The sequence below is a fragment of the Amphiprion ocellaris genome, chromosome 7 (genome assembly GCF_022539595.1).
Source record: "Amphiprion ocellaris isolate individual 3 ecotype Okinawa chromosome 7, ASM2253959v1, whole genome shotgun sequence".
Taxonomy (NCBI): domain Eukaryota; kingdom Metazoa; phylum Chordata; class Actinopteri; family Pomacentridae; genus Amphiprion; species Amphiprion ocellaris.
In genome coordinates, this window is record NC_072772.1 from 566,114 (window position 1) to 618,808 (window position 52,695).

Here is a 52,695-nt window from a genome sequence, read left to right on the forward strand (position 1 = left end):
TCTGCAAGTTAAGCATCAGACACCTGGATTATTATCTGAATCATGTCATCACATTGATTCAATAAACATGTTTTAGGGGATTTCCGTGTTCAGTTTTTGTTCTGCTCCAGCTAGTTTCTGTATGTTTTTCCTCAATTTGTTGCATTTTTTCCTAAATGCTGCACGTTACGCAAATTTGCTCATGTTTTATCTATTTAAGCAGCATTGGTTGCTTGATCTGGATTTTTACTATGAATACAGACAGAAAAAAAGGAATTACTGTCACATTCACTGTACATATGCTTGGTGGAAAAATCTATTTCAGAATGCTACCAATCATAATCAACATGGACCAAGAAGAATTGTGCCCTTTTTCGATCTGTACAAACATGTTGTTTTCAATTTGTGATGAATTACTTCAGTTTAGAAGCATGAAAAGAGGAAAACTGGGATTTTTTTCTCTGAATATTGTGGACAACTGTATGTTAATGATTCTCACTGGCCAGATGGTGGCAGGTAGTTTAATAAATCTGAACTGAAAGCCTCCTTCAGAGAGCGATTACACAATTAATGCTGACACATCCTTAATTTTAACCTGAATAAATATTATTTTTTGTGTGGGATATTGACATTTTCCAGGTGTCTCCTCATGTTGTCTTTTGTCCAGATGTATTTAAGGGCTTATGTCCATTTTACGTCTTTGCTTTCTTTTTAAAGAGGCTTAGTCTTGTTTCTACGACAGGAGCAGTTTAGCAGTTTTTTCTTGGCCTCTGAGGCGTGTGCCAGATGCCCTCTTTTCTTCAGCGGGGCCCTCATATTCAAATCACAGCAGCTGGGAAGTGCTTTGGTAAGAGGAGGAAAAGGAGTGGGCAGAGACTGGGGGAGTTTTGAGAGATGTAATGGGCTGCTGGGGGGATGTGTGCATTTGTTTGGCTGCTGCTGTATAATCTGGCACACGTCTATAACAGAGTTTCTCAGTGTTTGATCCACAGGAGCAGCATGAGGCCTGCAGGCTGAGGGGTTTGCCTGGTCTTTCAGGTTCTTTTTTTTCCTCTGGGTGTGAAGCGACTGTGGGCAGGCGGGGGTGGCATGTGGCTGGAGAGACAGCAGGTTGTCGTCCACAGGCAGTGATGCTGCAGCAGGGGCCGTCGTAGGGGAGCGCACGTCACTCTGCCAGGCCGACGTTATTTTCTTTCTTAGTCTCCATGTGGATAATGGATTCGGCCTGCATTCACTGCCAAGATGGATTTTATACAGTATGCTCCCACATATGCTGACCCTGGCATTTCAGATTGGCTTGCAGTGAAAATTTTGCTTAATTGAATTCATATGGAGGCTACAACGCTGTCCTCATGCAAACTGGACTGCAGGAAGCAACTGTTTATAAATTATCTTTGATATTTTTAGAGTCAGAGGTCAATTTATTGTCATCTGTGGGAACATCAGTGAAAAAAAGGAAGAAAAAACAGCAAATCCAGTCTTATTGGTGCTGAGTATAGTAATATTTCAGGAAAAAATGCTTTTTTTCAACTTTGTTTCCAGAGTTTGGTGCAGGATCTTTCTTGTTTCAACATGACAACATCCCCATGGACTTAGCCAGGTCCATGAAAGAACGATTTGATTTTATTTTAATGATTGACCAAGCGTGATGTGGAAGATCTTGATCAGTCTTCATGTGAACTGGGCTTCAGAAGCAGCTGTTCTCACATAAAAAAAATTTAAAATTTTGAAGTCAGAGGTCAGTTGTGAGAACATCAGTAAAAGAAAATGCAATAAAAAAAAAAGCATAGCACTGTATTTTAGATCTAGTTCAAGGAAGCCTCAATATTACAGAATATAATTATGTTTTAAACAACAGGATTCTTTCAATAAAAGACTTATTTTGTTTTAATTTTGGTCTGAGTAGAGAATAGATGAACTTGACCAGTCCTCATGCAAATTGGGCCACAGAAGCAACTGTTTTAAATTTTTTTTTTTTGACATTTTTAGATTCAGAGGTCAGTTTATTGTCATCTGGGAGAAACATTTAGGGGGGAAAAATGCAATAAAAAAAACACTGTATTAATATTATTAACTACATAAACAACCATTTTCTGATTTATTTATTATTGTTTTTAATCTTTTTACCTTGATCAGAGGTCATTCTATTCCAGTTTGTGGGAACAAACAGCACTGTATTTTCAATCCAGTTAAAAGTAATTTTAAAGCCACAGAATATAATAATATCTTAGAAAACAGCATTTTTCACCTTCTTTTAAGAGTTTTGGTGAAGGATCTTCCCTGTTCCAACATGACGACATCCCCATGGACTTAGCCATGTCCATAAAAGAATTATTTTCCCAGTTTGATGTGGAAGATCTTGACTGACCTGCACAAAGACCTCAGCTTCATCCAACACTCCAGGATAAATTGGAACAGTCAGGCCTTATCACCCAGTATCAGTGACTTACATTACTCATGGTCATACAGAGCTGAAGCAATGTAATCTGCAACTATTCTGATGATAAGTTAATCTTGTGAGTCATTCATCATGTAGAAACACACAATATTTCATTGTTCTAGCATCTTAAATTTGGACATTTGCTGCATCTCTCTGTCTTGTGTTACTGTAAGACGAGTAATTTTGGTTTTGTTCAGTCAAGACAAGAAAACAGAAGATGTAACTTGATGTTCTCGGAATGCTGGGCTTTTTCCTTACTATATTCCGACATGTTATTGGAAAAATATCAGTAATAATAATAACAAAATGTACTGTAAATAGCAGAGGTGTGCGGAAAGATATCCCATAAAATGTGGCAGCATATTAATGCTTTGGAAACGAGATGCTCAGCAGCAATCTCAAGCTGACGTTATGTTTGTGTATCTGTGTACTTTTGAATATATATTTCACATCCTGCTGGAACAAAAGGGTCAGTGTTTGACTACAGTTTGTTATGAGACTATATGAGGTGAGACTTGACTCATTCCACACTCTACTAATACTGTCTCACAGAAATGAGAAGTTCCTCTTTTAAAGATAAATAGATCATAACACTCTCACAGGATTGTTAAACAAGCCATCCTGGCAGTAAGTTGGAAATTCCACTGAGAGGGAAAGTGCAACTGTCCCTTTATTATGTAGTCTGTCAGGCAGCCACTTCGTCATTACTCATGGATCTGTGTAGCTCAAGGCTCTCCGGCTGACTGAGTCCCTCCCCAGAGGTCTGATGCAGCCCTTGTCACTGTGGATCGTCCTCACAGAAATGGCCCAGGGTAACGAGAAGAAAGGAGAACACTCTGATTTAACCCAAACTGCACTTTGGTAGCAGCACTATAGCCCCTTTATAGGCTTATAGCACTCACTAGATGTATTACGTGAAGGCTGTGTAGATTTAACGGATAAAACAAAGCATGCTCTCTCATTTTTGGCATTGAGTGGAATGAAATCCAAATGTCAAAGGGATTAAATTCCTCTGTAAATGGTCTAAGTGGCAACTAAGGTAAAGTGATAGGCCTGGTTTAACGCCATTACACTGCTGCCAGTGCTGGTTCCAGCCAGCTGCTGTCACATCTGCACTGAATCAGAGGGTCACTTCATCCAAATCACAAAAACATTTCTTTCCCACTTAGTTTTACTGGGTTTTCACACTTGCAGTTTTATGCATCAAGGTTTTCAGATGCTACTTTTGCCAGGTCCCTAACGTGCAGCCACAGGGGCGTCCTTGAGCTTCTGGAGTTGGTGTGTGATTCGGGGGCCAAAGCTGGACACTGACACCGGAAAATAGCAGGAGTCTCACATATTTATTGCATCAGAATGAACTGTTTTCAAGTCCTTTTCAGGGCAAGCAGCACTTCATGGAAGAATTTTATGGAGGGCAAAAAGACAGCATGGGGGTGTAATGTAGTGAAGTCCCATATCCATCATCTGTCTTTCCATTCTTCAGCCTTACACATGCTGTGTATACAAAGCTCGAGACAAAGACTTGCAAGGCGGTTATTGTTATGGGGAAGGAAACAGTGCAAGATCAGCACCCTGTGGTAAGACAGAGAATGACTGCAGTCACTTTTTCCCCTTAAGAAATCTGGAAATAATAAAGCTCATACAAATAAGTGAAAATGTTTTCATTTTGTTATTTTTGGATGATATTTATATTATATTATATTAATATATTATATTGTATTTATATATGATATTTTTGTTCTAATAGAGACACAGAACAGACACATTTGAGAAAGAAGCATTAAATCTTGCCTATACCGATACAAGAATATATCCTAATTTCATTTCATGCTGTGTTTAGTAAAGGAACCTTAAATTGGAATTGAGACTATATCAGTAAACTGCTTCCTTCTGACAAAAGAGAAATAGGAATTGCATTAACTACATGTAGTCAATATGTAGTTTGTTAAACAATATTACATTTTATTATTCACTGTCTCTCCTACATGTACAACAAAAATATAAATCCATTTCTGAGCTTATGAGCAAATAGCTACAGATTTAATATAACTTGAATTTGATGGAAATAGGTTAAAATTCAGGACAGTTTATTCCTGGTGTTGTCTTCACTTATGGGCACCCAAAAAATATTGTTTCTTTGTCTGAAAAATAAAAAAATTTAAAAAACAGCAAAACAATTCCCCAAACTTCTGAAAATTTGCAAAACTTTCAGGAGGAAAATTCCAATAATTCCTTAAAAGTTTCCCTTAAAAGTTTTATTTTAAAAAATCCCCCAAATTTGGTAAAAATTCTTGTAAATATTTTCAAAAAATGAGTAAAAATCTTCCAAAAAACTCCTAAAATATCTAATGTGATTACATATATATCAGTAAAACTTCTAATATTTTCTTTAAGAACATTCACATAAAAATCAACCAAAATCCAGCAAATTTCGCTGGATTTTGGTAGATTTTTATGTGAATGTTCTTAAAGAAACATTTTTAACATTTCTTTTTTTCCACCAAAAAATGTTCAAAGATTTCCCAAAAATGGTGAAAATGTGGACATCAGAAGTTTCACAGTGAATAATATATATTTTTCCCACATTTTCAAACTTTAAAACGGGTCATTTTTGACCCGCAGGACGACACGAGGGTTAAATATCTGGAGCCATAATGGAGCTATCGATCGCTCTGCGCTCCACCAGCTCTGCCTTCATAATCAGACATGCTTGCGAACTTTGAAAAATAGATTGATGCCAAACATCGATTCTGCTTTTAGTTTTTTTGAAACGTCATCTTATGGACCGTCTAGCGTCTTTTACAAGTAAGTAGTGACAGAATCCCGCAGATAAATGTAGCCGCTGCAACTTTAAATCGAACACTTGAAGCTTTTCTGAGTATATCTGCAGTTTGCCGCGCTAGCTAAACACGGCTAGCTAGCGTTGCTAATATTTGATTGGCATACAACGATAATAACGCGGTGTGCTGTCAGAGAAAACGATTATTCAACATTTTACCATATTCTTGTGTCAGTCTGTTGTGTGATTTGCTGCTGAACAGCCTTCAGATTTAGCCAAAGTGTGACCTCAGACAGCTGAAGCTACATTAGCCTACAGAAAACATTAGCGCAGCCAGATTAGAGGTTAGTTTTATGCTTCCAGAACCACACAGAGAAGCCCAGCTGCTTTCTACTGAGGTTTTCAGGATAATTCTGGAGTTGAACCCTTATAATAGTCCAGGAGAAGACATGCAGGTTCTGCCTAGTGCAGAGGTTCATCCACAAAGTCTTACAACACAACACCCACCGAAAATAACTAATAATCAACCAGACTAAATCTGCTGCTTCTGAAGCCCTCCAAAAAATCTGACCAAACCCTAAAGATAACTTCTTCATCTACAGCAACTTGCTTTATAACTATAAAGTGAATTTTACTCTGCTACCTGTTGTCATGTTTTGTGAGTTAGATTATCAGACGAGCCCAGTTCTGTATGTAGTTATGGAAAACATATAAATGAACAATAATGTCACCACTGCAGATGTCCTGGTGAGACCGTAAAACAAAAACAAAAATTTGTAATGAAAGGAAGAATACTTTGACTTCAGTAAGCAGATCAGACTTTTACAAACAGTAAAATGATAGAAATACTATAGATAGAATAGATCTTTATTGTCACTGTTACAGAAAACAATGAAAATCGGTTTGGTACTGTCCGAATAGCAGCACTAAAAATAGTCTATATAACGCACTTCGAAAAAAAAAAATACAACATAAGAGCAAAACACACCTTTAGAAAATATATACAACATAAGAGCAACATTGCACATGGTATGAATTGCACTGACTCATAAATATTGCACTTGTTGGCATGTAACATTTTCATTTAGGGGGGAGGGAGCAGACATCTGACAGTTTGGGGATAAAAGCTGTTTTTGAGTCTGTTGGTTTTGACTCTCAGTGTCCTGTAACGTCTACCTGAGGGGAGAACAGAGAGTGTCCTGTAACGTCTACCTGAGGGGAGAACAGAGAGCGTCCTGGGTCTGGGGGGTCTCTGGTGATTCTCCTAGCTTTCCTCTGAACTCTGCTGGTGTAAACGTCTCTGAGGGGAGGTAGTGTGGTCCCAATCACCCGCTCTGCTGCTCTCACCACCCGTTGCAGGTCCTTCCTGTCCTCTGCAGGGCAGCAGGTGAACCACCTGTACAGCAGTAGGTCAGGAGGCTCTCAGTGGTGGAGCGATAGAAATTTATGAGCAGCTTTTGGGGGAGAAGAGCCTGATGCAGCTTCCTGAGGAAGTACAGTCTCTGTTGGGACCTCCCCACCTGGTGTGAGATGTGGGTGGACCATGTGAAGTCTGGAGAGATGTGGACCCTGAGGAACCTGAAGCTCTCCACCCTCTCTACCTCCTCTCCATCCATGTAGAGGGCGGAGATATTTTACTATTACATTCACTGTGTACAGTTCAGCTGAGTGTAGCTGTAAAGTTCCTGAATTTTTCTAAAATGACCATTGATCGTATTTGAGTCACTAATAGATTCTTGGTTGCGCTGAGGACCAGAGAATTTTAACTTTTTTACATAATCTGATCAAAGCAAACCGATCATTTTGGACAAATTTGTAAATGACACATATGGAATAAAATGATTTTTTAGCCCATTAATATTATGTTATTTTTCGTTGCAGAACTGCACATCACGCTCGATTAGTTCAGTGACAATTAGAAAGTTGAAAATCAGGAAATTCTTTTGTTTTTACAGTTTCGGACTCAAATAAATGGTTTCTTTTGCAGATTCTTTAAAGAAACCATACCTTTCAAATCCTCTGATGAATTTTGGGGTTCAGAGCATGAAAAGGCTGTTGCAGTATCCAAATAGATTTTTCCAAACTCTACTGATTTTGGCTTCTATCATATATCATATGTAACTCCTTAGAAAGTCCTTAGTAAATCATGTGATGAAAAACGTGTCCATTCCAGATGATCCTTTTGATAAGCCACCATGCAGAGGTTGCTCATCTTATCTAACCGAGCCGTACATCAAATGTGCAGAATGTGGACCCTCGCCCTTTTTGCTTTGCCTCCAGGTAAGTAGGGATCAAATATAGAACAGATATTATTCAGGCTCTATATGATTTCCAGACCACTCAGTATGACTGGAATTAATCATGTTGTTTTGTTTCAGTGTTTCACCAGAGGATTTGAGTACAAGAAGCATGAGAGTGATCACAAATATGAAATCATGGTACGTAAATAAAACAAGTCTACAGATCTGTCATAAACATGCTCTTTAACATGAATCCTCACTTTTCATCTCCTTCACAGACGTCAGACTTCCCGGTTCTGGAGCCTGGATGGACGGCGCAGGAAGAGATGGCCCTGCTGGAGGCCGTCATGGACTGTGGCTTTGGAAACTGGTTAGTGGTTCATCAGTTTGTTTTTAGCTATGAACAGACACATGCCTTGATTTTTCTCACATACTGCAAGTGTTTGTCATTTTCCTTCAAATCATCTTAAAAGAGGCTCGTTCCCACACTCCCTGTAGTGTCTTGTAAGAGTTCTAGGTGTGTTTTTGACATAGTATGCTCAATTAGCTCCACTCAGAGTTTCATAGCCTTGGGGTTGAAACTCTGAGTTTGAGACCACTCTGCCTGACTGTTCACAAGCTGCTGCTGTTTGCTCACAGGTTAAATATTAATTGTTTGATTTATATAATAAGTGTTTTTAAAAAAAAACACACACACACACAAAGTTAATGTGCTGATCCCTTTAAAACAATAAAACTTGAGACATGAGGATTTTTGGTTTTTAATGACTTATAATGAATTCTGCACTGGAGTCCAACATGAAATGACAGAAACAGTACGACACTAAAGCAGCTTTAGGTTTCTATATTCAGGCATCCAGACAAACATTTTCCACTACACCAAACTGAAAATTGGACCGCTTAAATAAACATGCAACACAACACACTCTATTTTTATTCCACATTAACTTTATTACCAATAAATACTTTAATTTACTAAATTACAGAAAAAAAAAATCCTTTTTTGCTTTAAAGGAAAAAGTCACAAAGTAAAGTCCTGCTTTAAGACGGTGTGTGAGCTACAGAGGTTGGCTCCTTTTAATGAGACATGAACTCTCTTAAAAACACGATTTGTTAAATTTTGAGGGTCTCTAAAATATTGTCAGTATGCTATTTTTTCCATGCGTAATGTAAGGTTTTGTGTTCATTCAGTGCACTTTAGTAATGGTACCAGGATGCATGTTGTCCTTGTCATCACCATCGGAGCATGAAGGTAGAATATCATAAACTTTACTTACACCAACTTAAGAGAAAAACAAACTTTCTTGATGCCAGCTGCCATAAACAGAAGAATAAACCTAACCCTCCATGATGCTGAAAACAGGCAGTAGCGGATACTTCTCATCTGTTTCCTTATTATTCTGACTCATGTTGTCATTAATATGAATAAAGTGGGCTCACTTGAAAGCAGTGATTTTGTTGCTTTAAAAAAACCATTAAAATAGCGACACACCAATTCCATCAGTGCATCTGTCTCTGTGTAGTTGTTGCCTCATATTGTTGTTTTGCCTTATGCAGGTTTCAGGTTTACAGTTTGCAGTTGTGTCTGTAAATGACTTTTTTACTGGCAGATGTTGGGCCACACTGAGAACAGTACATTCACCGTTCAGCCATTTCCTTGTAATGAGATGATCAACGTCACTCACTTCATCTGTCAGTGGTTTTAATGTGTTTGACGATGGTGTAAAATACACCTTACTTTGCAATATTTTAACCATGTAAAATAGGTGGAAAACTTGGGCCTGCCTTTTTCTACACAAAATCAACTGTTGATTCCTTATCTGAATTGTCCTCATCAGAAATGTGGGACTGTAGTTAGACAGGAGGGTCTGAGGGCCTTTTCTTTGTAAAATTTAATTAATAGTTTTTTTACTTTTTATTAAAGGGCCACATGACAGTGAGAGTATTTATGAACTGGACATGAGTAGATTAAATCCCAGAGAGAATTTTCCCAATCCTGGGCTGTTATGATGATGAGAGCGTTGCGTTAGTTCTCCACAAAACAAACACTCCACACACTCGTTTCATTCTCACTTCCTCCTGGTGTTTCACATGATATTTGATGACCACTTAACAAAAAATGATTGGGAACATATTTGCAAGTTGCACTAGTGCCCCTAGTTGTAAAATTTACTAATATTATATTCTCCAAAAATTGTCACAAGATGCGTCTCAGTCTGGAGCCCTTTTTTTTTGTGACTTTCTTTTGTTTAGATTTTTAAAAATATGCTGAATCCAATAACCACAGTGTTTGTTCTGTTTACAACATTTACATCCTCATGGTTTTACTCATAAACTCTCCACTCTAACATGCTCTATCCATTTCCCTGTTTGTCTTCCTCAGGCAGGATGTGGCGTATCAGATGCGCACTAAAACCAAAGAGGAATGCGAGAGCCACTACATGAAGAATTTCATCAATAACCCGCTCTTCTCCTCCACTCTGCTCAGCTTGCGGAAAACAAAAGACTCTCGCTTTGCAGAGGGTGCTATTCCTTTCAAACGCAAGTACCCACTTATGTGCCTGCTTCATGTTTTTCTCCGCTAATGTTGCAGGAGGAAGATGACAAACACACCTTTAAGGCTCATACGTCCATACAAGTTTTAATAGTAGTAGGATTTGTCTACTCCTATTACTACACAGAATTTAGATAAGGTTTTAATGATGATTGTGGAGTTCTAGAGAATTCAGAAAAGAGATTAGCATAAAAAAAAACTGCAGCAAAATTTGACTTCAGAGTTGAAAGCTAAAGACCCAACAGTTGGACAGAAGCAGTTGGTGAGGCAGGAACTTGTCGCAGCTCTGAGCAGGCTTCAGATCTCCATCTGTCGCAGCTTGACGAACATTTCACAGTCGTATTTGTGCAGCAGTTGGCAAATTCGAGGCAGCGACAGAATCTTTGTTGCATCTCTGATTGCAAATCTTACAAAATTAAAATCTTTTTGGAAGAGTTTTGGGGGATATTGTTTCTCTGTGTTGGTTTCCAAGATGTCATGTTTGATTTTCCTTTCGTCCCTGTGATGCAACAGCCACTGATGATCCCCCCCGGCCCACATTCGACTCTGTGCTGTCTCGAGACATGGCTGGATACATGCCTGCCAGAGCAGACTTCATGGAGGTGAGGCGATATGTTCACGTTGCACTTCATCATGCGTGTGCCAATGTCAACTGTCATCATAAATAAATCAACAGAGCCGCCACTAGAGGGCTCATTATTAGATGTTATTGAAATAGTGACTCATGCCTTTGTTGCTGTCACACTGAGTGACTCATCCCAGCGGTTTTCTTTCGCTTTTCTCATAAATTCTTCATCATTGATCGGCTGAATGTGAACTTGAGATCAAAGCGGCAGGTTATTAACATTGTTTTTCACCTGCTACCCAGGAGTTTGACAACTATGCAGAATGGGATTTGAAAGACATTGACTTTGTGGATGATGACTCAGACATCCTGCGTGGTGGGTAGACTTTTTATAGATTGTTTTATTGGCAAATAGAGAATATCAGCATGAATATTTACTTTACAAAATGGCCTCAACTGTCATTTGTTTTCTTGTTTTTCAGCACTCAAGCTCTCTGTTGTTGACATATATCATTCAAGGTTAAAGGAGAGACAACGGAGGAAGAAGTAGGTCCTTTTCTGTTTATTAAATAATGAAAAATGTATTTATCATCATGTAACAACCCCAGTCTGTCAGCAGATGGCCTCATAAGCTTCTGTATTGACCTTTGGAGCTCCAGTTCCGATAGATAGTTTTTTTTTTTTTTTTTTGCTCCCAGGTTGAATAAATGCATTTCATACTGAATTCAAATTTACAAGGCAAGCAATTTCACACCTCCCATCTGCACCTTCTTAATATTAATGAATTCATTATGCTAATATATTTATGACTCCCAATCCAAACTTTAATCATTATTATTAAAGCACTTTAAAGACAGCGGTCCTGAGAGCCGGGATTGTCACAGAGTCAGCAGCGAGATTATAATTGGCTATTTTTTTGTAGGCTCTCATTACAAGCCATGGGGAGTCATTAAGGTGCAACTTCCAAGCTGCAGGAACTTCTATTCAGACCCTGAATGTTTTTGGAAATGGGGAAAATGTGTCTGTCCCCTGGTGACTAGTGTGCATGCCAAGCTGTTTGACATTTTGCCCAGTTTTAGGCTGGCAAACAGAGCATCCTGCCTCCTGCAGGAGAGTTTGGAAAATGTGTTAAAGCCCAGAATAAGTATGGTGAAATTTTTGTGCATATGGATTTCACAGAAAACAAAGTCCTCCTTGTTTTATCTGCTAGCTTGTTATGAGAGAGGCTTCCAGGATCGTACATGAAAATAACTTTTGATTGAATAGAGATAAATTGGGTAAGCTTACTAAGCTTAATAATAAATTCAACAATAAGCTGCACCTGAAATGCTCATACAATTAAATCAACACTTCTCTAAAACACCTCAAACAAAAACTAAACTTTACTTCATTGCATATCTGTTAGTTTAAGAGCAGCACAGTGTACCTAAGTACTTAATTAGTATTCGGTTTTATAAAGGAAGCAATTTGAAGGAGTCGCTGTGCTACTTTCAGGAAAATCCGTGGCTGCTTTTCTGTATTTTCTGATATTTTTTACAAAACTAAACAACTGATAGATCAAGAAAGCAGTTTTCAGGTTAAAGAATAATGAAAATAATGAGTAGTCACACTAGTTTTTGTTACTTTTCACTGTTTTTGAGAGGGTTAGTCAGTTGTTAAGCTTTCTAGAGAATCCCCCCCCGCCTTCACCCTGTTAGCTGCCGTCCTCCAACCTACGCTGGCAACCCTTCCTGCAGCGCATCCATCACTAAATCAACTTTAACGAGTTTGTGCTCCCTGAGCATGGTGGAATGGCATCTCTGGATGCACAGGCATGTGTGTTTTTAAACTCCCTCATGTATCCCTCCTCCTTAGTTTATCTCTGCTAACTTGCAGCTTGTCAGAGAGGCCAGAGATCAACCCTGAGCTCTGCTCCTGGACCTCAGAGTGCACTTTCATTAGTTCTCTGCATGTCATGAAAACTTTTACAGAGCACAGAATTCTGTCTTTTCTAAACAGGCTTTTCAAGAATCTTTAATTTTATTCACAGAGGTCTTAAATATTTCTTCTCTGCAGACACTGTCAGTAATATTACTTCTGAAATGTTTCAGTCTGGGATTGTGGGTTGTCATGAGACGTTATACACCCCTAAACTAAAAGTAGGCTTGTTGTGACAGTGGGTTGTACTCCAGTCCTCCCAGGAATGAATCTTGTATACAGCCTATCAGAAAATGAGATCATATATGCCAGTTAGGTTACAGTCTATTATTTAAAAACTCTAGGTGTTTGATTGGGGAACAGTAAACCCCCAAACCTGTTGGCAGGATGAAAATAGGCTGAACTGCAGGCTGTGTTTAAAGAGAGCAGAGAGAAGACAAGTATGAAAACTAGTCAACAATGTATGTAGAGACACCTTCTTTCCAGTTTTTGTAGCACCTGTGGGCACTTGAGAGAAAGAACTGTTCTACATACTGATTCCAGCTTTTCAAGATTTTTTAAGGACCAAATTCAACTTTAGCTTTTGTCTTTTAATAATTTATGGCATTATAACTATGTCGTACTGCACAAAAGACATGTTTGAGTTCTCTCTATTTCTAGTCATGGTTGTGCTGATTCCATAGAGGTGCAGGACTTCAATGAACGCCCAGGAAACTGCTTTGCCAAGGGTTTGATATGTGATTAAAAGCTTACAAAATGAAAAAAAATTGGTGAACACAGCTGAACCCCGATTTTAGCTGATTTGTACTTTTAAAATCCAAAATGGAGAGATTTTATGAAACTGCATTACTTTAAGACATATACACACTTGGCTGCCAGTTAATCAGGTCCATCTTCCTAAAGAAATCCAGTTTAATACAAAATCCCTGCATTAATTCTTCCTGTGTGTTCAGTTAAGTTTTTGTTTAAAAAAAAAAAAAAAAAAAAAAGGGTTTTGTAGCTTTGACACAGCTGCGGGGTAATTTCAGGATGTAGTTTGGTGAAGTGTTTTGCATTATGCTGTGAAGTGTTTTTGTCTTTTTGCCTCCCATCATTGAACAAAATAATAGAAACACTTCCTAATATCACACAATACAAACAGCACCACAAGCTATATCCTTGGTATGAAGTGTTTTTTAATGTGACTTCATGCAACAGCCCCAGTTATCAGAAAATAGATGTGTAAATCTGCACGTCTGTTTCTTTCAGGATTATCCGAGACCATGGACTCATCAATCTGCGGAAATTCCAGAGTGAGTCTTTTGCTGAAACTCTTACAGGCTCATCTGATATCTAGCAGCCAAATTGGTGCTGATGGTTTCTATGGCTGCATGCAAACAACTGCACTGTAATGGCCTCCTTCTGTGGCCTCTCGGGTAGCTGAGGAGTTGCAACCGATGGAGCTCGTATTTACCACGACGGCTGTGAAGAGTCTGTGGGGGCCGTGGACCAGAGTGTGCCACGGAATAACTGCGATCCCCATGCGATGAGCACTGCTGCCCTGATGGCTGAAACATGGAGGGGGCTCCATTTATTGATCCACCTGTTACAGGCTGGACTTCAGTGAGCTCAGTAATGTGATTCTTTGCATCTCATGGGTTGTTTCATTAGGCGGCGAGGGCTGCTATGAATGGATTTGTCCAATTAAGGCGTCTCTTTTAAAGTGTGTGCGACCACCCAGTCCGCCGTTAGATTTCCACATGTTGCTCTGTGAAATTGTCTGTGGTTTGGGAGTTGAAGAGTCCCCTCATGTTTTATTTATGTCTCCTCCAGCCTCCAGTTAGCCCTCCTCCCTTTTCCCCTCCTTTCCCTTATCTCTCTAGTCTTTCAAGACAAAAGAGAACTCAGAGTAGCTGTAGAGCTGCAGACTGGTTGTCATGGAGACTGTCAAAGATTGTGTGGCTCCACCGTGTATGTGTGTGTTCATGTGTGTGTCACACGCAATAATGGAAGCAGTATCGGAGCCCAGGAGGTTCACAGTATCAGGTCTCAGTGACTGCTGGAGGCAGAATGACCAGCGTTGTTGTTTTAGGGCCAGCGGTCCGTCTGGTGGCCTGTAAGAGCTCGTTGTGTTCAATGATTCAGCTCTGCGTTTGTTATTGCTTTTTGCAATCAGCGTGTGTGTGCCTGAGTGAAACCACACAGAGGTGCAGCGTTGATGTCTCCTTGGAGATGTGAACGGCAGTGTTCTGTGCGTCCGCTGCTTTGTTAAGAGCATGACTTCATGTGTTTCGCCTGAGATGGCAGCTGCTAATTAGCGCTCGCATGCTGGAGTCTGATGATGGAACTTGACCGACACACAGCGAGCCACTCCTCTCACATCCCCTCAGCAGCTTCCCTCTCTGGCGTTGACACTTGTCTGTACTCAGCAACACGACCGATGCTTTCAGACGAACACAACAAGCTCTTCAGAGTGTGTACGCTTGTGGAGTGAGTTAAGTGTGGTGAATACACATCGGTGGAGCGTTTCTGTGACAAATCGCAGGGACAGGGTTGCTTTTTGATGCAGCAAGGTTACTGGATCTTATTTCATTGAGTTTAATACCTTTTTTTAAATTCCTGTTTGGCTTTTCAACCAGGCTCTGAATTAGAAAATCCTACAGCAAAACTAATTTTTGGTTGTTGGATAACTTCACATATGTTGTTAAAATATCATCCATAAGCTCCACAAAGTCAACAGGGGTTTGTTTTTTTTTTTAAGCTGACATCCTTTTACAAGTATTGGATTATTGTTCGTTCTCCTCCGACAGATGAAGGTTGTCTGTGTAAATGTGGAAATTACTCACTCTCAAAGCGCTATTGTAAAATGACAGACTGTGGGCAAAAATAATTAGTCTGGTCTCTGTCTGGATGTAAATCTGCTTTTTCACATTACTGGCTAGTCAAACTTCTAAACCATGATTTTTACCTTGTAATTGGGGCTCAAGTAGACGGCACTTTTAAAACACCGCAATTAGTAAATCACAAAGACTGCAGTTTAGGATTTGTGTCATGCAGTGTGTCTGACAGGATTTAAACTGTTGTGTCAGTGGTTTTATAGATTTATGCTGTCATCGTGTGCCTTTGATGGTATCTAATCACGTTTTTAAACATGTTGCACAGTGAATATTGAACTGATGCTTGACTTTAATAAAACAATACCCAAATTATATTTTATTCTCAGCTCTGTCCAAAAAAAAAAACTTAATTGTAGGGTAGAATAAATACAGGATTTAATAAAAATGTGACCCAAATAAATAGAGATTCCAGACATCCTGCATCACCTCCCTGTTGATTTCTTGTTCAAAACACAATAACTATGTGTGGATTTATCTGAGCTGAATAAAAGTGGACTTATTCTGTTTTTTCCCCATAGTTGTAATCTCTTGTTGGAGTAGCTGAAAATAGTGCAGCTTAGAAAAGCTTCGTCATCCGTTATAAGTGGACTGAATTTCACTGAGAACATTTTTTACATAAAGATTATAATGTCTGACTTGATGCCATTCAGAGACTCTATATTTAAGCAACAGGTTCATCTTTATGTACATTTCCAGCTTGATTATTTCTACTGATGAGTCTACAGAGGGCATTCGGTTCTTCTTGATTTGTTGAATCCACAGTGTTGCGAGTTTAGTGCAATCTGTGGTTTGGATCCAAAGTACAGATCCATAAGTTCTGTAGCTACAGGAAACAAATTCTCCCGAGACAGCAGCGTCAAGAGATCATATCACAGCAGCACGTCCACAGAACGGCTGCGATAATAGATGCCTGTAATAGTTACATGCCTTTAAGCTCAATGTTGATTCAGAGCTTCATATTCTCTGGTGGTGAACAACGCAAAACCAACCAAATCACTTCTCCTAGAAAGCAGTAACAGCATTCATGTCTAAAAGTATCTACAGGGAAGGATTTTACTTTCATATTTCTGTGTTATATTTGTTTGTGTCTGTTGCCCACTCACTTCTCTCTCTTCTTTGTGTCAGTGCTGGAGCGATGCTACCCGAAGGAGGTGCAAGAGTTGTATGATGTCATGCGACGATTTGCCAGAGTAGTTGGACCGATTGAACACGACAAATTCATCGAAAGTCACGCACGTTAGTATTTGGCTGAGTACACATGGCAGGGTTACATGCACTGAATTAATCCAAGCCGTTCTTGCCAGACTGCCTCGACATTGCTAGACGATTTCGCCCTCAAGGGATGTTATTTTTAATCGTTGTTGGAAGGTAATATCAGACTGGGCCTTCTTCTATTTTTTTCCAAGTAGATTCCCAGTACGTCTCTGTGCACATAAAGGTAAACTAACATGGAAAGTCTTTATAAGTTTGTAATGCCTCTTGGCTTGGACTTTGTGAAACTCTACTGAAGGTCTGATCACTACTTTTACCACTTCCAAACTATTTCCTGGCTCTGAGCAGTTGCCAGGCAACCAGAGAAGACTCCAGGAAGTTGAAGAAATACTCCAGCACATAACCCCTCACAAAACTGTGGATTGTTATTTTTACACTCGAGACACAACGTGTTAATTAGAGAGCTTTAGATGTGCAGACAGAGCCAGGCTAGCTGCCCCCTCTTGTTTCCAGTCTTAATGCTAAGCTAAGCTAATCTAATAGTCTACATGAGGGTGATGTCGGTCTTCTCATCTAACTTTAGCATAAAAGCACGTAAATGTCAAACTATGCCCTCACATTTTACTCTGTGTGACCAGATGTGGATCTAAATTTGTCAAAAAATGCTTTGTGCTGGATGAAGTGTTGAGCTGCAGCTGTGTCAGAGAGAGTTCAGCTAACTCTGGAACAGCACCAACCGATTTGCATTTAACTGCCTTCGCGTCTCTTTTCCTTGCAGTGGAATTTGAGCTGAGGAGAGAGATCCACAGGCTGCAGGAGTACAGGAAAGCAGGGATCAAGTCTTTCTGCAGTGAGTCAAGTTTGACCTTTTTCTGTTCCACTAAACTTCCTTTGAAAGTTGCACGCCTAAGCAGCAAAATGCATTTACATTCAGACTCTTTATTTTCCATTCAGTTGAAATTGTTTTAATTATTATTTGCTGCTGCAGCAGAACACTTTATTGCAGCCTTTGGATCATTTTTGGAATTTTAATGGTTGACTAGCTTGTTGATGTGTGGGCTCATTTGTATATTTTATTTCAGCTGGAAAAAAGTACCCAAAAAATGAGCTGGTTCCTGATTCTCAAATGTGATGAGTTTTTCAGCTTTTGTTTGGCAAACATGATTGTGAATTGAATATCTCGGATGTTTGCACTGTTGATCTGACAAATTGACGTTATAAATGGCTTTTTCTGACATCGACAAAACGATTGACAAAATTATCTCTGCAGCGCTCGCTAGTTGCAGCACTGATTGAAATCCTTTCTCATCGTGTCTTTGTTGACCTACATCAGGTGCCAAAGTGTACGAGCGGGCGAAGCGAATGCGTGAGGACGAGCAGAGGAAGAGGACCATGCTGTGTGACGTGCTGCAGTACATCCAGGATGGCAGAGCCTGTCAGCAGTGGCTCAGCAAACAGGCTGCAATGTGAGGCTCCCAACCTGCTGCTAATGTAACGTAATAGATGAGCAGGTGAAGACGCTGACCTCCGTCGTCGCACTCGGCATCAGTTGTGCTGAGATGAATGGAGGAGACGCTTTTATCACCGTGCTCCCTCCTTCCACCTCAGCCTCTGCTGTATTTTTAGACTTTTTAATGTGCTGCTGCTCTTGTTTTTTTCCATCCTTGGCCGTTTTCTTTGGGGGTTATCCAAGCCCTTCTAATTATTCCACCTTAACAAAAAAAGTCTTGAATGCAGCGATTCATCTTTTTTGGATGATGATCCTGGAGTGAGAACAGTGAACAAAGCCCAGAGATGCTGTGTGGCAGTGGGTCGAGAGTGTGTGTGTGTGTGTGTGTGTGTGTGTGTGTGTGTGTGTGTGTGTGTGTGTGTGTGTGTGTGTGTGTGTGTGTGTGTGTGTGTGTGTGTGTGTGTGTGTGTGTGTGTGTGTGTGTGTGTGTGTGTGTGTGTGTGTGTGTGTGTGTGTGAGAGAGTGTAAACAAAACTGCAGAGATAATAACACTTTTTTTCTTTTTGGTTACAGAGACGCTGGCATCACTCCAGCTGTCACAACAATCACAGTGTCAGGTACGAAGCTTCTCTCCACCTATCGGTCTGCAGTCCGTCCTCTCTGGCCTCGGGCACATTCGCATTAACACACACACTCCTCCATTAATACACTCGAAAAACACGCCTCTCTATTTGTCTCGCTGTTTTTTCGTTTTCAAATTAGCTGCCTTTCTCTAACCTCCAGAGCACAAATGGGATGCACACTCCCACATGGCTATATTTACACAATTTGCTCACCGTAAATATTTGGTCCCTCGTCTCTTCCGGGCTTAGGAATTAACTGCATGTTGTCAGGCTGCTATTATGTTATCTGAAGTGCAGACCAACACTGTGGTGCTGCATGTCTGTTTGACTGTTATTGAAATTCTGCTCCACAGCAACAGGTAGGCGGAGCGCTCCTCCTCTCAACCTGACGGGACTGCCGGGAACAGAGAAGCTCAACGAGCGGGAGAAAGAGGTACAGCTATGGAGGCTCAGGCAGGAAAACTCTGTGTGCTTCAGATAATGTCTGACCTGTCATCTGACTGCAAACTAGGGGCCAGATTTACTGCTGCAGACACATTTACCCAACAGATGCACCTGGCTGGAGCCGCAGTTTATGTGCCATTTTAGTGAAAGTCTCCCAGGAGCATCTCTCTCCTTGTCCAGTGTAAAGAAGGATTGGGTAAATAGGTGGAGACATAATAACAGACATTTAGTATGTCTTATTTTATGTTTTCATGATATTTTAATAGCCACGTTTTTCATGGAAGCTTTCTGTCTTTCAAAAGCGTGTTTAAAAATAGCTGACAGAGGTTGTGAGGAAGTTTGGCTTTACACTGAGAGCACCGAAAAAATATCAAGAGCTGCACTTTATCAGTTATCCAACATCCCTCAGAGTTTACTGCAGTGCAATTACTCCAGGTTATGTCTTTCCAACTGACCTAATTTGACTCCCATTGTTTGATAAAGCAATTCTTTCACACAGGCAGTCAGCCCTCCCTTAATGTGACTGTAACTTCAACAACCAATCAAAGCTTATTGTATGAACAAACAATAAACTGTTTCCATGTATTCACCATGTTTGTTCTCAAGGAAGAGGTGGTACAGAATAAGACGCTGTATCAGTAATGTTGATGCTTTGGATTCAGTCAACACCAGTAACTCTTCAAAATATTATGGAAAACACAATATGGACAAGTATCCAAATGGACATTTTTTTGATGTGTCACAACATACTGGTGGGTTTTTCTGACTCAAATCATCAGGGGGATAAATTATAATCATAAATTATTGATATTTAAGTAGTATTGAATTTTAGCTTGAAGTACTTTGAGATTTATTTTTAATTTTTTTATGAAGGCATTTGAATTAAAGGTAAAAGCCTGAAATTTTCAGTCCTAGCAGTAGGTGTGGAGATAATGTCAGTCTGGAGGAAGAACCAGCAGACCAGTGTTTACATTCAGAGCCACACCGCTAGCGTGTCTGTCCTCCAGTGTCTTTCACATGTCTTTGTGGTGTTGATTCAATGAATCATGCAAACACTACAAATAAACACAGCGTGTCCTTGAAGGCATTTGTGATGTTTCACTCAGTTTTGGGAGTTTGGGAATTCTTTCCACGCGGCAGACTGCAGCATGAGGTGGGCGTTAGCGTCACCGATGATCTGACGAACACTTTATCTGAAGCAAACTGAGGCCTTAAATATTTAGACCTGTTTTCAAATGAGCCTGTGTCTTGTGTTTGTTTTGTGCTCGTAGCTGTGTCAGGTGGTGCGTCTGGTGCCGGGAGCCTACCTGGAGTACAAACAGGCTTTGCTCAATGAGTGCAGGCGGCAGGGCGGACTGAGGCTGGCTCAGGCCCGAGCGCTCATCAAGATCGACGTCAACAAGACTCGAAAGATCTACGACTTCCTAATCAAAGAGGGTTACATCACTAAGGCTTAGGAGCATTTGATTTGACCACGGGGGAGGCTGGACAGTGGTCAGTGGCTCATTTTATTGTAAGCATCTATGTTTTGTAAGAGGTTCAGATGGTTGCTGCTCTGCTCAACTGTTGTAGCATTTGTTTGGTCTAATTGTGTTTTTCTGTTAAAATGTTTTAAAATGACGTTTGTAAGCTTCACTGTCAGAATAACAGGGGCCTATACAGAAATGTGTTTATTGCTCCCGTCATGAAATGTTTATTAAAAATAGACTTGGTGTACATGTCGATGTTTGACTGTATTGTTAATTTTAACTAACCTCTGCTTGGACTAAAACATTTATTCATTATTTGTTTTTCAAGGACCACAGGCTCTGTTTTGCATTATAAATCGTTTATCGAAACGGCAAAAATTGGAAAATTTCACACTTGCTCGAGGTGTTTTTGTCTTTTTTGAAAAGGAGTTGAAAAGCTTAATAGCTATAAACACCTTTTTTTGAAGAAGCTCAGATGTAGTAAAAATTGACTTGTAACTGATCAACTGTTTCTACGGACAGCATGAAATGTAGCCGATACCAGCTCACAACAAAGAAGGATTGCAAGATTGAAAACAATTTCTGAGGAATTTTTTCCACTTTTGACTTGTAGATGGGCTAAGTTTTGTCCATTTCGTCTTTGAGATTTTGTCGAACATTTGGCAAATAAGGGGTTTTGCTTCTGGATCCTGCTGTTTTTATTCCATTCATGAATAATGCAGCCTCCACCACCTCCCCCTTTTTGGAGCATTTTTAAAGTTACGTGACAATTACATGGAAATATGACTACTGTCTCCCGGAATTTTCCTAAAATTAAAGATAGTATTGCAAAAAGAACATGATTATTTCCAGTTAATGGCAAAACCTGACCATCTTTTCATCAGTACTCTACAGAGCAAACACAAATCTTACGCTTGTATACAGGAAAACTTATTAGAAGTGGGTGATCTTATTGTAGATGTTATATGGGAGTACTGTATGTTGAAAGTTAAATGTTCCAGCTCGCAGCTGATCGGTGGGAGAGCGGAACAAGGACTGTCATCGCCAGCTGCAGTCCAAGATGGTGGAGTTAAAGTCTGTCTGCGGGACAAAACTCACTGGAGAAGCTGGAGCTGAATGTCATCGAGGATCACCACTGCAGCGACCGAAGCCAGTCTGCAGGTAAGAGAACACATTAGCAGCTGCTGAACTTTCAAAATACAGTCCTCGCATACAGCACTGGTATTGGGCTGGTTGTGACATAAATAGCACAGTGCTCACTGGACAAACTGCTATCTGAGGGTTGTTACTTATTTTGCAAACAGAAGACGTCATGATGAAGAATAGTGGCGAGTGGACCAACATTCTGAAACAAGTTGGAGATGAGCATGACTACAACTGGTCAGAAATTTAAGAATAAAATCAGGGCAAAAGCAGAGATTTGTGAGTTGAAGTGACGTACACACAATAATTCATGTGATCATTCTTATATACACTTCAACATAATTAAATATGTAAAAATGTATGTTAGGGTTGTATGTTGCTTTCAAATGGAGCATTCTCTCAGGAAATTCCATCTGAAATGGAAAATCACTTGAAATGATTTTTAAACTTGGTTTATTTCCACATGCAGATCCAATATGCAGTTTGCAAAATAGTTATTTGTCCGCTTTTAGCCAGACTTGAAAACAAAATGTAAAATGACCAATGTAAAAAAAAAAAGTTTTGTTTTTTTTTTGGAATGCTGCAGAGAGCGCATGTTTTCTGCTACATGCTGTTTTGAGTGACTCCTCATCTCTACAACAGATACTGGCACGTTTTTGTAAAAATTGCAGTTTTATAAAATGAAGCTTTATCTAATTTTTAAGGCACTGTTGGCAAACAGAAAACACAAACGGTTTTAAAGTTGCTGATAAAAACAGCAGTGTACAAGAAACAATTTTGTGAATTTGGAGTATATTGATCTTGTGTAGCTGTAATAACCTTAAACTTAACAGCAAAAAACATAAATTCCCATGAATGAACGACAACTACATGATTCCAAGTGATGAATGTTCGTGATTCGTTGCTGAATCCTAAAATTATTTGTGATTACAGCTGAGCTGACAGTTTTGAATGCTGCTTTTTACTGACGCAGACTGTTGGATGCATCTCGATCTTTCTGACTCCATTAGCGTGCGCGTGGGCCCAGTGTGATGTACGAAAACTGTGACGAATGTAAGGCAGGCAGGAGGCCGGCAGCCTCCGACGGGCTTATCGGAGCAGAGAGCAGCCACATCAAACTCAGCTAACAGCCTGATTATAACAGCAGATTCACTCTTTAATGATAAGGGCGAGACGGCTGTGGAGGCACGTCTGAACTGAAAAACCAAAATGCAGGGATTCTAGCTTGGTTGAAGAAATTCAGATTCGTTCTATGCCTCTGTGTGTCTTATGAAATCAAGGTTCCACAACAAATCAGGAGCAGCCGAGTGAAATTGCTCCTTTCACAGGATGCAGTTTGTCTCATGTCACACTTGGCGTCTTTCACTCGGGACGCAGCTCCAGCCTAAATAAGCCAGACTTTGAGCTCTTCTCTCTTCCTTTTATTTTCTGTATAAAGCTCGACCTGAATTTTCTGGATTCAAAAAGGAAGGCACATAAATCAGGACAAACTCCATTCTGAGTGAGAAGTCGTTCACACATATTGTCGAGGCTACCGGAGCCTGCAGTCGCTGCATCTTGACTGCTGACTGTGTTACAGTCAATTTACACACAGGAAACAAAGGAGTTTCTGACACTCAAACGCAAAGTGCACAAAGAAAAAGCACATTCAGCCAAGTTTATAAATGCTGACTTCATGGTAAGGCCAATGCTTTCAGGTCATGGCCCTCATCAGGGTCGTTTTAAGACGGTGAGTACCCTACACCCATCCAACCCTGGCCTCACAGTGTGCTCATGACAACTGGAGTTCAGACATGTGTTTGTGGTGAGGTGTTAGCCAATCATGTACATAAAGTGAATGACCTGAAGAGTTGAAGAGGAAGGTTGTGTGTCTAATAATAATCAGGCTATAAACTATATAAGTGGTCCATAGGTACCATAACAGGTGTAGTGGAGGTCTTGTCCTAAAATGTGACTCAAGTGAGGCACACTGAGAGAACTGCATTAGCTGAGACAAAGACCATATAAAGTAATGATGAGTGAATACATATGAGGTGGGATCACAGGATTGAAGAATAAAAGAATCAAGTCTGATTGAAATGTGGCCACCATCCCCTTGGATTAGTCACCTTGTGCAATGATACACTGCTCCCAGTGGTCCTGCAACACTCGAAAAATTCCCTGGAAAGCCTGTTATTCACAAAGCATACCTGGAGATTATGGAGGAGTTTCAAGCACCATCTGCAATGAGACCTGAATCTTCACCACTGTATCAAAAACCTTGAATTTCATTTTGGAAAAGAGGAAGAAGTTGCAGGGAACTAAATCTGGTGGAGTAGGTCAATTGGGAAGCGGTGATGGTGTTTCTGTTGCCAGTAAACCTATGTGTGATTGCTGCACTATGGCCAGACATTATTGGAGCCCCTCATGCCATCACAGCTCAGGTTGTTTGCAGCAAATGTTCTCTATCAGATGTCTTGAAATGTTAACTTAGAACTCTGCGTTGACGCTCCAGCCTTGTGAATGTTGATGAGGATGCTCCTCATGCAGTCCTAATTTGATGCACCTTGTCCAGTCTTGATGACTTGGCTCATATTGAAACTTTATGACTGACACAGAAGGCAACATTTTCCTCTTTGCTCCAGTTTGGTGAAATCCCAAATAGATGCCTGTCACTGGCCTCAAAAAGACGTGTTACTGCCACAGCTATCTGTGTGCCGTCTGGTTTCTGGGTGGATTCCTATTGGGCCTTTGCGTGGGGAGATTACATGTGTGGGTTCAGCTATGGCTGGTTTCAGAGCCTCTCTGGAACCCCAGCTGCCAGCCATCTCCACTGATGACTCTGGAGTAGACTACCTGCACTCCAGCCTTGTTGTCCCCGCCTCCCAACCTGTCTGATTGGGCTGCCATCCAGTTCCCTTCCACCTTCAGCCAACCAGGTGCAGCCATCACCACACTGACGAGTATATATCTGCAACCAAGCTCTCAGTCTTGGTGGCTGGTATTCAGAGCCAGGTCGCCCTGGTGCCTCTGTGTGTACTGTTTGTATTTGTGTATGGTCTGTTGGTTCCGTAGTCACCCCTCAGTAGATACGGACTTTTCTATGTGGAGACTGGCTCCTGTTAGCAGTCCGCCAAAGAAGAGAAGCTATTCACACTTTAAGTCTGTGTGTTAAATGTGTGTGTTTAGCGGCACCAGTTTAGTTAGTTCTGTGCTCTGTTTGTATTAGTTTCTGTTCTTGTGCTGGGTGTTGCTGCTGGGTTTGAGTTTGGTTGGGGAGTTTATTTGTTTTGTGTGTGTTCGCTAGGTTCGATACTCAGTTTGCCTTCATTTGGTTTTAGTTTGTTCTTTGGTTTGGCAACGCCAACCAGTCTTGTTTGCTTTGTTTGATCGCTGTTCTGTTAAATTTTCTACTGAGCAATAAATTCCTTTACCTGAACCAATAACATAACATCAATTTGTTCAGTCCCCAAACTCTGCCAGTCTTAATGAGAGCGTTCTTGGTCCTTTATCTTCTGATGTCAAAGATGCTGTTAGAAATTTGAGAGTAATATTTGATTCAAAGCTAGAAAAGATGTGTAGTCCTCCTTCTTTAACCATCTCCAAATTAAACCAAAGCTGTCACACTCCAACCTGAAAACTTCATGCAGTTATTTTCTCCAGGATCTGCTACTATAACTCCCTCTTTTAAATCAAAAGTTACTTTCTGGCCTCTGACTAGTTTGGAATTTGACTGCTCGACTTCTTCCTGGTTTTTAGCAGACGACATCACATCACTCCAGTCCTGCTTCTCTCTGTTGGCTGCCTGTTCATCTTACAGTTGATTTTAAGGTTTTATTGATGACTTTTAAAGTTCATGTGGATCTGGCCTCAAGCTACAAAGCTGAAATGTTGGCCCCAGATGAGTCAGCTCGCAGCCTTAGGTCCTCAGGGGAGGCTCTTCTGGCTTGAATCTTAAATCCAAAGGTGATCGTACTTTTGCCATCAGGGCATCAGCTTTCAGACAACCCACCTGAGGAGACGAGGCTCTCAGAATCAGTGACTTCTTTTAAATCACTTCTTAGACACCATTTTTCTATACTTGCCATTATGTGATGTTATCTTTTTAGTTCTTATTCAGGTTTTCTTGCATCTTTTGTCTTCTTATTTAAACCTTATCTTAATTTCACCTTAGTCTTAGCTTGGCCCTTCTGTCTGACTTCCTGTTGTTATTTTGTCTTCTGGATGTCCTTCTATGGCTTCACCTGTCACAGCACACTACATTTAATATTATTATTAATAATGATAAGCAGGCAGGATATGTTACTAGCAGATCTAGTAGACAGAATGTCCACTGAATGTTGGTTTTGCCAGTCCAGTGGTGGCTCTTGTACTGTTTATCTTCTTTCCCTCCTCTTTTCTGATCATTTTCGTCCACTCCCTCAGTTTGCATGACTGCCCCTGCAGCTTGTTTTGCTGTGGAGTAATGTTAAAGAGATGCATAGCAGTCCGTGATAATGTAGAAAAATGACAATTATATTAATTGAAATTAGTTTTTCAATCTCAGTTCGGTTCAATTTAATTTAAATAGTGTCAATTCTAAACAGAGAAGCCCAACAAATCCCAACTTTACTTTGAATTCCCATTAAGCAAGCACTTATCGACAGCGGAAAGGAAGAACAAACCTTCCCTTAATCGGGAAGGACAAAAAAAAGAAAATTTCACACAGATCCAAGTTCAGGGAGGGTGGCCATCTGCCTCGACCAGTCGGGTTGAGGATGAGGAAGTGGTTGGGGTGGAGCTAACAGAATAAGAGATTATTCAAAGGTAATTCAAAGGTAGTAAGTAGATATTTCCTGCATTTTGCCAATAGTGTCTTGTTTAATATGTGCAGGAGAAAGTGCTTTATCTTTAAAAAGCTCAATGGAGCAGATGTTGTCGTTTTCCACTTCATTCATTGACGTCATCCTTCTGGCTGCCATAAATCTTTGGTTTAATTTTTGACCACCCACAGCAAAGTTAAAGTGGCCCCAGACTGAATTCAAATACCGATCTAGCCCACTATTGGAGAATTTTCACAGACACTTCAGTTGTTCATTCTGCAAGTTCAGCTACCACAGGAAAATAAAAACTATCCTCTTCTTCTTTTGGTTGTATAATTGCAGATGCACTTCCTTTGTGCCGTAAATCGTGTCTTCATTTTCCCTGGAAATGATGTTCTCAGTGGCAAACAGAATTGCACAGTGAAGCTGAGGCTGATAGGGAACCAGTCTAAAAGCAGATTATATTACAGGCAGTCGGCATTTATGTCACAATGGCTAGCTGAAGCTGAACTGTTGCTGCTTTAAGTTGCTGGTGAAGCCGATCCAACTGCTCACCTGTTCGTTCTGTAGAGAGTGTGCTGAAGTGGCAGGGCAGCAGATGGAGCAGATGTCAGTGTCAGTGCTCTGCACGTGTGCAGAGATGCAGCATTTCTCAAGCCGCCCACACACTGTCATCTCAGGCAGACTGTTTGCCTCCTGCTCTCTCTGCTCATCTCAGACTCCTCGCCAAGGTACATCGACACAGACTTCCTTCAGGAGGAAACTCATTTATTGGGGCTGATCTTATAAACATCAAATGCTGAGAGGGAGACTGACAGACACTCTTATTTTAAAATCACATTTTACACGGTAGAGATTATCAGAGGTAGAACAAGTAGCAGATATTAAACTTAAGCAAAAGTAGAATAGGGACAGTAAAAATACGAATGATAGCATAAAAGTATGCTTAGAAGAATAACATATTTTTGGAGGATAACAAATGATGCATTAATGTGAACATTTACATACAATTCACCATATTTTCAATATATAGATGAACATAGTGAAGCAACAAGTGCAATATTCCCCTCTGAGATGTAGAGCAGCAGAAGTATAAAGTATCTGAAGCACTCAAGCACAAGTCCTCACAGTAATCACTTTACACTGCTGTAGATAATCAGGAATCACACAAATATTAATTTCTCAAGATGTGCAGCATTTTATAAGATGGAAACGTTGATTTTCCGTCCATTAAATATCTGATTAACGATTTTCATGGTTGCAGCACTGAGGCAGACGTTCTTTCATAATCTCACAGCTTCCTTTTTTATTTTTGTCAGCAAAAAGTAGGCTACCATGTTTTTGAAAATGGAAAAAAGAAAACACAAACTGTGCAGAGGAAAAATCGATCCCTTAGTTTTAGAGCTTCTCCTCTGCTGGTGTCTTATTGATTTTTAACTTTGCTGCTATTCAGGGAAAAGGGAAAAAGATGTCTCCCACATCTTTGCTGTGTTGCTGCAAAGGCTCTTTAAAAAGGAGAGCTGGCTGCCGCTTGTTTCTATCTTTGTAAGGACTCCAGTCTTTTAAATTAACCACATAAAGATGCACATGTGCTGTGTGTAGACGCACATGTGGATGTATAGAAACCCAGCACCCCTTTTCTTTGGCTATTGTTGCTAACAGAGGTGAACCCATCAACACAAGAGGTTACCTTGGCAACCAGGTCTGGAGGAGGAGGAGGAGGGCAGCTCTGTGGAGACACACATTTACCCTGTTGCTCGTCTCATCTGCTGGGCAGAGGAGTCGTGACTGAGCGGTGAAGTCTGCTGTAGCCCTCCTCCTCCTCCACCTCCTCCTCCCCCACCACCTCCTCCTCCACCACCTCCTCCTCCTCCTCCACCTCCTCCTCTTCCTCCACCTCCTCCACCACCACCTGTCTGTGTGCATCTCAGTGATTCACCGTCACACAGGGAGGAAGTGGATGTGAGCCATTCAGTTCTCGGTGAGGTAATATTACCGGCATTAGAGGAGAAACCTCCAGCGTCCGGATGTGAAGCTGGATGTGAAGCTGGATGTAAAGCTGGATGTGTGGAGGCTGCCTTCAGGTCTTTCTGCACAGCAGCGAGCATGTCGGTTTGACGTCAGAGCAGCAGAGATCAGAGTGACAGCGAGGCTTCACGCTGCGCTCAGCCACCTCTCTGCTCTCACATGTTGCCACAGCAAACACTTAGATCCCATGTCTATTTACCGCCGTCACAGCTGGAGCGATGGGGGCCGCCTGTGGGATCAGCAAGCAACTTTATTTAGACCTCCACCCTCCCTCCTGCATCTCCACCAGTGCTGACCACAAAACACTTTCCATTCTCCTCATCTTACCGGCCACTGGTCAAACACATCGGCACAGATGGAAATAAACATCTCTAGTGTTACAGGCCAGCTGGGATCTAATCAGAGGTTTACACAGTTTGGTTTGCTTTATCTGAGATAATCATTCATCAAGTTATCATCAGACGAGACAGATACTCTGCTAATCTGCTGAGGCGGGAGACCAGTCTGGCCTCTCTCTGCTGTCTGACTCTGGAAGGTGCTCACCATCATCTCCAACTTTCCCCTTCAATGATTTTTTAGATTTTTCCTTTTGCCTATAATTTAACATTCGCATCGACAAATCAGCACTGGCTCTCAGAAAGTGTAAATAAAGTAGCCATAACTGAACATCACAGCTTATTGAGCGTCCAGGCATTTGAGGGATGCTCGCAGAATTTTACGGTTAAATCGCTGTGGCACCTCGGTGCTGTGGAGCCCAACAGTTATCTGCTGTTCCAGGCGGTCAGGGTTAATCAATGTCACTTCCCGCTCATTCAGAGCAGACAGCTCCTTCACAATCTGGCTGCAGGTGCTTGTTATTACGGCAATGGTGTCATTGTAAATTTCCAGCCTTCGTGGCAGACTGTGGACTCGTATTAAACAGCAGCGTCTTCCCAGAATGCCTCTGACTCATCTGACATTTCAGTCTGGACCCCGGTCCTTGTCTCTGCAGCCTGCAGCTCTTTCTCTCCATCTCCATCCATCCTTTCTCCAGCTTTCCACTGTTCTAATTCAAGGTTAGCACTTCTTAACACATCTATCTTCCTCCATTACTCCTTGCTCATTTCGTTCTCAGACGTTTGTGTCACCATTTCCTCTTTAAACATTCATCAGGTGAATTTCAATCAACAGCAGCTCTTATCTCTGCTCTGTACTTATCCTGTCAAAGGACGTACTTCAAGCACAGGGTCAAAAATCAGTGTCAGTCCGTCTCTTCTTTTCTTTCCTAATGCACAAACAGGCGCCCTGGTATCGTTTTTTTTTTTCTTTTTCTTTTTGATTGGAATTGCTGCTGTTTGTTTCCACTTGATTGAATTTGGAATGTAATTAGGAGTGACTGAGGCAGGGGCTGTGGGTTTACGGGGAGCATAATATCTCCCCCAGGAGCCCTTTGAAATAGGATTGACTTTGGAAGGCATGTCTAATTATGGTTTTGCACACAGATATATTCACTAAGGGCTGCACAGAACGCCCTGCAAATGCAGCTGCAATCTTGAAGGTCTCTGCGTTGCGGCCATAGATGGTCAAAGCGGTTTCTTCCAGGCAGAGCATAATGAGATTTGAAATAAAAGACCCAAAGAACAGTCGGTATATCTGTTTTCCGTGTTTGCTTGTAGCCCACCAGGCCAAGGCAACATTTAAACTGGTAATGTGTGCGGCTCAGCAGCATATTGAAGTGGAAACATATTGCCTGAGTTGCTGCGGAGCGTGGCCCCACGTTGTTTATTGCATCTGAGTTTGCTCTGTGGGTTTATAGGTTTAAGACCTGCAACATGATCACACAGGTCTCTGCAGGCATTCATATAAACAGTTCACGTTGTATGTGAAGCTGCTGGATCACGTGTTGCTTCCGTGTGCTGCAGCTGTTTGTGCACTGCAAGGTGTGAAGTACAAGAAAAACGCTGGAAGACTCCATTAGCACATACAAGGCAACATGAAACAGTTTTTCCTAGCAGTGTGTGTAACGCTGCATGTTTCCGTACTGTAGGTCTGCGCTGCCAAGCTTATTATTCTTTGAGTTCATCTTATTTAAACCTGGGTTATTTCCCATTACTGTGGTTCTATGGGTCACGTAACGTTGCACTCTTGACCTCAGTTGTATAGACTCTGAAACCAGCAGCCAAAAAATGTCATTTTTACATGACTAGCTTTATTTTTGAGTATGAAACACACAAATTAGCTGTAAGAAACGGCCATTTTGCTAATTGCGTTAGCATGGATTAAAGTAGGATTCAGCACATTCATATCTGGTGTAGGGATGCAGTGGGGAAAAATGAGTGAGTAAGATAACTTCAAAAGCATAGCATTGTACACTACCAGTCAAAAGTTTGGACTCACCTTCTCATTCAACGGTTTTTATTAGTCCACCAAGGAACACGGCAGAGTTATGTGACGATCGGCGTACGTCTGTCTGATAATCTGTCTGTCTGTGCACAACAATACTCAAAAACGGAATAGTCTGGATCCACGTATTTATTAAAGATTTCTGTATCACTGCCAGATAGTGGCATGGCGTCACTGTAACCATGACAACAAGTGAACACTACATCAGCTGATGATTGCGATCTTACTACAAATCCACCACTGAGGACTTATTGGGACTTATCAGTCGAAAATGATACGACTGAGCAGCCTTGGCGGAGTAGTGCACTCTCTGAGTGCTTTCCTTGTTTAATTATTTTGTATATTGCAGAATACTGAAGATATCAAAACTATGAAAGAATATATATGGAATTATGTAGTAAACAAAAAAGTGTTCATCTTCAGTATTAACCTCTTGATGCCTGATTCATTTACAATTAAATAAAAAACATTTTTTGTGTGTTTTTGCTTTCCAGCTGATGCTAAAATAAGTGGAGATTGTTCACTTATCTATTACACATAGAACAGATGTATAATAATGATAATAATAACAGATATATAATAATTAGATCCCACTCCGACCGATCCTACCAGAAACCAGTGCTTTAAAAGGTTCCTTGGTACGTATTGAATATGTACAAGCCAGCATTGGGGGAATGGATACACTATCTGCATCCTGAACGAAAGTGGGATGATGAGAAATTGCGATAATAGGCGTCAAGCGGTTAATGTACAATGTAGAAAATAATACAAACAAATAAAAGCATTGAATGAGAAGGTGTGTCCAAACTTTTGACTGGTAGTGTACATATTTGATTTTTGTTTTATTTCTTTTTAAAGGTACTTATCCTAGCCTAAAGTTTTTTCTAATTACATTTCAAAGCATCTTTCTCTTCTCCTGTTGCACAAGTTGCACATAAAATTGCTTGCTTGTTGAAATTCAAAACTACCTTCCACTTCAGAAAAAAGCAAATCTGTTAAGGCCAGCCTCCCTGCTGTAGCCAGCTACATGTTGAAGAACAGTAATGCGATTTTATCAACATCTGCACACGTGTGGTTGAGGTGACGTTGCTTTCTGAATGGTGAGTGCCTGGATGGCATTCAGCAGGATGTATCTGCAGCAGTGGAGGCTTCAGTTTCAAAAAGGCGGTAACATTTCTAGGATATTTTTTCTGAAATTGGATAGCTAAAGGAGCAGCCTAACGCTCTGAGAAATGCGACCCTACAGCTGCACCCTCCTCTTCTGCAGACACATAATATAGAGCTCGCTGGAAGGAACTCCAGGCTGCAAAACATCAACTTTACATGATTAGGTTTTGTATGAAACTGCAAATCTTAAATGTATTTACTTACTAATCAAACATGACTGAATGTCATCAACTTTAACTCCTGTTCGTTATGAATTTGCATCTGGAAATATGACATTATTCAACAAATTATTATTATTGTTGAAGTTCAAAGCTGCAGGAAGGTGGTTTCCTCAAGGTGCACTGCTTTGTGCAACATTTCTCTGAATCTCTGTGACAGAGGTGGACAGTGCAAACTTAGCGTTAGGGCAACATTAATCAGAAAAAACCCAAGAGCGGAATTATCTCTCCTGAAACGATCTATTCATCAACTGTTCACTGATTGTGATCTATCACAAAATAAATGTTTATTATACATTCACTGTGACATTTCTTGGAATCTGAGGATCTAATAGCGTGAGAATAGTGTAGATTTGATGCTTGTACACATATTTTTAGGCTGTTTTGTGCATGGTTCAAGCCTAAAAAACTAAACTAATCGAAAAGGTTTTCATATTAGCCACCAGAACACAGACCTGTCAGTGAAAGCAACATTTGAAAGTGAGTTGGTGAGGAAAAATGTAATTGAATAAATAGCCTCTGATCTTTGTATGTGCTTGATAGAAACTGCAGTGTGGTTGGTGGCTCTACAAGCAGCCTTTGCATAGGTCGGTTTTTTCCATGCTCTCATTGTTGTAGCCATTTAAATTTGATGGCGCAGTGACCTTTGAGAAGCAGCATCACAAACATTCTGAGGCAAATATAAGGTCCCTTGTTCAGCCATCAGGACTGAATTTCCCTCTGCTTTGATGTTTCCACTCTACAGACAAGAGGTTTGTTTGTTCTGTAGTTGCATCTCACCAGTAGTTTTCAGCATGGAGCTCTGGGGAGGTGCTTGATCCTCCCACTGCTTCTGTATGAGGGGTGATTGATGCCAGGGATGGAGAGGCACTGAAGACACTCCTGCCTTTCACTACATCTAAATACAGAAAAGCTGCTGCTGCACCACTGTTTGGTAACCGATTGGTCAGGATCTTTATTTAGGTAACCAACAATACCTACAACACACTAGCTGGAAACATTTTCACAATTATTAGTACCCTTCAAGGTGCAGTATGCCAGATTTTGAGCATAAATATAGCATAGCTTTAGCAGCTAACATCTATTTGCTGTGTGATTATATAGTGGATTAATGGTGTCCTTACCAGATAATTAACTCTCCCTCTGTGTATGTTGTAATCTGAGCTTCTCTCTTCTATGCTTTGACAGCCCGTATGGTTGTGAGTGCATGTGAGTCCCTCCCATTGAAACTGTTGGCTCTCCTCACACTTATAAACATACCAAAATGACTTTGCTTTACTAATTTGCATGACTTTGTCTGGGATGATCTCTAGAAAGAGTGTTGTTAGGTTTCACCATAAATGTTGGTCAAAAAATGAATAAATAGGGTTAATCAGCTTGATGCAAAAACAATCAATCAATCCAGCACACATTGAATCACAGCCTGAGCTCAGTATGACTGAATGATTTAATGTGTCTGAAGTACATTAGCTGCTGTTCACAGTAAAAAGTAAACCACACAACCAGAGCTATAACTCAGAAAACTAGTCACAACTTTTTTTAAAATTTTGTGTACAGCATTATGCTTTATTGTGGGTGATAGGGGATGTTTGATTTGGAAATACCTTAAATGAAGCTAGATTTATGCCTTATAATGAGACTATAATGTTTATATAAAGTACTTCTCTGAAACACAGTTACAAAGTACTGTGAAAACAATTTAAAAGGACAAAATAAATCAAAACAGACCAGGAAAAGTACAGATAGCAAATAAAGAAATGAATAATAGAGTATAAAAAAAAATATTGAGGATGAATTTTAAGAAGTGGTTTAAAGATGTCATACATTGTTTGAAGAGTTTAGGTCCGATGGGCCATGACTGAAAACGCCTTGGTTACCGTCAGTCATGAGGTGGGTCAGCTAGAAGAGTCCTGCCTAAGGGTCTGACTGTCAAGGCCATAACAGTTCAACAGTATAGCTCAGAGCTATAAAGTGCTTTAAATATGATCGTAAAATCTTGAAATCAGTTCTGAAGTAACCAGTGAAAGGAGACCTAAACAAGGAAAAAATATGCTCCAGTCTTTTTGAATTTCTCAGGAACCCAGTTTGGCAGATAAACTTAGAGGAGAATTACTTGAGTAAACAGTTGTGAAAAAGATGCAGGAAGCCTGGTTTAAAATATCAAACTGAAGGCTTAATTTATCCACCATTTATGTAATGAGTGGCTTGGACAGATTTATTGTAACTGGCTCATACGTGGCAGGATAATGTCAAAGTGCTTACTGGTGCTTTATTTTCTGCTGTTTGTTTGAACCTGTCTGTGCTCTGATCGATCACGTAGCACCATCAACAAAAAGCTACTTCAGCTAGAAAACGCTGTAAGCAGGAAGAAGATCATGTAATGATGTAGGAGCCACGTTAAGACACCTTCAACCTGAGCAACAACGTCATCTGTAGGTTTATTGAATGTTTACTGCTGGATGAGTCTAATTAAAGAAGGGTCAGAATGTGCACTTCATGGCAGGTCAGTGTTCAGTTAATGCCTGGTGAATTTTAGCACTGAGATGTAAGAAATCTTACAATTTAAATGGTCACAGTGTTGATACATCTGTGCATTGAAAAGCACAAGAGAGAAGATTTAGCCTTGTTCAGCCCTGCTGCATCCCATCCCCTCCTGCTACAGCCTGATGATAAATAAGATAGTAGTCATTAGTCAGAAATTTCAAATAAAAACACGTTGATGTTAGAACCAGCCAACAAGGTCACTCTGATGAAAGGCCAGACTGCAAGGCTGCAGCGTGATTAGCAATTAATAAACTTTGTTAGAGAACTTGAAGTTGATTTAAAGAAAGCAGCCCAAATGTAAACTGTGATGTTACTGTGGCATGATTGCTCCATGAGACTGCAGGTTAAATCTTGTGCACTGAACGCAAATCAGATGCATTTTTTGGACTTTATTAATTTGATCTGCTGCTTCACTGATTTGAAATGGAATCATTTAGTTTTTCTGCTGCTCTAGTTGGAGATTCAAATAACTAATGAAGTAATAAACAATACACTGAATAGACTAAAATATGTCATTAAGTGGATACGTGGAGAAATCACAAATAAAATTAGTTCTAAAAAGCGTAATAAATAAATATAATCAGTTGATGTGGAGATATGATATTGATTGAAGTGTTTGAAGTTTTAACTGTTTTAAATGTCTGTAAAGGGGTTTAAGTCTTCATCAGGTACCCTAGGGCTGTTTTTCTTTCTAAACCATCAGAGTACATCCAGTAGACCAGCCTGCTTCTCCTCCTGCAGCTCCTCCTCCTGAGCGCGGCACTGATCGCCCCTCATACAGAGGCAGCGCCGCTCCGTGCACGCCGCTGCTGCCAGCGGAGAACCGGGCGGATGTACCGATGGCTCGTATTTCTGTTGACTTTCTCATGATGTTGTTGTGTGTTGCGGTTTGCTCTCCTCCTCCCGGCCCGTCCCCGTCCTCCAGGCCGCCCGTTCGCTGGGACTGACTCCCGGTGGATGCGTGAAGGCAGCGGATCGGTGCAGGCGGTGAAGACCTCCATCTCTGCCCGGTGAGAGTCGACTGGTAAGTTGAGTTGTGCATCCGATGGAGGCGTCACGTCGAGCTCACATCAGACAGTTTATTTATATAGATTTACAAAAAGCACAAATACATTCTAAAAACCTATTTAACGGGCTGTTTATGAGCAGCTTTTAATCTAATAATGAGTGACATTAAAGATCGGAGCGCATCGGAATGTGGGGAAAACATGTGGCTCACTCTTTCATCTATTTATTTATTACATCTTCTACTTATTATCGTCTATTTCCGACAGCAGAACTTGTGAACGCACGCACACCTCGCGTAACGCGCACGTGGACGAGCAGCGCGTGCGCAGAGGAGCTGGTCCTCATTCAGGGATTCGGTCATAAATGATAGAACTTGTGGAGTCATTCAGTTGGAGCTGCACGTTTTCACACCGTGTGGCCCTGAAAGACACGAGCGGGAATATTTCAAGTTTTTCCAACAAAAAGATCCACTTTAGTCCATAAAATGTAGTAAAAATGTACCGTAAAGTCAGTGTTAACAGGACTGCAGCCTGTGATCATTTCCATTATTGATTAATCTGCTTGTTTGTTCTTATGTCTGAAATGTCAAAAACAGACTTTTTATGTGACAACTCAAATGTATTTACTTTACTTTCAAAGCCAATAAAGAAAATCAGCAAATTCTCACAATTAGGAGGCTTAAAATAATATTTTACTTCCATTTTTTAGAGGGGAAAAACTAATTAATGATCAGAATAGTTGCTGATTAATTTTCTGTCTGTGGAAGCACAGTTTCAGCCGTTTGATAGTCACTGCTTGTGGTGCCAATTAAGGATAATAAGTGTGTCTCAGTGTGTCATTTTGTCATTTTCTAAAGCTAGAGTCGCTCCATTTATCTGTCTCATGTTTCCGCTGTAGTGATGAGGCAATAACTGCCGACAAACTGAAGAGATCTGAATTCTGCAACAGTGACTTTGTGCGAAATGCAAAGAGGAATCGTCTACACGTGCCTTGTCTCTCTCGGTTTTGCAGCATCTCTCAACACACGACATGTGGCGTCTCGGGGCCTCCTGTTTTGTGCGTTTGTGCGACACGTTGAGGTGTGACATTGTGGACTGCTGCTGCAACAGGAAGGTGCCAAAGCCAAACCCTGTCCTCGTGAGGAATTTGTCTCCCTGTTTCTCAGCTGTCCCTCCCCTGAACCCTCTGCAGACGATGCTGAAGCTCTCTCTGTGCATCGGCATCGTTTTTGTGTTGCAACACTGCATCCGGTTGTGTTTGGAAGCTCCAAAAAGACCATCGGTTGTCATCGCTGCTCTTTCTCCCCTGGTTATTATCGAGGCTGTGCAGAGCCACTTTCAGACATCACTCAGCCTGAAGAAACAGATTGCCTTTTACCAGCAGAAGCTGCTCAGAGCAGCAACCTTCTCCGGTTATTTCGGTCATCTAACTCCGAGGTGTGAGGGAGTGTCAGGCAGGAAGTTCAGCTCAGGTTCGATGCCGTCGTCCTGAGTTTGCCGTCGGGGCTGCCGCTCTCGTTTCCCTGCAGGTGGGTCGCGTTTCCAATTTGTGATAGTGGAGGTAGAACCGGACCCCTGAGGAATCTCTGCACCGAGAGAGTAGAGCCAGAAGATCTGAGAGGTTGAAACACCTGTTGCTAGATCAATCCAGGTGACTGAGAAAGAGGCTGTTTCCGGAGAAGGAGCTTTAGTTTTTACAATTAAGTCAAAGTGAGGATGTGCAGTCGCTCCCATCGCTGCTGACCCTCTCTGGAGAATGAATCCTCGGAGTGGAAGTGATTGACATGGAACTGCAGTATCTCCAGTATACAGTAGATTTTTCTGTGGCGACAGCCTGTGCATAATTCTCCCTCCTCCGCTCTGCAGCTTCTCTCCTGCCCAGCCTGGGGTATAAATAACCATGTGGATGGAGCAAATCTCAACAAAGCCCAGCGCTGTGGTACATCAGCACTTTGTAGAGGGCTGGAGATTATTTGGTTCTCTTATCTTCTTCATCTCTCTGTCGACGTGGCTGCTGCTGCTGCTCTATACTGTGGGTCAGTAGGTTGCCCCAGCAACACAATTTGGTGTCTTTCACTGTGAATTGATGCATCAACTGTGTGATCCAGAGAGCAAAGACAAGATGACTGCTTTCAGTAAGACGTCACGCTCGTCGATGGTTCCAAGACAAAAAGTTCAACCAGAGATGTTCTGGTGGGATTCAGACTGAGAACAAGGAATGTCATTATTCCATCTCCAGCTCTCGATATTAAAAATCAATCAAATGCATTAACTATCATTTAAATGTAGTTACAAACACACAAAGTTACATTTTGACTGAACAGTAATGATAGATGTCTGCTAAAGTCTCCCTACATAAACCTCAACAAGCCTAGGCAGCTTTTGGAAGTGCTGTTTTTTGTTGCTGCAACTGATGCGACTGTTCCAATTCTGAAATATTAACATTTCAGGATGTTGATGACATATTAATAAAAAGTAGAAACTGTGTACGGGTCCACATGTTTGCCCCTAAGTGCATTCTGGCATTTGGTCATCTGTAACTTATTGAACACTGTCTCCTTACTCCTCTTGGTTATTTTTTTTTTTGTTTGTTTTTTCTTGCTTGAGTCTCAGAAGACCTGTTCCTGAGCATTTTGTTCTTATCGTCCATCGACTGTATACACTATAAAGATGGATGAACCATCGTTACTTAATGTTTCCTGCGGGGCAGTTTTGAAGCTCAGTGCTTTAGACGTCGCCTGACTCCAGCTAACTGCTCGGTAATTCAAAAATTGAGCAAAGAGGTGGAGCTTAGACAGGCCACGCAAATGTCTCCGGGCCACGAACTGTCCTAGGATGGCATCCACCTGTCACTCAGTGGCCACGCTCTTAAGTAGTGCAAAATCAATCAATGCAAAAAGTGGAATCAGCTGCAACAACAGCGTGTTCTTGGCAACCGTTTCTGAGGCAAAGTGCACGGCGACTGGCAACCGGGAGTAAACTCTTGAGTGAACAGGGAGGGGAGGAGAGTGTTATTTTAGCCTTTGATCCCTTTTTTCTGTTTTGGAAAAGGGAAGCAGACCATGCTGAGATGGCAGAGCTGTGATCGATACGAGGAAAAGGCTTTTTTGCAGTTGAAGGTGACGAAGAAGCAAAGCAGCTCCGGTCTGTAGGGAGATGAGGCCCACTGGAGTCTGACTCACCAGTTTTATGCAATAAAACTGTTAAAAAGTGGAAATGCAACCTTGAAACGACATGTTTTTGGCAGGTAGGGAGTAAATTCTAGTGTTTTTATTGTGGCAGAATGAAAGCCTTCAAATGAATCTGCTCATCAAAGCCAAAATGTGATGATACCGGAAGGCAAAATTATCCAGAAATTAATGATAAAATGAGGAAAAATGCAGAATTTTAAGTAGCAGAAATAGTGCCATGATAGTTTAATTGCATTGTCAGACCACATATCTTAGATTATACATAATTTATTTGATAAGAAGAATCTCAGTCTGCAGGTGACAGCAGTGATTTCATTTCTCTCTGCAGGTTGGATTCCAGTTTAAAGCAGTTGACCCGTGTCTCTTGTTAACCAGACTGTAGCTAAAAATGAAAGAAAAAGACCTGCCGGCCCAGACTGGTGCACAAGGTGTGGATGACGCACGACAAGTGCAACAGTGTGTGAAGCTGAGCCTCGAGCTGTGGGCTCTCTGCTGATAACTAAAGCATTAACTCAGGAGGAAATTTTCCATCATGTATGTCACATTAGATAATGTCCTTTTCTTCATGATACACATCTTTGTGTTCACGTTTTGGCTCATGTAAGGGCGACGATTTTGGAAAAGAAACTGAAATTAGGATGATAAACTTTGCCAAATTGCGTGTTTAAATGAAGTGTGTTATCAGCACTCTTTGGTTTGATCAGACGGTGAATATGATTACTCTCCACCCTGCTGTTTGGTGTGATCCAAAAATGACATTAACAGCAGCAATAACCAGAGAGACGAGATGTAATGTGCATGTGGGGGCTGTGGATGGATGAACATGAGATGAGGTGAGCGTTTACCTGCAGGGCGTCTGTGCTCACATGGCAGAGAGGCACATTTCAGCCATTCCACCTGAATGTTGAGACACGTACAGTAGAGACACAAACACAGCATTCATGAAAACCTCTTGATAGAATTGTAAAGTGAAGGCTGTGGATCAGAAGGTCGCAGCTTCTCAGCGGCATCTCTTTAAACAGGTCTCTAAGCTGATGTGACTCTAACGGTTTCATCTGTGTGGGTTTTTAAAGTTTAAAGACAGACAAAAAGCAGCAACGACGCCCTCCAGAAGAGGGATTTCAGTGCTCTTGTTTTGTAGTGTTTGCAAACAGCAGCGACGTTACTCATCCTTGAAGTGTCTGTGTGTTTGTCAGCCTGCACTGAAATAGAAAAATGTTTAATTTGGACAGAAAATTGAAGTCTGTTTTTGTGTTCCAGGAGCTGACTGGCTGGCCTCGCTGCTCTACTATGACTCTGAGCTGCTGAACATTTTGGTTTTTCAAAGCATTTTTCGTAGCTCTCGAAGCCCACCCGTTTTTCCTCGATGGGTTCCCGCAGCCAAAGCTTCTTCCACCACCACCACCATCGCAGCTCCATGGTGCCGGCTGCAGTGCCGAGGCTGCTCCCCGAGAACGGCAGCCTGCTGGGAGGCATCGCTCAAATCACCCCCAACCTGTTCCTCAGCAGGGGCAACGTGGCGTCCAACCGCAGCCTGCTGCTGTCCAAAGGCATCACCTGTGTGGTCAACGCCACCATCGAGCTGCCCAACTTCAACTGGCCTCACATGGAGTACGTGAAGGTCCCTCTGGCCGACATGCCCCACTCTCCCATCTCGCTGTACTTCGACAGCGTGGCTGATAAGATCCACAGCGTGGGGCGTAAACGGGGGGCGGTGCTGGTGCACTGTGCAGCCGGGGTGAGCCGCTCGGCCTCCCTGTGCCTGGCGTACCTCATGAAGTATCACCGGGTGTCTCTGGCCGAGGCCCACGCCTGGGTCAAAGCCCGCCGCCCCGTCATCAGGCCCAACGGCGGCTTCTGGCGCCAGCTCATCGAGTACGAGAGGAAGCTGTTCGGTAGAAACTCTGTAAAGATGGTGCAGACGCCCTACGGGGTGATACCCGATGTTTACGAGAGGGACCGCAGGAGCCTCGCTCCCTACTGGGGCCTGTGAGGGAGGATGGCCAAGTGTCCTCAGCAAGGATCGAGGAGGAGAAGCGAAGCCCTTCTGCCCTTCCGGACTGCAGGTCCACGCCTGTTCTGGACAGGCGAAGTGAGACGCGTGTGTGTACATGTGTGTGAAGCTTATTTAATGAACACTGGTGCATTTGGACGTCGACGGTTCTGCTGTTCGTCCAACCGGTTGTCTCCATTTTAGTCTTTGAGCGGGAAGCGAGATGACTTCAAGCCCTTCGGACCAGAGGATCAGATGGGACCACAGTGACGTCAGACACCAAAACAAGACGAAACTCTGAGCGTGTTAGTCGGTGCTGTCTATTTCCTGGCCTGTCTCTCCAGTTCCAGCTGAGGACAAGCTCCGTGTGAAGGTGTTTGGCTCCAGACTCTGCAGCTCTGACAGTGACGTGACTGAAGTCCTTTTCCTGACGTGGTGTCATGTGATGGTATTGTGCCAGTTTTGCAGTAATTTTTAGTGTGAAGGGCAGCAGCATGCTCGTAATTTATGGTAGCATTAAAAAGAATAAGTGTACAGAAAAAATATATAAGCAAATTATTTTACTGGAAAAATATTGATAGGGAAAAAAAGCTTATGGTGCACTTTAACTGAACATTTAAAGATGTTATATCTACCTTTTTGAAGGTGAACATTGAAAAGATGTAAGCTAGAAGTTCGAGTTTAGGGAAAGCTCCTGTGTAACACAGGGTTGACTGTTCCGTCCTGTGACCACACTATGTTATTGTAGTGCTATTTGATGCTGTATTAAAAAATATCTGCTGCATCATGGCAAGTGGTAGCTCCATGAAGAGTATTTTTCTATCACACAGTTTTTTTGATTTGTGTCCATATTCTGGTGAAAGATCAGTGCAGCACAGAAGACTAGTGGCCTACTTCTGTGATTTAGTGAAGAGTAACACAAGCTGAAAATCCTCCATCTGGTGGGTAAAACTTTTAGTTTGCTGCACGTTCTGTCCACAACTCAGAAGTTCTGTTGGTAAGAGTGAAACAAATAGCAGTAAATCTCAAGATTTTGCAGCCAATATTGCAGCCTAAAAGAAAACATAATCAAGTTAACAAATACAGTGTGTTGATTCCAACCTAAAAAAAGCCCTTCTTCCTATTTTAGTGGTATGCTTTCCTCTTAAAGGCCCCCTGTGGACTTTTCACATGTGTTGAATGCCTTTTCTGCCTCATAAACATTTCCCAAACCATTTAAAGTATTGTACTTAGCTAGTCTTCTTCACTGCTTTAGCTGGTGCAGTGCTTCGTTTTGCATTACCTGTAGATCAGAGATTAGGTGTGTCAGGACTGGAGGCGAGAAGCTGCTTCAAAGTGCTACCGGAGGTCAAAAACTCCACAGGGCACCTTTAACACGCAGTAATTGAGGTGAATTAAAATTTTCAATTAATTAACTATTAACCTTCTGAACCCTGAGCAGTTTGTGGGTGTTTTTTACTCCTCCAACTCACTGTGATCTCATTGTTCACTGCAGTTTAAAGTCTGGCAGCTTTTATGGAAGCAGCACAACCATGACGAGAATTTAAAAATATGCAAAATGGTGGCTATAATGCCATAAATCAAAAAAAACAAAAAAAACCAAAACAAAGATCGATTATTTATTTACAGGAAATGACGACGTGGAATCAACATGTACAATAATTTTGTGGTCACGTGATACCAAAGCTGAAAAAAGAAATGGTGACTTTACATTCTATGTGTATTTTACATATTTACATTTTTAATTTGTTTCCATCCTTGTCTCCGATCTTCTCTGTGTAAACACTGCCTGCAGTTCAGCCCAGAAGTCCCTCACCTTTTGTCACATGACTTTGGTTACAGCTCAAATATGACTTCACGGTTGTGCTAACGAGCATCAGTTTTTTAATTTTTTTTTCAGATTTTTATATGAAACATATAGAATAAAGTGATTTTGACTAAATATCACAATTTTAAGCTTAGATTTAGTCTCGGATGAGTAATTCAAGAGCATCAAAGGAAAAAGTTTTTATTTTTTATAGTTTTTTTGTTTCTTTTTGTCGTTAACCATTCATGTCTTTGATAAATCGTTTATTTTTGGTGATCAATTTTTAAAGACATGCTGTTCAAACCCCTTGTTAGGTTTTGGGGTTTAGAGGGTTAATCAGTTGGCATTATTTTCTGGTGATAAAATAATTGTTGGGCAGTTTGAGGAAATCACAGTGATCAGGATTTTCAGTTAAACGTTCCAAAACCTTCCAGTGACATATAACAAAACAAACACACCCATCGTTATCTCAGGAAGCCTGCACACCAGGACCATACTGATGAAAGGTGCCATTGAATTACATTTGCTTCCGGACGACTTCTTCTGCAACCAGCCACATAGAGGGTGATCGAGACAATTTTGGCTGTCATGCTGTCCTTCTTTATACACGGTATAAAATTCAGAAAAAACACTATTTTATTTTCAGGATTCACAGTTAAAAAATCAGACTTATTTATTTTATTTTTTTGTCTGCATTTGTTCTCATTGTTTAACTCCACAAAAGAGGTATCAACATTGTATGAGACTGATGCATATTTTAGTCTTGCAGCCAAATATTTTAATATTTAGTGCATGTGTGTGACCATCACCAGCCCTCCCTGAAAGCTAAGCAGACATTCTTTATTAGAATTCCCTATTATGAGCCAGGGAGGGCAGTGCTACACCTCAGTGATGTGCAGGGAAACAAAGACTGGACAGGACGAACAGGACGGACAGGGATAGAAACTAACAGGCAGTGCTATTACAATTAAAGAGTGTGAGGTGGTGTGTTATTCCCAACTACTAACTGTCCATCAATAAAAAAAAATTAGTCTTTAGAATAAATCTTCACAGACGTTGTTAAAATAGTGTAGGACTAGGTCATTGTTGAGCAATGATCATTTTGAAACAGCATACTGATGTCTTCAAGCTTCAAATGTTGCTAAATGGTGCATTAATTACATTTTGTGTTGAATAATCACCTTGGGGACCTTTAGGTATAGCAAATATAGGCCCAGTATTTGGTACGTGTCTGCTACTGCTGCTGCCATCCCATTCTGAACAGTCATCAGGGTCAGAAGTATCCGGCTCCTCCACTGGTGCATCTAAAGGTATGGATTGAAACAGAGTTAATACCTCTTTAACCAACGTTACATTTATTTAAAAAAATACAATTTTATAATGTGGCATAAATTGCAGACATTTAACAAAGAAACAATTAAAAACTGTACAGAATTCAATACCATCAGTTTAATCATTTAGAGTTGGTAATTTAGTCATTTAATTCACCCAACTATGACAGAACAACAAATAAATAATAGTATATGTTATAAATACAAGTGCATGGCTTTTCTCATGTCTGTACTTTCACCTGGAGGTTGATGGTTGCTGCTCTGGTCCTGGATGTTTGGCTCAACAACACATGATGGTTCCTGGCTGCATTCAGACTGATCCTGGTCCTCTCTGGAGCTGTCAGTCTGTCCTGCTCTGTCCTGCTCTGTCCTGCAGTGACTGAGAAAGAGTCTCACCACATCCTGACATGAGGAAAAAGACTTTATTGAAGACTACAATGAGAAAAACTATCAGACAGCAGACAGCTGCATTCAAGGTGAGCTCTGAACATTTGATCTGGAACAGGAATTCAATAATGGCAGCATGAGCTTCATTTCAGTCTGTAGCTGCTGAATTCATGGATGAATCATCTGGCACTAGAGAGGAAGACCATCAAACATCCACGTCAGCTGATGGAGGTCCAAGAGTCTCACTGAACAAACAACCTACAGAGTGAAGACCTCCAATCTGATTGGACGGCCTCCTATTCAGCCACATGTGTGAACAAATGCCTCTAAGTTGATTTGTTTTCTAAAATAAATCTAGTTTGAGTCCTAATCTATGCCTGTGTTTGCTTCTTTACACTGCTGTTAACAGTTTAGGCTGTTAGATTGTTCCAGATAAGACAAGTACAAGATTCTTCAGAGCCGGAATTTTCTTCCAAACCATCTTTTAGTCTACATTTAAGGATATTTAGGATGGTATATTCTTCCAAACCAACTTCTCAGATCTACATTTCAGGTGGAATATTCCTCCATACTAACTTTTTTGGTCTACATTGAAGGATTTTTTCTAAACCACCCTTTGGGGTCTATATTTGAGGTTTTAGGTGGAATATTCATTTTAACCAGCCCCTCAGGTCTCTTTGAGGATTTTGGATGGAATACTCGGTTAAAGCAACATTTTAGGTGCATGTCCAAGGATTTTTGGTGGAATGTTCCTTTAAGGTGGATGCATGAGGACCTTGTAGGTGGAATACTTCCTGAAACCAACCTTTTAGGTCAACATTCAAAGATTTAAGGTGGAATATTCCTTTAAACCAACCTAAATTTCATGTCTTGATCATTATCAAGTGAGAAACCTCAATCCAGACTCCTTATAATGATGTTTGAGATTTATGCTGCTGTTATTTGTTTCGTCCAGACTAAATGACAGAAATCCACAACTGTAATTTTATTTCAGGACTCGGTTATTAAATGTCAAAACAATCCATGTGACTCTAAAAACTCAACAGCTTTACAAACTCTAAGATTAAACTCTCCACAAGGATCCAAAATAAGTTGGATTTCTACATGAGAGCTTTAATTATTCTTCATCTACTTCCTGAAAAGTTTGGTCAATAAAAAAGACAAAAACTAATATTTTCAGCTGAACTAAAGACAGACTGTGATTTTTCTGCTCACATGTTGTGTTGTTCTAAACTTCCTCTTTCAAATAAATATCCTCCTAACCCCCTGGAAACCAGCATTTGTCCTGTTTTTGTGTTGCTCCTCGGCGACCCTAGACAGTCGGGTCCTAATGTTTTTTGAGCAACACACCATACTATGACGTTTTTACAATGAGGGTTCTACTATGGAACCAGTTTGACATGTTCAGGTGTTCTTTGTGTGAAAACTCAGAGATTTCAGGGATCAGAAGGTGGTTTTCAACTTTCTTTGTTAACTTTCTGCTTCAGCTTTAAACTAAATTTCCTTGACTAAGCCAGCCCTCTGGACTTCCAGGAAGCTGTGTTCCTATTGGCTGTCCAGGTGGCTGCTTGGTGTTATCAGGAACACCTGAGCAGCTCAGTGTCTTCCTGCTTTGTTTAGCTGCAGACAAACATTTCCTCTGTTTCTCTTCACCAGTGAACTGGGTTTGGTTCTGTTGCTTTAGTTTGTTCTTTAGGCGTTGGCTTGCAGCTTCCAGCAGTAAAATCTTCTTTAATGTGTTTCTTGGTGTGTTTTAGGGCTTTGTACTGGATAGTTGTCTTGGTAAATGTGATTCTTTAGCCACAGTTAGCACATGGTGATAATGCGTGCAGTGATTAGTGGATTTGCTGCAGCTGAGTTGTGTCTTTATCTTGGCTGTAGTGAGTCTTCAGAGGTTTTTGGTCAGACACATTCTGTATTCTTGTTTGTGAACCAACGTTGGTTGTCCAGAAGGTAAGAGTTCCTGTCCTGATTCTCTGTTCTCAGAGGTTCTCTGGTAGGCTGCAGGAGACTTTAGTGTTTGGGTTGTGCTAGTTTGGTTTTTGTATGGTTTCATTTGGACGACTATCTTGAGGCTCCTCCATGTGGTTTAGTGAGGTTTTCTGCAACAGTTCAACAAAGCAACCTGCAGCAGAAGAGACTTTGAGAGTTTTTAGGAAGTTCTGGAGACCAGACTTTAGAGCAGCAGAAACATTTGTCAGCAGTTTGAGCAGGAGAAGGTGAGCTTCAGAGTAGAAATAAGAAGGAAACCTTCTTGATCCGTGTGGTGAGGTCCTGTACCAAGAGTTTGAGCAGGTTGTGAAGAGTCTGTAGTTCTTTGGTCTGAAAGCACAAGAAGAGTCGACTCATTAAAGGAGAAAACAGGAGATATTGTTGCTTCTTCTGTCGCTCTGCAGTTTCCTTAGACTGAATATCAAGTTTATATTTTAAATGATTTCCCATGTGAGCCCAAGAAGACTTCAATAAACTCCCTCCATCCCCTGGACACAACATATTTTAATACCATGTTAAATCTTTTTTTTAAATATGTTTTTGAGTTTTAATCATAGTTTTAGTAGTTTTTTCTCTTTGCTTGTTTAGTTTTGTCATCTGTGTGAAAGGTGTTAAACAAATAAAGTTGAATTGATAAACTGAATAATTGACTAACTCATGATTGTGACAACAGAAGTATTTTCATTGTGATTTAAGGGTTTGTTTCATTTTTAAGGTTGGGGTTAAAATCTTGACAGAAAAAAAAAATTAAAGAAATAAACTACATTTAAAAAAAGCAATTAAATCGAAGGAAAAAACATTTAATAGAATAAAACTTTTAAAAAGAAAATTAAACATTAAATACAATTATATTAAACAGACAAAATATTTAATTAGATAATTAAACAGAAGATACAAAACATGTAATTATGAAATTAAACAAAATTTTTTAACAAAAATATTAAACATTAAAGATGAAATATTTTAGATAATTAAACATTTAAAAAATACAATTAAACAAGAAGAATATTAAACATTCAAAAACAATACAAAATATTTAATTAGATTATTAAACCTTTAAAAAGACAAAACATTTAATTAAGTAATTAAATGTTTAATTAGAAAATTAAATCTTAAAGACAATAAAACTTTAAATAGGAATTAAACAGAAAATACAATGAAACATTTAAAAAGAAAATTAAACATTAAAAGGTGGTAAAACATTTAAAAAGAAAAACCTTAATGATTTAATCGAAAAATTAAACATTGGAAAAGAAAAGGGACTTTTTCAAACAAGCTGATAAAACATTTGAAAAAACAACAATTAAACATTAGAAAGACAAAACATTTGGAAATCAAATCAGACATTAGAAAAGAATAAAAGGTGAGAAAAGAGGAAAAACTAAACATTTAAGAAGAATCAAACTAAAGACAAAACATTTGAAAAGACACCAGTTAGACTTTAGAAGATCAAATTAAACAGAAGAGACAATAAAACGATCAAAAAGAGCAAAAACAGATAAAGGTCAAAGCGTTTTCTAGTCTGAAATGAAAACATCAAGTTGTTTGTTCAAACATTTCCTCTTTCTATGTTCTTGGTTTGATTGTGGACAGATTTACCAAGAACTCATTTCAGAAAACTGCTTTCCAGATAAAGTCTACTAGTAGTTGAAGGCATTGATCAAACTAATGTTACCTTCTGATCTCCACAAACTTTACTGTTCAGTGAAGAGAATCAAAGTTTGTTGAGGATTTCTAAAAAACCCACAGGTGAAGGTCTGAGAAGAACTCAGATGGATGATCTAAATGTGAAATCAAGACTCATGGTCACAAGTTTTAAGGCTTCTGTTAACCAGAAAGTTCAAACTAACAGAGAAGTACTGAGAAACTTTTAAAACTTCAGTCCTCAGACTGTCTGAAGGTTCAAACTAACAGAGAACTACTCAGGAACTTAGAAGATATCAGTCCTCAGACTCTCTGAAAGTTAAATCTAACAGAGAACTACTGTGGGACTTAGAAAATTTCAGCCCTCAGACTGTGTGAAAGCTCAGGTCCTGAGGACTCAGGAGGTCTGGAAGCTTTGGAAAGTCTTGGAACTGAGGGTTCCACCCTCCAGCACAAAGGCTGAAGTCCAACCTCCTGAGAAAAACGGTCGAGTCAAGACTCGAGTTAAAAAAAAACCTCGAAAATGACAAAAAATAGATGATAAATGCGCAAAAAAAAGAAGAATTAGTATCTGAGCGAGTAGCTCAGGGGGATAAGAGGAGAGACTACAGAGTGGAAGGTCGTAGGTTCAAGACCCGCCACCGGCCTTTTTCTTTCTTTGTCTTTGTCAGGATTTTGATAAAATTTAAGTAGTGTCTGGTCTTGAACCAGCGACCTGCAGCTCCACAGGCAAATCCTTAACTCACTGAGCTACAGATCAGATACAATGAAATAAATTCGTCGTCCCTTTGGCATCGTAGTTTCTGATGTCACCACATGGGTGGAGCCAAGGCGGAGTCTGGGTGGAGTCAGGGCGGAGAGTGGGCGGGGAGGTGGGTGGCGGCCTTCCCCCCTCTACTCCCCCACCTCCCCCCACCACCCACCACACCTTCCCCCGCCCCATGAGTTCTTCGAGTCTCCACGAGTTCTTCGAGTCTCCACAGGTTTTCCCCAGTTTCTGGAGTTTCCACCCGGTCGGAGGCAGAACAAGTTGTGATGAAGAGGTGTTGAAGTCGGCCAGGATGGACTGACTTTTTACAGCGACTAGAAGGAAGACAACTAGAAGAGCAGGTCTTTAACCACCATCCAGAAAATCCATGGAGTCGCTCCAGAGAAATGAAGGGAGGTCAACTTTTATCAACCTCCATCCAGATGTTCAACTTCATATCTTTACTTGGAGATTTTTAGCACCACAAACCTTTAGTATCACACTTTATTATCATTTATTAGGACTTTAATGGAATCCACCAGCATATTTAGTTTTTAGACAAACTTTGTTTTTGTCGTCGTGGGACTGCAGTATTTAAAACTCTTCCTTCTATTTGACCTCATGTTTATTAGTTTTAGTGGAGAAACTTGTTTTAATTGTCCATTAGTCTCTTAAAAACCAAATAATAAATTGGATTAGTCAAGAGGTTTAAATTTCTTACTTTGTCATATTTTTAATATGACAAAAAATATAAAAATAAAGTGTCTTGAGGCAATTTGACCTGTAATTGGCGTTTTATAAATAAAATTGAATTAAAATTGTATGTATCTTGTAATGTTGGAGTAATTCAGTCATATATGTTGGAAAACACATTTTCTTTGACCATTAATCTGTTGATTGTTTTCTCCACTAATTCATTTCTTGTTTTGGTTTATAAAATGTCAAACCCAGATATATTCAGTTTACTGTCATAAAAACCAAAAAGATTTACATTCATGATGCAGGAATCAGGCAGTTTTTCACTTTTTTATCTTAGTTTAATCAGAAAGATAGTTGATAATGTGTGAACTGTTGCAGCTTGTGAGCCGTAAAAGGTTTTAATCTTTGGGGCTGAGTGTCAGAAAACATTTAGAAACCAACATCAACAAAGATTTGAACATCATTAAAGGGAAATCCAACTTTTGCATGACAATGTCTAATTAAAGGACATTTATTTCCAACGTAAATGTGTGATATTCATTCTCTGGAGCTTTCTCTTCACATCGTCTTCCACCTGGACTGGTTTGGTCGGGAGCATGTGCAACAAACATTTGAAAAACTGCACTTTAACATCAATGAATGACACTGAAGTTTAATCTCTACATAAATGAGACTGAGTCTGGATGTGCTGCTCTGTCATTAACTCTTAAGTTTAGGGGAAACTTAAAACAAAAGAGGACAGTTCAGATCAGACTTGAGAATGAGCTTATTTTGAACAAACATCTCAGACTTTCTGAGCTTCAGCACCTCTAGCAAGATATTTTAACAACAAGCAACTCAAGAGATCCACAAGTTGGAGAGAGTTAGCTTTAGCTGAGCCAAAGAACATGTGGGACGCTAACCTAGCAAACATTTCAGACTTTTCTCTGTGAATTCTGGGAAATAATTTCCTATTTAATGACAGAGCTACACATCTTAACTCAGTCTCATTAAAACAGACTCTAATTCAGTGTCATCCATCCATATTAAAGTGCACTTACCCAAAATGTTTGTTGCATGAGCTCCAACAAAACCTGTCCAGGTAGAAGGCCACTTTGACAAACAGGAAGTGGAAGATTCCAAGCAGATTTATAGAAGGGGGAACCGGACTGTACTAAGTGTGGTCCAGTATAGAGGGGTGTTTTGTGGGTTTTTAAGGCTGATAATGATTATTAGTGAGACATTTGGAGTAGATATTCATTTGCAGTAAATGAAAGTATTTAAAACCTTGGAGTTAAACTTAGAAGAACACAAACTCTAACAGAAAACTTTGTTGATACGTTTTTGTTTTGTTTACAGATGTTAAGTTAAAGGAGTTTTATTCGTGACGTATAACCAATCAAATCACTCCAGAAGACAGAGCAACCACAGGTAGATAAAGGTTCAGAGCCAAAGTAGCACCATTTTTAAATGTATTTATTACCGTAAATCAGTAAAAAATAAAACACTGATAATCAGTAAATCAGTCAGCCCACAATTACTACAATTCTACAATGTATGTCTCTTTCCTTTGACTTGTTATTTGTACAATATACGATGTATATGATGGTGTTTTTTCATTCCAGAGGCTATACTATGATATTTTCTAAGAGATATACGATGCTACTCTGGTTGTTCTGGCCCTGGGTTGCTGCACTCCTCCTCAGTTGTTTTCTGGATTGTACTCAGCTGCATGCCTTCGTCCATCCGGCCTCCGTTGACTCGTCCCGCCTGCCGTCTCTGGAGCTGAAGCTGGATTGGAACAGACCAAAGTACAGTCCAATCACGATGCCAGCTGCCTCTCAAAAGGCTCCTTCATCTGGCAGGTGGCAGCACTTCTTCTGAGGGGAAGCTGAGCTGGCCCAGCAGAACTTTGGAGATGTGTTCCAGTGGTTGGTGGATGTGTGGGGAGATAGAGAGGGACCTTTGAATTGTTCACAAAGGAAAACAGGGAAGCCATTGGTAGTTTTAGTTTAGGCTGCTACTGAGGTGTGTTTTTGGGTTTTAAGAGGTGAACAGGAAGAGGTTTTTTTTGTATTGATTATCTTTTACTTTGTTCCTGGTTGGAATGCCCATCAATGTCAACGTGAAGTTCACTTTAATTCTGTTTATTTATTTTTATTTTACTAACACCCATTTGTTTTTAACCGCCTCACATGTTGTGTTGTTGTAAACTTACTCTTTCAAATAAATACTCCTCTAACCCTCTGGAAACCAGCGTTTGGACTGTTTTTGTGTTGCTCCTCACCTACTTCAGACAGCCAGGACATAACAACGTTTTGTGGACTGAAGGCTAAACTATGACGTTTTTAGAGCGACATGCTAAACTATGACATTTTTAGAGTGACATGCTATACTATGACGTTTTTAAAAAATGGCATTTTTATTCGACATAGTATAGTAAGGCGTTTTTTTGCGCCAAAATTCATGATGATTTTTTTTTCACAGAAAACCTTTCTGGAGTGTTTTTCACGGCCTCCTTTACATTATTTCATCATATGGCACGTTTTTACAACATGTTCGAAAAGTTGCATTTTTTTTCGACATAGTATAGTAAGGCGTTTTTTTTGCGCCAAAATTCATGATGATTTTTTTTCAAAGAAAACCTTTCTGGAGTGTTTTTCACGGCCTCCTTTACATTATTTCATCACATGGGACATTTTTACAACATGTTTGAAAAATGGCTTTTTTTTTCGACATAGTATAGTAAGGCGTTTTTTTTTGCACCAAAATTCATGATGATTTTTTTTTCACAGAAAACCTTTCTGGAGTTTTTTTCATGTCCTCCTTTACATTATTTCATCACATGGGACAATTTTACAACATGTTTGAAAAATGGCATTTTTTTTCGACATAGTATAGTAAGGCGTTTGTTTTGCGCCAAAATTCATGATGATTTTTTTTTCACAGAAAACCTTCCTGGAGAGTTTTTCACGGCCTCCTTTACATTATTTCATCATATGGCACGATTTTACAACATGTTTGAAAAGTCGCATTTTTTTTCGACATAGTATAGAAAGGCGTTTTTTTAGCGCCAAAATTCATGATGATTTTTTTTTCACAGAAA

At 40.4% G+C, this 52,695-nt stretch overlaps 2 protein-coding genes across 4 annotated transcripts; both read left to right on the plus strand.

Moving 5' to 3' along the window:
- Positions 1-5,076: 5,076 nt before the first annotated feature.
- Positions 5,077-20,797, plus strand: tada2a (transcriptional adaptor 2A). Its single transcript, XM_023287629.3, has 15 exons — positions 5,077-5,224; positions 7,372-7,478; positions 7,577-7,636; positions 7,717-7,808; positions 9,822-9,979; positions 10,506-10,594; positions 10,861-10,933; positions 11,040-11,103; positions 13,723-13,766; positions 16,476-16,586; positions 17,341-17,412; positions 17,896-18,028; positions 18,586-18,629; positions 18,989-19,068; positions 20,351-20,797. Exons 1-15 carry the CDS (start codon positions 5,200-5,202, stop codon positions 20,534-20,536), a joined length of 1,338 nt encoding a protein of 445 aa, XP_023143397.1. The 5' UTR covers positions 5,077-5,199; the 3' UTR covers positions 20,537-20,797.
- A 14,790-nt stretch (positions 20,798-35,587) lies between these two features.
- dusp14 (dual specificity phosphatase 14) lies at positions 35,588-41,791 on the plus strand. Of its 3 annotated transcripts, none has more exons than XM_055012490.1 (2): positions 35,588-35,821; positions 40,270-41,791. In XM_055012490.1, exon 2 carries the CDS (start codon positions 40,376-40,378, stop codon positions 41,000-41,002), a length of 627 nt encoding a protein of 208 aa, XP_054868465.1. In that variant the 5' UTR covers positions 35,588-35,821; positions 40,270-40,375; the 3' UTR covers positions 41,003-41,791. The 3 variants fall into 3 exon arrangements, with proteins under 3 accessions (XP_054868465.1, XP_023143399.1, XP_054868464.1); XM_023287631.3 differs by having other exon boundaries at positions 35,589-35,835; XM_055012489.1 differs by lacking the exon at positions 35,588-35,821 and adding an exon at positions 38,484-39,065.
- The last annotated feature ends 10,904 nt before the right edge of the window (positions 41,792-52,695 follow it).

Excerpts from the sequence above, each read along its gene's own strand:
- tada2a (XM_023287629.3), top strand. The coding sequence starts at position 5,200 with ATGGACCGTCTAGCGTCTTTTACAA. Across the intron at positions 16,587-17,340 it reads ATTCATCGAAAGTCACGCAC|TGGAATTTGAGCTGAGGAGA; the intron begins GTTAGTATTTGG and ends TTTTCCTTGCAG. Across the intron at positions 18,630-18,988 it reads CACAACAATCACAGTGTCAG|CAACAGGTAGGCGGAGCGCT; the intron begins GTACGAAGCTTC and ends TCTGCTCCACAG.
- dusp14 (XM_055012490.1), top strand. The coding sequence starts at position 40,376 with ATGGGTTCCCGCAGCCAAAGCTTCTTCCACCACCACCACCATCGCAGC.